This window comes from Hemitrygon akajei, chromosome 24 (assembly GCF_048418815.1).
Source record: "Hemitrygon akajei chromosome 24, sHemAka1.3, whole genome shotgun sequence".
Taxonomy (NCBI): Eukaryota; Metazoa; Chordata; class Chondrichthyes; order Myliobatiformes; family Dasyatidae; genus Hemitrygon; species Hemitrygon akajei.
This window is the reverse complement of record NC_133147.1, coordinates 7,918,989-7,991,077: the sequence shown is the minus strand read 5'-3', so window position 1 is coordinate 7,991,077 and position 72,089 is coordinate 7,918,989. Positions and strand designations below refer to the sequence as shown.

At 44.4% G+C, this 72,089-nt stretch overlaps 1 protein-coding gene and 1 long non-coding RNA gene across 2 annotated transcripts; one reads left to right on the top strand and one right to left on the bottom strand.

Moving 5' to 3' along the window:
* The first annotated feature begins 46,445 nt into the window (after nt 1–46,445).
* LOC140715840 (uncharacterized) lies at nt 46,446–66,416 on the top strand. The gene is made up of 3 exons (XR_012096190.1): nt 46,446–46,652; nt 62,868–62,928; nt 64,412–66,416. It is a non-coding gene; the product is annotated as an uncharacterized lncRNA (long non-coding RNA).
* Nucleotides 48,404–49,535, bottom strand: LOC140715577 (transcription factor SOX-11-like). The gene has a single exon (XM_073027940.1). It carries the CDS (start codon nt 49,469–49,471, stop codon nt 48,425–48,427), a length of 1,047 nt encoding a protein of 348 aa, XP_072884041.1. The 5' UTR covers nt 49,472–49,535; the 3' UTR covers nt 48,404–48,424.
* Nucleotides 66,417–72,089: the final 5,673 nt, after the last annotated feature.

Sequence of the window (72,089 nt, the reverse complement as noted above, 5' to 3'; positions counted from 1 at the left end):
TCTATGGAAAAGTGTACAGTCGACGTTTTGGGCTGAGACCCTTCAGCAGGACTGGAGAAAAGCCCCTCCATTCCATGTAAATGTTGAAATCAAACCTACATCCACTAATTCTGCTGGCAGCTTGTTCCATACTCACATCACCTTCTGAGTGAAGAAGTTCCCCTAAAACTTTTCACCTTTCACCCTTAATCCATGACCTCTCGTTATAGTCTCACCCAACCTCAATGGAAAAAAAAACTGCTTGCATTTACCCTATCTAGATCTCTCATAATTTTATATACCTCCATCAAATCTTCCCTCATTGTCCTATGCTCCAGGGAATAAAGTCCCAAACTATTCATCTTTCCTTATAACTCAGATCCTCAAGTCCTGGCTACACCTTTGTAAATTTTCTCTGTGCTCTTTCAATCTTATTTACATCTTTCCTGTAGGTAGCTGACCAAAACTGCACACATTACTCCAATTAGACCTCACCAATGTCTCATACAACTTCAACATAAATTTGCAGTGCCTATAAAAAGTATTCACCCCCTCTTGGAAGTTTTCATGTTTTATTGTTTTACAACATTGAATCACTGTGAATTTAATTTGGCTTTTTTGACACGGATTAACAGAAAAAGACTATTTTATGTCAAAGTGAAAACAGATCTCTACAAAGTGATCTAAATTAATTACAAATATAAACACAAAATAATTGACTGCTTGAGTATTCACCGTCTTCAAGTCAGTATTTAGTAGGTGCACACTTGGCAGGAATTACAGCCTGGAGTCTGTGTGGTTAGGTCTCTATCAGATTTGCACATCTGGACACTGCAATTTTTCCCTATTCGTCTTTACAAAACTGCTCAAGCTCTGTCAGATTGCATGGGGATCACGAGTGAAGAGCCTTCTTCAAGTCCAGCCACAAATTCTCTATTGGATTGATGTCTGGACTCTGACTTGGCCACTCCAGGACATTATCTTTGTTGTTTTTAAGCCACACCTGTGCAGCTTTGGCTTTATGCTTGGGGTCATCGTCTTGCTGGGAAACAAATCTTCTCCCATGTCATAGTTCTCTTGCAGACTGCATCGTTTTCCTCCAGGATATCCTTGTATTTTGCTGCATTCAGTATACCCTTTACCCTCACAATCTGTCCAGGGCCTGCTGTAGTGAATCATCACCACAGCGTGATGCAGCCACCACCATGCTTCACGGTAGGGATGGTGTGTTTTTGATGATGTGCAATGTTTGGCTTATGTTTAGATATTCAGTGACTTGGAAATTTTTTTGTATCCATCACCTGACTTATGCTTTTTAATAATCTTTTTGCAGAGTTATTTGGAGTGTTCTTTTGCCTTTTTGCCAGGATACTGACTCACCAGCAGTTGGACCTTCCAGATACAGGTGTATTTTTACTACATGCACACAGGTCTCCAAAACCAGATCTCCGTTTAACTATGTGACTTTTAAAAGCAATTGGCTGCACCCGTGTTTATTTTGTTTGTCATATTAAAAGGGAAGAATACTCAAGCAATCAATTATTTTGTGTTTTATATTTGTAATTAATTTAGATCACTTTGTTGAGATCTGTTTTCACGTTGACATGAAAGAGTCTTTTTCTGTTGATCAGTGTGATTTAAGCACTGTGATTTAATGTTGTTAAACAATAAAACATGAAAACTTCCATGGGGGGAGGGGGTGAATACTTTTTATAGGCACTGAATAAGGAAAGATTAAGTAGGTTAGGACTTTATTCTTTTAGAATGTAGAAGATTGAGAGGAGGTCCCTCACAAACCAATGGCAACTTTAGGGAAGATTGTCTCTAAAACCAAAGTACAGTACCAATAAAGGCAACTGTGAAAAGCAATTGGTGTACAGGGTCACCTGTGGAGACTGCAACAAGAATTACCTCAGCCAACCAGGACATAAACTCTCAGTACTCCCAGGAATACAAACTGGCATGATCTACCTTCCATGATGACCAAGGACACAACTTCAACTGGCACACCGCAGAGGCCCTGGACGAGAATTTTTAGAAGAGTGGTTCTCTCCTAATAACTCCATAAACAAACATATCAAAAATAGAGCCATCTATAAACCCCTAAGAGCCGAAGAAATGCAAGCCAATAGAATTCAAAGATCAGTTGAAGGGGTAGCCAATTAGGACCAAGGCAAGCGAACAGGGTGCTATATAAATGCGAGCACTTCCAGAGAGAAATACCAACAACTATACACTGAGGATGTCACCTTGACTGGTGGTGAAACATCTGCAAGCTAATTCCCAAAGTCAGTGAACACCACAACATCAAACTTCTTCAACTTGTCCCCCATTACTATTTCTCCAGCATCATTTTCTGGTGGTCTAGTATCTACTCGCAACTCTCTTTCACTCATTCTATATCTGCAAAAATGTTTGGTATCTGTTTTTATACTATTGGCTAGCTTCCCTTCATATTTCATCTTTTCCCCACTCATGGTTTTTTTTAGTTGCCGTCTGATAGTTTTTAAAATTTTCCCAATCCTCTAACATCCCCCTAGTTTTTGCTTTATTATATGCCCTCTCTTTGGATTTTATGTTGGCTTTGACTCCCTTGCCAGCCACGGTTGTGTCATTCTCCCTTTAGAAAACTTCCTCTTCTTGGGATGTATATGTCCTGTGCCTTCCAGATTGCTCCCAGAAATTTCAGCCTTTGTCACTCTACCATCATCCTTGTCAGTGTCCCCTTCCAATCAACTTTGGCCAGTTCCTCTCTCATGCCTCTGTAATACCGTTTATTCTGCTGTAATACTGATACATCTAATTTTAGCTTCTCCCTCTGAAATTGCAGAGTGAACTCTATCATATTATGATCACTGTTACCTAAGCTGCCCAATCATACCTGGTTCATTACACTTCACGCAATCCAGAATAGCTGATTCCTCAGTGGGCTCAAGCACAAACTGCTCCAAAAAGCCATCTTGGAGGCATTCCACAAATTCTCTCTCTTGGGATCCAGCATCAACTCGTGCAGGGGCAGGTGCAGGTGGAATGTGTGTAGAAGGGCAAAAAGTAACGGGATCATGAGAGCGGTCTAGGTTCAGAATAACTGAATAGACCCAGAGGGGAGAGAAAAGGGAGAGGGTTAGGGATATTTCTGGAGTTATGACAATATAGTCAACATTATTATGGATTGATTAAAATGAGAAGCGACTTCAGGAAATAAACCCTGTTCACAATGTAACTTCCAACTGATACCTTGAAACCACTCATAGGCTGTAGGAATTTCTAATTCTGTCCCATTGAAGCTACATAGGGGAAGACCATAGATGAATATTCAAAGTTCAAAGTAAGTTTATTTTCAAAGTACATATATGTTACCATATACAACCATGAGATTCATTTTCTTGTGGGCATTCACAGTAAATCCAAGAAACATAATAGAGTCAATTAAATCACAAACAAGAGAAGATCTGTAGGCCACACCCAGTAGGATGGACAACAACCAGAGTGCAAAAGACAACAAACTGTGCAAATACAAAAAAAGGGGAAAATAAATAAGCAATTATTATCGAGAACATGAAATTAACAGTCCTTGAAAGTGAGTCCATATTTTGTGGGAACAGCTAGGTGTTGGGGCGAGTGAAGTTATCCCCTTTGGTTCAGGAGCCTGATGGTTGAGGAGGTCATTGTTCCTGAACCTGGTGGTGAGGGTCCCGAGGCTCCTGTACCTTCTCCCTGGTGGCAGCAGCGAGAAGAGAGCTTGACCTGAGTGGTGGGGGTACCTGATGATAGATCACATTATTCAAAGTGCATCCCTGCCACGAAAGGCACAGTTCAGGACAAACTTCTGCTTAGTAGTATCTTCATGGCGACATCCTTCAACACTCTAACAAAGGGGGTATATTCTGTGTTTCTGGAGTTTGTACTCAGATGCTTTTGGAACAGACATCAGAAATGAAAATTCAAAGAGGTTCTGCTAGTTGGGAAGTGCTACCTTTGTAAATATGCCATTCTGTAAACTTACTGTCCATATTCCAAATGGCACGGTTAAATAAATAGGTGATTATAACAATTGGGACTGTATTTAACGTTTATTGCTATCTTTCTATTGAAAAAGTATAAAACATCTTGCCAGAAGAATGAGATTTTCCTGGGCTATCTCTCTCTTCTTGAGATATGATGTGTGAATTAAGATTTTTATATTGCCCAGTCACAGGTTCCATGTGGTTTAATTTTTTGGTGCACAACAGGAGGAGGTGGATCAGGTTACCTGAAGTTGGAGAAGCTGATGTTTGTGCTGTTTGGTTGCCGACTACCAGGTGGAATACGAATTGAATCAGTCCGCTGAGTCTCAGCCTGTTCGAACTGGGAGTGCACATACCTGTGTCATGTTGGCCAGCCTGCTCTTCCCTTCACCAATAACTGTGCGAGCACACTCGTTCTGGCTGGTCAATTCCCCAGGACAGTGCAAGGGGAATCTGTAGGTTCACTGGCTCCATCACAGCAGATCAGCTCAAACCTCTGCAAGACAATTTATATCACATGCCTTTCCTTTCAAAAGATACAAAGATAGGTGGAGGGGCAAGTAGTGTTGAGGAAGCAGAGAGGCTGCAGAAGGACTTGGACAGATTTAGAGAACAGGCAAAGAAGTGGCAAATAGAATCCAGAGTAGAGAAGTGTATGATCGTGCACTTTCATCGGAGGAATAAAGGTATAGACTATTTTCTAAATGGGGAGCCATTTCAGAAATCGGAGGTACAAAGGGACTTGGGAATCCTTGTGCAGGATTCCCTGAAGGTTATTTTGCAGGTTGAATCGGTGGTTAGGAAGGCAAATACAATGTTAGCATTGCAAGAGTTCTGGAATATAAAAACAAGGATGTAATATTGAGGCATCATAAGGCACTGGCAAGGCCTCATCTGCAGCTTTGTGAGCAGTTTTGGGTCCCTTATCTAAGAAAGGATTTGCTGGCACTGGAGAGGGTCCAGAGGAAGTTCATGACAATAATCCCAGGATTATCATATGAGGAGCATTTAATGGCTCTGGGCCTGTACTCACTGGAGTTTAGAAGAATGAGAAGGGATTTCATTGAAACCCATTGAATATTGAAAGACCTTGAGAGAGTGGATGTGAAGAGGATGTTTCCTATTGTGGGAGAGTCTAGGACTAGAGGGTACAGATAGAGTGGATGTGGAGAGAATGGTTCCTACAGTGGGGAAGTCTAGGACCAGAGGACACAGCCTTAAAATAGTGCAATGACTCTTTCAAACAGAGATGAGAAGGAATTTCAATAGCCAGAGGTGGCGAATTTGTGGAATTCATTGCCTGTGGAGGCCAAGTCACTGGGTATTTTTAAGCAGATGTCAAAAGGTTCATAAGACCATAAGACATAGAAGCAGAATAAGGCCATTTAGCCCATTGAATCTGCTCTGCTATTCCATCATGGCTGATTTATTATCCCTTTAAACCCCTTTCTCCTCCCTTCTCCCCATAACCTTTGACACCCTGACTAATGAAGAAATTATTAACCTCCACTTTCAATATACCCAATGACATGGCCTCCACAACCATCTGTGGCAACAAATTCCATAGATTCACCACCCTCTGGTTAAAGAAATTCTTCCTCATCTCTGTTCTAACTGGATGTCCCTCTGTACTGAGGCTGTGCCCTCTGATCCTAGACTCCCTCATTGTAGGAAACATCCTGTCCACATCCACTCTATCTATGCCTTTCAATGAGATCTCACACTCGTTCTTCTAGTCTCCAGTGAGTACAGGCCCAGAGAGATCAAATGCTCCTCATGCATTAACCCTTTCATTCCCAGAATAATTCTCGTGAACCTCCTCTGGAGCTGATTGGTCAGGGTGACAAAGGTTATGGGGTGTGGGGGTTCAGAGGGATAATAAATCAGCCACAGAGGAGTGGCAGAGCAGACTCAATGGGCTGAATGGCCTATATCTGCTCCAACGTCATACCATCTTTACAGCAACCATCAGCGTTGCCAACTGACCATTGCCATGTGCACCGCCAAAGTGAGTAACAGTTCCAGTAAAGAGTGTAAAAAGAATTAGGCATTTTAATTTTGCTGAATGTTGCATAGCCCTAACCTCTGGGGAAGTTTGTTACATAGATATCAAAACGTTTCTAATGAACTGTATAGTGAAAGGTCCAGACAGGCAGATTTTACCTGCATCAGAATTCCACACAAATGGTCATGCCTACGAGCTTTGAATTATATATTCCAGAAGCCATTTTCATACATGAAATATTTAAAGCCACGGTATCTATTTTCTAATCATTTCCTTGTCAGTTTCTTCCTTGGAACCAACTGACAAGTGATTTCTTCCTCCCCCCAGTGCGGCAGCTGGGGAGTAAGAGATACGAAAGCAGTCACTGCCATCAAGCAAAAATCATTTCTAAAAGGAAATTAGCTGAGTTAAATAAAGGTAGCAACACGCCACACGGGAGCAAGTGAACTTTTCTTGCGACATCGAGGTTATTAGACTATTGTTTCAGCCTAGCAAACGCATAGATATTAACAATTGGCACTTTCACCCTTGTCAGCCTGTTTACCATGATTATTTGTGTTTGGAGTCTGCTGGCAGAGAACTTGTTAACATTTTATAAATATCTTATTTTGTGCTTCAATGAGAGATGGTTCAAATATTTGGCTGAGCTCAAACTGAATTATTTAAATCCTGCTGGAACCACCAAGCATCGTGATTTTTCCATTGAAACTTTGAACAGAAAGCTGCCAAGGTTAGGCGGTACATACATTACGCAAACTGAGATTAGTCATACCAGTTACTATTACTGCCCTTTGTCACGATGAGGTTTGGATGGATCGTATGTGTCAACTGAATTACACTGCTAACAAGCTCTGTTATCGTTAATGCAGCCAGACCTTGGGAGATGCTGAACAGGACACTATGCAACTGAGGCTGACCGAGAACCACTAAATGTTCAAAGTTCAAAGTGGATTTATTATCAAAGCAACGCCCACACAAAATGTTGGAGGAACTCAGCAGGCCAGGCAGCATCTGTGGAAAAGAGTAAACAGTCAACGTTTTTAGCCGAGACCCTTCACCAGGACTGGAAAGGAAGGGGGAGGAGACAGAGGAAGAAGGTGGGGAAGGAGAGGAAGTAGTACAAGGTGATAGGTGACACCGGGAGAGGGGGAGGGGTGAAGTAAAGAGCTGGGAAGTTGATTGGTGAAAGAGTTAAAAGGCTAGAGAAGGGGGAAATCTGATAGGAGAGGACAGAAGGCCATGGAAGAAAGGGACAGGGATGAATACCAGAGGGAGATGATGGGCAGATAAGGTGAGGGAGGGAAACAGGAATGGAAATGTGGAAAGAGCTGCCAGTGCAGGTGGTGCATGCAATTTTGATTTCAACGTTTAAGAGAAGATTGGATAAATACATGGCTGGGAGGGGTATGGAGGGCTATGGTCCCAGTGCAGATCAGTGGGTGCAGGCAGTCTACATAGTATAGCATGGACTAGATGGGCTGTACATCTCTATGACTCTATGGCTATCTAATTCTATTTCACTCAATCAATGTTTTGAACAAGACCATAAGGCAAATGGACAGAATTGGGCTAATCATCCCTTCTCTGCCATTCTATCATAGCTGATTACTGATTCCACCCCCTCACCCCCATTCACCTGCCATCTCCCCATAACCTTCGACAAGTCCAAGGTCCCTGAATGATGGGTAGCAGATCTTGTCAGCTTCACTTATGTTGAAGGACAATCACTTGTCCATTATTCCAGACAGAAAAGGCTGGAGCAAGGTTAGAATGTTTTCCCAATTCCCGCCGGGATCTATTGTTTAAATAATTCAGGACTATCGAATGCCTGATTCAACCAACATCACCTTAATAGTTCAGATCTCACGATCAGTGAACACCTCAGAATCAGAATCAGGTTTAATATCACCGGCTAGGTTGTGAGATGTGTGGTTTTGTGGCAGCAGTATAATGCAATACATAATAAAAAACTACAAATTACAATGAGATATGTAAATAAGCTGTGTAAAACACAGAGCAAAGAAATAGTGATGTAGCATTGCCCATCATTGTCCATTTAGAAATCTGATAATGAGGAGAAAAAACTGTTCCTAAAACTGAGTGTGGGTTTTCAGGCTCCTGTCCCTCCTCCCTGATGGTGGTAATGAGAAGAGGGGTCTTCAGGCTCCTGTACCTCCTCCCTGATGGTGGTAATGAGAAGAGGTGTCTTCAGGCTCCTGTACCTCCTCCCTGATGGTGGTAATGAGAAGAGGGGTCTTCAGGCTCCTGTACCTCCTCCCTGATGGTGGTAATGAGAAGAGGGGTCTTCAGGCTCCTGTCCCTCCTCCCTGATGGTAGTAATGAGAAGAGGGGTCTTCAGGCTCCTGTACCTCCTCCCTGATGGTGGTAATGAGAAGAGGGGTCTTGCGGCTCCTGTACCTCCTCCCTGATGGTAGTAATGAGAAGAGGGGTCTTCAGGCTCCTGTACCCCCTCCCTGATGGTAATAGGCAACAGACAGTAGGTGCAGAAGTAGGCCATTCGGCCCTTCTAGCCAGCACCGCCATTCACTGTGATCATGGCTGATCATACACAATCAGTACCCCGTTCCTGCCCTCTCCCCATATCCCTTGACCCTGCTATCTGTAAGAGCTCTATCTAACTCTCTCTTGAATGCATCCAGAGACTTGGCCTCCACTGCCTTCTGGGGCAGAGCATTCCACATATCCACAACTCTCTGGGTGAAAAAGTTTTTCCACATCTCTGTTCTAATTGGCCTACCCCTTATTCTTAAACTATGGCCTCTAGTTCTGGACTCACCCATCAGCGGGAACATGCTTCCTGCCTCCAGTGTGTCCAATCCCTTAATAATCTTATATGTTTCAATCAGATCCCCTCTCATTCTTCTAAATTCCAGTGTATACAAGCCCAGTCGCTCCAATCTTTCAACATATGACAGTCCCTCCATTCCGGGAATTAACCTTGTGAACCTATGCTGCACTCCCTCAATAGCAAGAATGTCCTTCCTCAAATTTGGAGACCAAAATTGCACACAATACTCCAGGTGGGGTCCAGGTGCCCTGTACAGCTGCAGAAGGACCTCTTTACTCCTATACTCAATTCCTCTTGTTATAAAGGCCAGCATGCCATTAGCTTTCTTCACTGCCTGCTGTACCTGCATGCTTGCTTTCATTGACTGATGTACAAGAACACCTAGATCTCGTTGTACTTCCCCTTTTCCTAACTTGACTCCATTTAGATAGTCATCTGCCTTCCTGTTCTTGCCACCAAAATGGATAACTTCACATTTATCCACATTAAACTGCATCTGCCATACATTTGCCCACTCACCCAACCTGTCCAAGTCACCCTGCATTCTCATAACATCCTCCTGACATTTCACACTGCCACCCAGCTTTGTGTCATCAGCAAATTTGCTAATCTTACTTTTAATCCCTGTAATGAGAAGAGGGGTCTTCAGGCTCCTGTACCCTCTTCCCTGATGGTAGTAATGAGGAGAGGGGTCTTCAGGCTCCTGTACCTCCTCCCTGATGGTAGTAATGAGAAGAGGGGTCTTCAGGCTCCTGTACCCTCTTCCCTGATGGTAGTAATGAGAAGAGGGGTCTTCAGGCTCCTGTACCCTCCTCCCTGATGGTCACAATGAGAAGAGGGTATGTCCTGGGTGATGGGGGTCCTTAGCGATGGATGCTGCCTGTTTGTGGTGTTGCCTTTTGGAGCAGTCTTCGATGCTGTGGAGGCTAGTGTCCATGATGTAGGTAGCTGAGTTTATATATTTCTGTAGTTTACAACCTCTGTCACTTTCTGCTATCCACTTCCTTAACAAGGCTTTGATCGATCCTTGTTGGGATCTGAAATTGACACAAACCTCAGGTTTACCACTTCCCTTATCATTTTTAGCAGATTTATCCTTTCATTTTCTGTTACCCTTAAATGTCCATGATGGTCACACCTAGACCACGTTTCTTTTTGGCCTTTTTGAATTAAATAGGTCTATATAATTGTAAATTCTATGTGAGTTCTTTAAGAGTAGCAACTGCTCATTTATGGTGGTGGGGTGGAGATACGCCTCTACCAAAGGAGGTGCAAGTTGCCCCCTCCCTCCACTATCCTGCAGGTCACTCTTGGGCAAGGAATAGCACCTGCTTAGCCCCCACCCCCACCCGATCAGGGTCACAAGAAGCCATGGAAGGAGGTGGTGGATAGTTGTATGAGCAGCTGGTGCACATCACAAGTCCTGGTTATGCGACCACTGACACCAGGCAGACAATCTCTGAAGAGTATTGATAATGGCTGTGGTCACCCGTCTTGTAAAGGCCCAGGAGACTCAAAGTGTGTCAGGTGCTTTGAGACCATCAGGACATTCTAATATCAGAGGTGAACCAAGGTGACTTGACGTTTTACTTCATCAGCAAGTCTCCTGTGACATTGCAAACAGAGCTACGGGAAAAGACACCTCGGCACTGTAGCATCCGTAATTCCAGAAGTGCACAGAGAGTTTGTTACCACATTACAAAAGGTATTTCTAGAATCAGAACTTGTTAAGATATTAAACTACCTGAGATTTGCAGGGTTCTGGGGGAAATAAAATAGGAGAAATACCTCAAACACAGGAAAATCTGCAGATGCTGGAAATCCGTAGCAACACACACAAAATGCTGGAGGAACTCAGCAGGTCAGGTAGCATCTATGGAAAAGAGTAAACAGTCAGCATCTTGGACCAAGACCTTTCATCGGGGCTGGAAAGAAAGATTCAGAGTAAGAGGGTGGGGGCAGAAGAGGAAGAAGTACAAGATGGTGGGTGAGAGGTAAAACTGGGAGAGGTGGAGGGGTGAAGTAAAGAGCTGGGAGATTGATTGGTGAAAGAGATAAAGGGCTGGAATAAGGGGAATCTGGTGGGAGAGAACAGAAGGCCATGGAAGAAAAAAAAGGGGGAGGATCACCAGAGGGGGGTGATGAGCAGGTAAGGAAATAAGGTGAGAGAGGGAAAAGGGAATGGGGAAAGGTGAAGGGGGGAAGGCATTATGGAAGTTTGAGAAATCGATGTTCATGCCATCAGGTTGGAGGCTACCCAGACGGAATATAAGGTGTTGCTCCTCCGTCCTGAGTGTGGCCTCATCGCAGCAGTAGAGAAGGTGATAGACTGACGTGTTGGAATGGGAATGGGGAGTAGAATTGAAATGGGTGGCCACCAGGAGATCCTGGTTTTTCTGGTAGCTACTCAGCGAAACAGTTTCCCAATCTATGCTGGGTGTCACCGATATACAGGAGACCACACCAGGATACCAGATACAGTAAATGATCCCAGAAAACTCACGGGTGAAGTGTTGCCTCACCTGGAAGAAGTTTTGGGGCCCTGAATGGTAGTGAGGGAGGAGATGTGGGGACAGGTGGGGCATTTGTTTGGCCTGCAAGGTTAAGTACCAGGAGGGAGATCAATGGGGAGGAACAAATGGATAAGGGAGTCACGTTGGGAGCGATCCCTGTGGAAAGCAGAAAGTGGGGCGGAGGGAAGATGTGCTTGGCCCTGGGATCCTGTTGGAGATAGTGGAACTTATGGAGAATTATGTGCTGGACGCAGGCTGATGGGGTAATAGGTGAGAACAAGAGGAACCCTATCCCTGGTGTGGTGGCGGAAGGATGTGTTGTCATTGGGGGGAGTCCAGATGAGGTTTGTGAGGAGGATTCTGGGGATGAAGAGGTTAACATATGAGGAATGTTTGGCAGCTCTAGGCCTGTACTCACTGGAATTTAGAAGAACGTGGGGGATCTCATTGAAACCTACTGAATGTTGAAAGGACTGGGTAGAGTGGATGTAGAGAGGATGTTTCCTATGGTGGGGTTATCCAGAACAAGAGGGCACAGCCTCAAAATTGAGGGGTGACCTTTTAGGTCAGAAGTAAGGAGGAATTTTTTTAACAGAGAGTGGTGAATCTGTGGAATGCTCTGCCAAGTCCATGAGTATATTTCGGGCAGAAGTTGATCGTTTCCTGATCGGTCAGGACATCAAAGGACATGGTGAGAAGGCAGGTGTATGTGGTTCAGTGGGATCCGGGATCAGCCATGTTGGAATGGTGGAACGGACTCAATGGGCTGAATGGCCTAATTCTGCTCCTATGTCTTATGATCTTTGGTCTTTTATATGTGTTTCTTCCCTCTTGTGGCCAGAGATATGGTGCCAGTTTCCACATAGATATAGATGACTTGCAGATCCTGCCCCAATCCCTCAACTCTCCACTTGTCACGTGATTCACTGTTAGAGATATTTTACTCTAATGAATCTGGCCCCTGAATTTTCTGGTGTTGAGGTTAAAAGTTAAAATTATACTTATTCACAGTTTTCTTCTTTTCCAATTATCTCTCCACCAGGCAGTGTGGAATGTAACATAATCAGTGTTTAAATCGAGAGTTTTATTCTGAGCCATTCATGAATATTTATGAGGCTTTTTAATGAACACATAATTACCTCTATCAACTTGCTTTCTCTCTATTGCCTCTGAACATGCTCCTGAAATGTGAACCCTAGGTCTGAGCTGGAGAGGTGGCACCATCAACAAAATGTTCAAAGTTCAAAGTAAATTTTATTATCAAAGTACATATATGTCACCATATACAACCCTGATTCATTTTCCTGCGGGCATACTCAGCAAATCTATAAAACAGTAACTATAACAGGATCAATGAGAGATCAACCAGAGTGCAGAAGACAACAAACTGTGCAAATGCAAATATAAATAAATAGCAATAAATAATGAGAACATGAGATAATGAGATAAAGAACCCTTAAAGTGAGATCATTGGTTGTGGGAACATCTCAATGATGGGCAGGTGAGTGTAGTTATCCCCTTTTGTTCAAGGGCCTGATGGTTGTGGGGTGGTAACAGCGAGAAGAGAGCATGGCCTGGGTGCTGGGGATCTCTGATGATGGATGCTGCTTTCCTATGCCAACATGTCATGTAGATGTGCTCAGTGGTTGGGAGGGTTTTACCTGTGATGGACTGCTCCAGACCCACTACTTTTTGTAGGATTTTCCGTTCAAGAACATTGGTGTTTCCATACCAGGCTGTCAGTATACTTTCAAGTACACACTTCTACAAGTTTGTCAAAGTTTTAGAGGTCATGCCGAATCTCCGCGGACTCCTGAGGAAGTAGAGGTGCTGCCGCACTTTCTTCACAATTATAGTTGCATGCTGGCGTGTGAGCAAGGTGCAGTGATTTTCTGTCTGCAACACTGAGAACATTTGGTGGACACTCCAGTGCAAAATGTGCACAAGATGATTTTCTGTAGGCTAGCTGTTCCCAACCTGCAGTCCACACACCTCTCAGTTAATGGTAAGGGGTAAAGTCATAAAAAATGCTTGGAACCTCTGGTGTAAGCTATCAATGAACGCATTCGGTCCTCGCTTTGTTTGACCACTCCGATGCACATGATGCACAGTTCCATATGCTCGTCCAATATCTTGTGTAGAAAATTGATTCTGATTTAACCAACGGGCTCTTTCGTTCTTTACCACAACTGTTGTGGAAGTCCCGGAGAAATGGTATAATTAGCTGATTCAACATAAAGTTGGAGGAACTCAACAGATCAGGCAGCAAGTATGTACAATGTAACAAAAATGTTGATGGCCCATTTCCCTCCATAGATGCTGCCTGACCTACTGAGTTCCTCCAGCATTTTGTGTGTGTGTTGCTTGCATTGATTTGCCCACCTGCTCTGCAATTTCACTGTGACCCGGACATGATATTCAGTGTTCTGCATCTTGTCTATTGTATAGGGTGCAGGGGCTGTCCAGGGAGGGGTAGCATCTTTGGTGAATGGACGCCCTATCCTTTCCGGGACAGCTCACTCAGCTTTGGGCTCCAGTGGACATTCAGCTTTCACCTGTGGCTCCTGGCTGTTGCAAGGGCCAGGAAGGAGGTTCTGCAACGCTCCATGGAGAGCAAAGGGCATGACAAGGCACAGGAGACGTCACGGTCATCCACTGCAACCGGGGAAGACCCCAGTTTGTGACACTTGTTCGACCCACTGGACCTGGACTCCTGAGGTCGAGAGAGTGGAACTGCCCCAGTGCAACGGCTTTCTCACTTTAAAAGTTCTCCCGCACAGGTGTCCTCTCATCATCAGATGCGATGGACAACCACCAACTCATATGGAATGATTGGTCTGGGTGGCATGCAAACAAAAGAAGCCTTTCACTGTATTTCGGTCATCATTGTTACGTGCTGTGTCGTATGACATCATCATTATGTGCCATGTTGTGTGACGTGGGCGATCACGGTCTATCCGTGACCTTGGTTGTTCTTGGTAAATTTTTCTGCAGAAATGGTTTGCCATTGCCATCTTCTGGGCAGTGTCTTTACAAGACGGGTGACCCCAGCCATTATCAATACTCTTCAGAGATTGCCTATCTGGTGTCAATGATTGCATAACCAGGACTTGTGATGTGCACCAGCTGCTCATGTGACCACCCACCACTTGTGGAGGCGCCATCTAGAAGTGGACAGACCACAGCAGCAGAAGACCATGAACGTGTACTCAATGACGACTTCATTAGTACCTAACAAAGTGGCCAGTGCGTGTGTATCCAATGCTGTTGAAAGGCATGAGCCCACAGTCTGAGGGTGTTTGCCTCTCCTTACACAGAGAGTGGAATGAGCCAGAAGTGTTCAGAGTGGACACAGTGACACAATCCTCGTACAGCTCTGACTTTACAGTAGTTCTGGTTAGTTGGGCTCTGGCTGTCTTCTATCACTTTGTTTAGCGGCCGAAAGAACTCCCCCACCTCTGCTATTTAAAGCTTTTCTCAATGGCTTGTAGCTTTGTTGGAGATTGATTTAAGGCTGAGTTTATTATCAAGAACTTCCACCAGCCAGGCTATACCCGCTTCTCACTGCTGCCATTGGGCAGGAGGTACAGGAGCCTCAGGTCCCACACCACCGGGTTCACCAGTCATAGTTATAGAACTAGTGTCAAATCAGAGCTGCTGTAGCCCATCCACTTCAAGGTTCGACATGTTGTGCATTCAGAGATGCTCTTCACACCACTGTTGTAACGTGTGGTTATCTGAGCTACTGTCACCTTCCTGTTGGTTTGAACCAGTCTGGCCATGTTCCTCTGAGCTCTCTCATTAACAAGGTGTTTTTGCCCACAGAACTACCGCTCACTGGAAGATTTTTGTTTCTCATACCATTCTCTGTAAACTGTAGAGACTGCTGTGTGTAAAAGTCCCAGGAGATCAGCAGTTTCTCAGATACTCAAACCACCCCATCTGGCACCAACAATCATTCCACAGTCAAAGTCACTTGGATCACATTTCTTCCTCATTCTGATGTTTGGTCTGAGCAACAACTGAACCTCTTGACCATGTCTGGATGCTTTTATTCATTGAGTTGCTGCCAGATAATTGGCTAATTAGATATTTGCACTAACGAGCAGGTGTACAGGAGCACCTAATAAAGTGGACGCTGAGGTGAAGGAAGAACTTTCACCATCTTGCTGCTGACCAGCTGCTAGGCAATGGTCACTGCTCAGAACAAAAGTTACTAACTTCCCGACCACAGAAAATACCTCTGTTCCTTGTTCCGCACGACTAAGAGGCAGCATTAAAATGAGTGAAATGAGTGCTGCCCGGGGAATGATGGTGCTTGATGCAGAATTCGAACTTGACAGTGAGACTCAGATGGAGATGCTGCAGTTTACGTCGCCATAGCAATGTACAGGGAGCTAAAACTGCTTGCTCCTGTATTTGATTCTAGGTACAGCAAGCTGCTTACTGTTTACCTGTGCTGCACACTTTACATGCATTTTGAGTTCTATTTTATTACATTATATGTGGTAATATTTTGTTTTATGCACTGTGTCTGACTATACAGCGCTGTGCAAAAGTCTCAGGGACCACACTACTACAGCTTGGGGTGACCGAGTTCAGAGTTCAATTCCAAGACCATCTATGAGTTTGGATGTTCTTGCTGTGAATGTGTAGGTTTCCTCCCATTGTCCATAGACAGACCAGTTAGTAGGTTCATTGGTCATTGTAAATTGTCCTGTGATTAGTCTAGGGTTAAATAGAGGGGCTGCAGGGCATTACGACTTGTTGGGGATGGGGCTGACCCACTCTGTATTTGTACATAAAATACTGGGCTATAAGAACACAAGAAATAGAAGCAGGAGTAGGCCATCCGGCCCATCGAGCCTGCCCCGCCATTCAATAAGATCATAGCTGATCTGTCAGTAAACTCAGCTCCATCTACCTGCCTTTTCCCCATAACCCTTAATTCCCCTACTATGTAAAAATCTATCAAACTGTATCTTAAATATATTTAGTGAAGAAGCCTCAGCTGCTTCCCTGGGCAGAGAATTCCACAGATTCACCACTCTCTGGGAAAAACAGTTTCTCCTCATCTCTATCCTAAATCTTCTCCCCTGAATCTTGAGGCAATGTCCCCTAGTTCTAGTCTCACCTACCAATGAAAACAACTTTCCTACTTTTATCTTATCTATCCCTTTCAAAATTATATATGTTTCTATAAGAATCCCTCTCATTCTTCTGAATTCCAGAGAGTATAGTCCCAGGTGACTCAATCTCTCCTCATAGGTTAACTCCTTCATCCCTGGAATCAACCTAATGAACCTTCTCTGCACTGCCTCCAAGGCCAGTATATCCTTCCTCAAATATAGAGATCAGAACTGCACACAGTACTCCAGATACCACCTCACAAGTACCCTGTATAGTTTCAGCCTGACCTCCCTGCTCTTGAATTCAATCCCTCTAGCAATGAAGGCCAACATTCCGTTTGCCTTCTTAATAACCTGTTGTACCTGCAAGCCAACTTGTTGTGATTCATGCACAAGCACTCCCAAGTCCCTCTGCACAACAGCATGCTGCAATCTTTCACCATTTAAATAATCTGCTCTTCTATTATTCCTTCCAAAATGGATGATCTCGCATTTACCAACGTGCCAATCAATAATAATCTGATAGGTTAAGGATGCCTCGAACCACGTTTGTTTCCTCCCTCTCTTCCCTCCCCCAACGTGAAAGAATGAGCAAAGGCTTAACGTTTAAAAATCTTTGAAACTTGAGAGCTGATGTCGGACGAGGTTGGAGGCCACTAACCTTTGCAAAGAACCCTTCAAAATAAGCATCATTTCTCTGGTTACAAGCTGTTCAGTCCATTCCCCAAAGACATAGCAATCTCACTTAAAACCAGTTCGATGTCTTTGTACAGCTTGTCAATTTTAAAGTGCATTGTGTTCTGCTTCTCCTTCCCCAGCCTGACCCTCAAGCAGGGGACAAAAACTCTGTGGTTCCTTTCTCTGTCTGCGGCTGGGAGCCCCGTGGCTTTGCCTCTTATTTGTGAGAAACGTGGGGCGTAATTCGTTCCACGGCGGCTTCTCCCTATTACAGCTGCAGTACCTATCCAATTTCCTCACCAACCCTCACTGTTATCTCAAATAAATCCTGACAATCTCCCTGTTTGCCCCTCAATCTCGTTAACTCATTTACAGCGTCTCACGTTGCCCGCGGTGGCAACGTGGAAATGAGGCTACATTTGTCAGACCAACACATTCTGTAGCATCGTGGGTGAAAATGAGAAGAGAATTTCTGAAGGAACACACTGTCCTACAGTTCTGCTGGAGGTTGTTCTGCCTCAGGGTTATTAAAACTTAAATTAATTTTAATAACTATATCCATTAAACTTCGAGCCGAGCCTGCGCGGTGTGGTTGGGAACCGGCCGTCCATTTCTTACTATTTATTGTGAGTAATGCAGCCGTTCTCGAGACATCAGTGGAGCAATTTACAGAGAATGTGATGTGACCCTCAGGTGATAGGGGAGGCTCGGCAGTGTAACACTTTACAGCACCGGCAACCTGCGAGGAATCCCCGCCGCTGTTCATAAGGTCGTGTGGGTTTCCTCCGGGTGCTCCGGTTTCCTCCCAAAGATGTCTGGGTTAGTGTTAGTAAGTTATGGGCATGCCCATCTTCGCCATATAGCTACTGCTCAACATCCTGGTGAATACTATGCACTCTCTCCAAAGCCTCCACAGCGTTTCTATAAGGAGGTGACCAGAAATGCCTGTTATTCCCTCGTTGCCTAAACAAAGTTTTACACAGCTGCAATGCAACTTCCCAATTTTTATACTGAACTGATGAACATGCTATCCTATATCATTAGAGTCATAGAGAAGTACAGCACAGAAGAGGCCCTTTGGCCCATTTAGTCCATGTCAAACCATTTAAACTGCCTATTCCTATCAACCTGCACCGGGCCCATAGCCCTCCATAATCCTTCCATCCGTATACCTATCCAAACTTCCCTTAAACATTGCAATCAAGCTTGCATGCAGCTCATTCCACACTCTCACATCCTCTGAATTTCCCCTCATGTTCCCCTTAAACTTTGCACCTTTCACCCTTAACCCATGACCTCTAGTTGTTGTCCCACCCAAGCTCTGTGAAAAAGCTTGCTTGCATTTCCCTATCTATCCCCCTCTTATTTTTGTATACCTCTGTCAAATCTCCCCTCAATATTCTACGTTCCAAGGAATAAAGTCCTAACCTATTCAATCTTTCCTTATAACTGAGGTCGTTCAGACCCGGCAACATCCTTGTAAATCCATCATTATTATTATTATTATTATTATTTAAACCATCTCCCCTACTGTGGCATAGGTCACTGATAGCAGCTCACCACAGTCCTCGGTCCTGGGTCTATCTTTCAAGTGGTCCCCAAATTTAGTCTATCTTTGAAATTCCTATGGACGACATCTTTGGAGCTTCTATTAGTGCTCCTGTAGCTCTGGGTTTCCATGGGAAGGGGGTTGCTAGCCCTATGCCCAACCAACCCCCCTTTAGCAGCTGGACTTGTGACTGACAATGGTGGAGTTGCGTACCATCCTACTGTCCTACCTCTCTGTGTAGCCACTTTCAGGAACCTATGGACTTGGACCCCTAGATCCCTTCATACATCAGTCCTCATTAGGGTCTGGACACTTTTGTTTAACTACCTATCTATCTATCTGGTTGTCTGTCTGTCTATGCATCTATCTATTTATTGATTGGTCAGTCCATGAATGGTACAGGGAGAAGGTGGGAGAATGGGGTTCAGGGGATAATGAATCAGCCATGATGGAATGGCAGAGCAGACTCGATGGGCTGAATGGCCTAATTCTGCTCCTAAGTCTTTTAGTCTTGTGGTTTTATGGTCTAAATAGGGATAGTTGTGTAGAATATTTTGTACTGGAAATTAAGTCATAATCCTGGTGTTAAATTTAAATGTACATGAAGAGCTTATGAACTAAAAAAGTACACTGAGGTCTTTGTAAAGGAAGATAAAATTGGAATTGATAAGAAAATAGTTAACTTCAAAGGTGAGAATACCTGAATACAGGTAAGTGGGTTTAACCAAAGCATGAAACTTTTAAATTGGCTAAATGTGATAAATCACAGCCTGACAACCAAAGATATATTTGTGGCCATTTATAGAATTTCAGAAACACGAGAGATTCTGCAGACGCTGGAAAGCCAGAGTAACACACACAAAATGCTGGAGGAAATCAAGCAGCATCTATGGAAATGAAGATAGTCAATGTTTCAGGGCGAGGCCTTTTCTTGGGACTGGAAAGGAAGGGGCAAGACCCAAGAATAAAAAGTTGGGGGGGGAGGAAGGAGGCTAGCTGGAAGGTGGGTGGGAAAGGTCAAGGGCTGGAGAGGAAGGAACGTGATAGGAGAGGAGAGTGGACAATAGGAGAGAGGGAAGGAGGGGACCCTGCCGAAGGACAGTCAAGTGAGAACAGGTGAGAGGCCAGAGTGGGGAATAGAAGAAGAGAGGGAAGAGGAATTCTTTTACTGGAAGGAGAAATCGATATTCATGCAGGTTGGAGCTACTGAAACAGAATATAAGGTGTTGTTCCTCTACCCTGAGGGTGGAATCATCTTGGCACAAGAAGAGGCCATTGGCCAGCGTGTCGGAACAGGAATGGGATTCAGAATTAAAATTTTATGGTCACCAGGAGGTTCCACTTCTGGCGATCCATATTTCCAGCCTATTTCTAGAAAGGGAAAGTGGAGGGGATCCAGGAGGAGGTGATAAGCAATTGAGAACAAGGTGGCAGCGAAGAGAGAATCCCAGGAAGGATACGTGACTGTGGTGAGTCAGGGTGCTGGTCGAAGAGTCAGAGGACAACAGAGATCAGAGAGGGGGAGCAATGAGAGGGTTTCACTATAGAATTTATTAGTAAAGGTGTAAATTTTGTAAAGAATTGCTCTCATTTTTAAATCAATATCAGACCTTGATCAACACTGCCTCCACATGATGAAAATTAATTCACATTGTTCAAACTGAATTGTAATAGTCTCTGCTAAAGGAAAATGCTGAAGGAACAGAGGGTTAGGCTGCATCCGGAGGGAGAAGTAGTCGGGTTGAGACCTTTCATCAGGGTATGAAGAGGTGAGGGGTACAGGTGGGGCAAGAACTGGCAGGTGACAGGTTGATCCAGGTGAGGGGGGCAGATGGAGTAAAAGCTGGCAGGTGACAGGTTGATCCAGGTGGAGGTGTGACTGGCAGGTGGAGGAGGGAGAAGTGGGAATAGTTGTAGGGATGTTGTAATCCGATAAGAGAGGAAGTTGGATCATTCCCCTCCCTTGTTATGCCAGCTATCGCCCCTCTATCTCTCAGTCCGATCAGAAGTCTTGACTCCAAAGGTCTAATTTCCATTTCCCTCCACAGATTCCGCTGACCCACTGAGTTCCTCCAGCATTTTGTCTGTTGCTCCAGAGTCTAGCATCTGCCAGCCCTTGTATGTTCTATATCTGATCAGCCATGTTTCCCTCACCCATCCACCATCAGCTGTGACTCAAAACAACCAGGTGATTCCAGGATTGAAAGGATTATCATATGATGGCTCTGGGCCTTTACTCACTGGAATTCAGAAGAATGAGAGGGGATTTCATTGAAACCTCGATAGAGTGGATGTGAAGAGGATGTTTCCTATGGCGGGGAGTCTAAAATCAGAGGGCACAGCCTCAGAATAGAAGCATGTCCATTTAGAACGGAGATGAGGAGGAAGTTCTTTAGCCAGAGAGTGGTGAATCTGTTGAATTCATTGCCACAGGCAGCTGTGGGTGTATTTAAGGCAGAGGTTGATAGATTCTTGGTTAGTCAGGGCATGAAGGGATACAGGGGATTGGGGCTGAGAGGGAAATGGATCAGCCATGATGAAATGGCGAAACAGACTCAATGGGCCGAATGGCCTGATTCTGCTCCTGTAGCTTATGGAATTTGGTGATTTGATTCTGAAACTGAAATAAATTCAGAGAATGCTGGAAATGTGGAATAGGTTTGGTAGTGTCTTTGGAGAAGGGAACGTTCTAGGTTGATAAGACCATAGGGCCATAAGACACAGGAGGAGAATTAGATAATTTGGCTCATTAGGTCCGCTCCATCATTCCATCATGACTGATTTATTATCCCTCTCAGCTCCATTTTCCTCGTCTCCGTTCTAAACGGACGTCCTTCTGTTCTGAAGCTGTGATTGGTAACTTCTTTTAGAACTGTTTACCTGCATTGTGCGGTGGAGACACTTCTCTGCCAAAGGAGGTGCACAGCAACTACAGGAAACATCCTCTCCACACCCAGTTTCAACATTCGATAGGTTTCAATGAGATCCTCTCTCATTCTTCTAAAACTCCAGCGAGATAAGGCCCCAGACAGTTTAGTTAGTTTAGTGTAGTGTAGGCCTCCGTTAGTCTCGATAGACCATGGATTTGCACCTTGGAAAGTTTCCAGGGCGCAAGCCTGGGCAGGGTTTTTTTATGGAAGACCGGCAGTTGCCCAAGCTGCAAGTCTCCGCTCTCCACGCCACCAATATTGTCCAAGAGAAGGGCATTAGGCCCCAGACAGTACAGGTACAGTGAGTATAACCTTTTCATCATCATCATTATGTGCCGTGTTGTATAACGTGGGCAATACAGTCTTTCTATGACCATGATTGTTCTCAGAAAATTTTTCTACAGAAGTGGTTTTCCATTGGCTTCTTCTGGGCAGTGTCTTTACAAGACGGGTGACCCCAGCCACTATCAATACTCTTCAGAGATTGTCTGCCTGGTGTCGGTGGTCACATAACCAGGACTTGTGATGTGCACCAGCTGTTCATACGACCACCCACTGTGGCTTTATGTCACCCTGATTGGGAGGTGGGGGGGGGGGAGAGAGGCTAAGCAGGTGCTACACTTTGCCCAAAGCTGACTTGCAGGCCAGTGGAGGGAAGGAGTGCTGTACACCTCCTTTGGCAGAGATGTGTCTCCACCGCACTATGCAGGTAAACAGTTCTAAAAGAAGTTACCAATCAATAATGTTAATGTGAATATAATGACCAGATGTCTAGATTGAGGAAATTGATATGTTTACCATGAAGTGAATATTGCTTAAAATCTTTTTTTTCACAATTTTGATTTATGTTTTGGATCATTAGGACACTGAATCCTCATTATTTCTGATGTGAGGTGTTACGCTTTGGGAGAACAAACCAGAGCAGGACATACACGTTGAGACACAGGGTACTGAAGAGTGCAGTAGGACAGAGGGATCTGGGAATACAGGTACATAATTCCTTGAAAGTAGTTTCACAGGTAAAGTTTGTAAAGAGAGCTTTTGGAACATTGGCCTTCATAAATCAGAGCATTGAGTGCTCTGGTTTATCAGAGCATTGAGCATTGAGGCTCCGAAGCATTCAGCTCTCACGGCCAGACTATGTAATAGTTTCTTCCTCCAAGCTATCAGACTCCTCAATACCCGAAGCCTGGACTGACACCTTCCCCTATTGTCCTGTTTATTATTTATTGTAATGCCTGCACTGTTTTTGTGCACTTTATGCAGTCCTGTGTAGGTCTGTAGTCTAGTGTAGCTGTCTCTGTGTTGTTTTTTTTTACGTAGTTCAGTCTAGTTTTTGTACTGTGTCATGTAACACCATGGTCCTGAAAAACGTTGTCTCATTTTTTACTATGTACTGTACCAGCAGTTATGGTCAAAATGACAATAAAAGTGACTTGACTTGACTTGAGGAGTTGAGATGTTAAGTTGACTCTGGTGAGGCCTAATTTGGAATATTGTGTGCAGTTCTGGTCACCTACCTACAGGACAGATGTCAATCAGTTTGAAAGAGTACAGACTGAAGATGTTGCCAGGTCTGGAGGACCTGAGTTATAGGGAAAGTTTGTATAAGTTAGACTTTTATTCCTTGGAATGTAGAAGATTGAGAGGAGATTTGAAAGAGGTATACAAAATCATGAGGGGCATAGATAGGATAAATGCAAGCAGGCTTTTTCCACTGAGGTTGGGTGGGACTACAGCTAGAGGTCATGGGTTAAGGGTGAAAGGTGAAATATCTAAGGGGAAGCTGAGGGGGAACTTCTTCACTCAGTGTGGAATGAGCTGCCAGAAGAAGTGGTGGATGTGGGTTAAATTGTAATGTTTAAGAGAAGTTTGGATGGGAGGGATATGGAGTGCTGTGGTCTGGGTACAGGTTGATGGGATGAGGCAGAGTAAGATTTTGGCACAGACTAGATGGGCCAAAGGGCCAGTTTCTGCACTGTAATGCTCTATAACTCCAGTAAAACCAGCAACATAATACAGGCAGCAAAGTTGAAGTTCCCATCTGCAGCTTGCATGATTAAAAATAAATTGGATAATTCCTCTACCTTTCCAAAGGCCATATCAGTTTTGATGTGGCCACAATGCGCTTGACATTTCTTATGCTATCAAACATTGGTATCGATTTCTGCTTAATGGCTCTGCTCTATGGGGAAAAGATTTCAAAATCATAAATATAACTGGCAGTTATGAAAAAGAAGGTTAAATTAATTATTTAAATAAATGAACTGATATACTGTCGCTGTAACCGAAATTTTATTGAAATTTGAAGTGGAACATAATTTATGCACGTCCTTTAAGAATTTGTTTTGCAAACATAAATCTTAATGGGACTTTTAATTGTTCTTTTTTAAGAGTTGTGGAGAACTGCAGCACAGAATTAAGCCCTTCAGCCCATCGAGTCTGGGCTGAACCATTTAAACTGCCTACTCCCATCGACCTGCACCGGGACCATAGCTCTCTATACCCCTCCCATCCATGTACCCATCCAAACTTTGCTTAAATGTTAGAATTGAAATCACATGCACCACTTGCGCTGGCAGCTCATTCCACACTCTCACCACCCTCTGAGTGAAGAAATTTCCCCTTGGGTTCCCCTTTAACTTCTCACCTTTCACCCTTAACACATGACCTCCAGTTGTAGTCCCGGCCAACCTCAGTGGAACAAACCAGCTTGTGTTTACCCCGTCGATACTTCTTGTCATTTTGTACACCTTCGTATCCTGCCTTCAAGTTTAACCTTTCAAAGTGAGCCCCTTCTCACTTCCTACATCGGTATAAAGTTGCCCTCATGTTCCGCTTAAACATGTTAAGGAATTATGGTTAATTTTAGTCTCAACTCTAGTAAGACCAGTGCCCTCCCCCCTCCACTGGAGGTTAACATGGTTGTATTATATTTTATTCCTGCATGGCGATTTGCCTGCTATTTGATGAACTGAGACAGAGGCTTTGGGCCTACTCCAGTTGCTCTGGGGATTTGGGTCTTTGGATTGATTCAATTTGGTTCAAAATGCTTTTGCTAGCTTCTAATGTTTGCATGATTTGTGTTTTTGTTCTTTTTCTCTGCTCATTGGGTGTGGGTCTTTCTTTTTTAATTGGGTTCTTTTGGGTTTCTTGCATCATGACTACCTGTAAGCAGGTACGTCTCTGTGATAAAATACTTTGATAATAAATGTACTTTGAATCTTCTAATTGGGAACAGTGAATGAAGAGCTGTTTCATGTTTGCTGAACAACTAATACTGACCCCTGCAACTGAAAACTCTGTAATGACACTGTAGCTTTTATGAGAAAGTGATTCTGTAGAAATAGACACACAACAATTTCTAAAGATTGACTAGTTATTAAAGAAACACCGACAACCGTCTAACATTGCAGCATAGTCAGGGAGAATGAGACAAGAAATACACAAACTTCTGGTGCAGGTAGTCGACTGGCTCCTTATTGTTAATGAAGCTTTACCAGAAGATCGTAAAAAGGGATTTGTTTACCTAAGTATCTGTTTGATCTTTGACTTGCTTACTGGTTTGGTTTTAGGATGTGTGGGGAGACTGTGGCCTGGAAGTTACTGATGGTAATATTAGGAGACAATTGCTTAACCGTATTAAGATGGATTCAGTCTCTGAGACGTTAATGAGTGTTACAGGAACTGGAAGTCTGGGTGTGGAAGACTGAAATTTAAGAACACAGAATGGAGAATGTTACAGCACAGTGCAGGAACTACAGCCCACAATGTTTTGCCAGCCTTATAACCTGTGCTGAGGTCAATCTAACTCTTCCCTCCCATGTTGCCCTCCATTTTTCTATGAACCATATTCCTGTCTAAGAGCCTTTTAAACATCCCTAATGTATCTGCTTCTACCACCACCCCTGGCAGCACATTGCACGCACCCACCACCCTCTGTGTAAAGAACTTACCTCTGACATCCCCCCTATCCTTTCCTCCAACCTCCCTAAAATTATGCTGCCTGTGAGGGCTGGTGGTGGAAGCCCATTTGTTAGAGGTGTTTAAGAGGCTTTCAGATAAGCAGAAACTTACTTTAATTTTGTGTCTTATTCAGCATAGATATTGTGGACCGAATAGCCCATTTCTGTGCTTTGTTCTGTGAATCAGCTAAGAGTTGCCACAGAAGAGAGGACGTTAGAACAGAGACGGTCCATTCCATTTCACACTCCAGTTACTTGTACACATCACTCTGTCATCTGACCGATCCCAGAGCATTCCTTCATGAAGAATTGGCCAGTTCATGATGCAACTTCTCAGAAGATCACTCATCCTGACCTGGTTTTGGCACCGTTGCAAAATACTCTCAAGTGTGGAAGTGTTGATTGATGCACCTCACTACAGGATGATGGTATTTGCAGAGGAATGCCCCAGGAGAGAGTTCAAGTGTGGAGTGTAAATCACAGAATGCAGTGTAGACAATGTACTGTACCCAACTGTCGGCATAGTTCTACTTCCCTTCAGATCCAGGTTAATTTATCACATGTACTTTGAAACATACAGTGAAATGCCTCGTTTGCATTTGACAACCAAACAAGTCAGCGATGTTGGAAATAACTCGGAAACTGTGTAGTTCAGGTGGCTGATGGTTGGGTTGATTTGTTCTCCATTCTTGGCAATCCTGTGTGCTCTGACGATGTCTCCTCGTACGGTGACAAAACATTTGCAAATGGACTGCCAAGATCGGAGAACAACTCCAACCCAACCAGTCCAAGGATGTGCTAGGGGCAGCCCACAAGTGTGGGCACACTTCTGACACCAACATAGCATGCCCACAACATATTAACCCCAACCATACATCTTTGGAAGTGGGAGGAAACCAGAGCACCCAGAGGAAACCCTCACAGTCATGGGGAGAACGTATAAACTCCTTACAGACAGCAGCAGGAATTGACACCTGTAAACTGAAACCGTAATACTTTAAACTCTACTGTTTACTGTTTACCTGTACTGTTTAGTGTTTACTGTACTGTCTAACCATGCTGCGTACCACATGCACTATAAATTATATTTTATTAACTTATTCATGGTAATATTCTAGTTTATGTGTAGTGTGTGGTACACATTGTGTGGGCGCGCGGTGGTTTGGAAGAACATTGTTTTGTTTGTAGCCAGATGACAATAAACTTGAACTTGTTCTGGAGTTTCTTAGGAGTAAGGGAGCCACTTTGACAAAGTCACTTACTGAGTAGCATGGCATGAGAATAAAACATTCGGCCCAACTCCTCCATGCTAGACCCATTTGCCTTCCTTTGCCCATAAATTGTAAACTCTTCCTATCCATATACCTCTTCAAATGTCTCAATATCTTAATGTAGCTGTTTCAAACACTTACTCTGGCAGTTCATTCGATACACGCACAACAATGATGAAGTTGCCCCTTAGGTCCCTTTTAAATATTTCGCCTCTCACCTTTAACTTACAGTACTCTGCAAAAATCTTAGGCATATACAGTATATACAACTAGGGAGCCTAAGACTTTTGCACGGTACTGTAGTAATTTTATGTATTGCACTGTACTGCTGCCACAAAAACAATAATACACTTCATGACAGATGTGAGTGACGATAAGCCTCATTCTGATATGCGTCTCCATTGTGGACTGAGAGTGGGAAGGGGACAGGGAGAGGGGAATCATGGCTGGGAAAAGGGGAAGGGAGAGGAGAGGGAGTGGGAAGCACCAGAGAGACGTTCTGTAATGATCAATAAACCAATTGTTTGGAATCAGTTGATCTTGTCTGGTGTCTCGGGGCTGGGTGTGTCTGCACCCACGCAACCACGAACCCCCCCCCCAGGCACACTCCTCCTTGCTTTGATCCTCCAGATAGGAAAGAGACAGGTGAAGTGTGCAGTTGTCTCTCTCTCTCTCCCTCTACACTTTCTGCTCTCTCTGCTCCAGCCGGTCAGAGATCCTCCAGAAGACATCCAGTTCTGGACACTATTGAAAATGACATCAATTAGTGGACTTTAACAAGCGGCTTGACATTTACAAGATGTTGCCAGGAGCTGAGGACCTGAATTACCGGGAAAGGTTGAACAGGTTAGGATTTTATTCCCCGGAGGGTGGGAGAATGAGGGAAGATTTGATAGAGGTGTACAAAATTATTAGATAGGATAAATGCAAGCAGGCTTTTTCCTCTGAGGTTGGGTGAGACTAGAACTAGAGGTTATGGGTTAAGGGTGAAAGGTGAAATGTTTAAGGGGAACGTGAGGGGGAAGTTCGTCACTCTGAGGGTGGTGAGAATATGGAATGAGCTGCCAGCACAAATGGTGGATGTGGGTTTAAGAGAAGTTTGGAGGGGTAGGTGGACAGGAGGGGTATGGAGGGCAATGGTCCCGGTGCAGATCGATGGAATTAGACAGATTAATAGTTTGGCATGGACTAGATGGGCTGAAGGGCCTGTTCCTGTGCTGTAGTGCTCTGTGACTCTATTTGTTATGGACACGTATCAGCAACCCAATGAGTTGTGAAATTGGCCCATTAAAATGGCACAGTCCCAAAGTGATTTGGCTGCAGGCAAGTACTGCGTTCAGAGGAACCCACATGGAAACTTATGTCACAGATACACAGAACAGTACAGCACAGGACTAGGCCTTTCTGTCCATCATGTCTGTGCTAACCACAGTGTCCACATTAAATTTATCATATCTCCCTGTACCTGAACACACGAGATTCTGCAGATGCTGGAAATCCAGAGCAACACACACAAAATACTGGAGGAACTCAGCAGGTCAGGCAGCATCTGTGGAAATCAATAAACAGTCGACATTTCAGGCCGAGTCCTGAAATGACGACTGCTTTTTCCTTTCCACAGATACTGCCTGAACTGCTGAGTTCTTCCTGCATTTTGTTTGTGTTGCCTATGCTGGGGAGTTTCCCTCTCTTGGCTGCCTGTTTCTGTGTCTGTCTAAATGCTTCTACCACTGCCCCGGGCAGACACCTACACCCTCCATGGGGGAAAATGTGCCTCATAAATCTCCTTCAAACTTTCCCCCTTTCACTTTGAAGCTGCATTCTCCACTATTTCTCAGTCCCACCTGAGGAAAAATACTCTGATTATCAACCCAGTCTGTAGCCCTCATCATTTTACACACTTCAGTCAGTCTCCCCTCAGCCCTCTGACACTCCTGAGAAAATCCTGAAAGATAAAGATTAGCTTTATTCGTCACACTTTCTTCCAGTGAAATGCATCATTTGCATCAACGACCAGCACAGTGCGAGGATGTACTGGGGGCAGCCCGCAAGTGTTGCCACGCTTTGGGCGCTAACTCGGTGTGCCCACAACTCGCTAACCCTGACTTGTACATCCTTGGACTGTGGGAGGAAACTGGAGCACCCAGAGGAAACCCACGTGGTCAAATGGAGAATGTACAAACTCCGTACAGATGGCAGCAGGAACTGAACCGGGCGCACTGGCTCTGTAAAGCGTTTCGCTAGCCGCTACGCTACTGTACTGCCTATAACATCTCCCTATAAATAATACTTTCCATTCCAGATGACATCCTGGTGACTCTCTTCCGCAGCCTCTCCAAAACTCCTCTCTCCTGTAGTGTGGTGACCAGAACTGTGGACAATACTCCAAATGTATACGCTCGCTCCCAAATATTGAGTCTGAGTCAAAGAGCAATACAGATCCTTCAGCCCATCTAATCCGTACTGAACACAGTACTCACCCAGCTCATCCCAAATTTCCTGCATTTAAGACCATCCCCTCAATGTATCTACCTCATCACTCATCCCTCAATCTCTTTGACCCACTGCCATCAGGAAGGAGGTACAGGAGCATCAGGACTAGGAGTGTCAGACTGGGTAACAGCTTCTTCCCTCAGGCTCTGAGACCAATGAACACCCTGCCCCACCGAGGCCTTGTCACTAGGACAGTGAGCTGTTTATTGTACCGTTCACCTGTACTGCGCACTACACGAACTTTGAATGATATTCTATTAGCTTATTTATGGTAATGTTGTATTTTATGTGCTGTGTGTGATATATGCCTTGTGGGTGCACGGTGGTCCGGAGGAATATTGATCATCTGGTTGTACAGACAGATGACAAGAGACTTCAACTTGAACCCCAGTGGCTGGTGCCATAAAATGAGATGTGAACTGTGATACTACCATTCCGTCGGTTTGCAACAGTAGCCAAACTTCAGAAGTGTATTATTGACAGGGAAGCACTGAAGTGTTGGAAAAAGTCTACGAAAACGTATGCCCTCATCTACCTGAAGGTCAGCACTTTGGCTGCAGGAGTGCCAGATAACTTCTAAACGTTCCGTATCCGGTTGAGTAATGGCAGTATGAACCAATCCCTTAAAGCAGATGTCTAGTGAAATGTTGAAACAAACATTATAGTGATTGCAAGCATCTGTAAAGTTAAATATTCCTCCAAAATTAGCAGCCTACTCCTAGTCTTACAGTGGTGGCACATAGAGTTGCTTCCCACAAAGATAAATAATTATGGTGAACAAATCAGATCATTTAGAAGTAAAATTCAAAGGCAAAGACCTGCATGGAATAACCGTCTGCTGGCTCAATTTCCATCTCTAAGGTTAACTTGCAGGTTGGGTCTGGGGCAAGGAAGGCAAATACGATGTTTGTCCCACTCCCATCAGGGAACAGGCAAGCTCCCAACCCTCACCCGTACGCCTGCGTACAGAGAAAGGTATATATACAGAGTGGTGCCAGAATAAGGCCAGTAACATCATGAGGATCCTTCCCACTCTGCTCGTCCCACTCCCATCAGGGAGGAGGCTACGTAGCATCCACACCAGGATCACCAAACTCAAAAACATTTACTTTCCCCAAGCAGAAAAGTTGATCAACACCTCCACCCATTAAACTGCCAACCACCAGTACTTCCTGTCATTTCCTGTCAGTCACCTGATGTACAGACACTCCTGTACCTAGCGTCACTTTATGGACATACAATTAATCCATGTATATAAGCTATCTTATTTATATTTATTCTTTTTAATATGATTGTGTTTTTTTTGCGCGGCTGTCACGGTATGCTCACGAAGGACTGGACCCAGGTGCAGAGGAACGGTGGGATCCCCAGGAAGAGACGGAAACAAGAGAGTAAACGGAATCTGAGCCTCGGAGGGGCAACTGAGTGACACCACGAGGTAATTCATCCTCTCCGACACTAAGATCCCACTCAGGCTCTGTTTAAATAATCATGGATGTGGGAAACGTGTGCCAGTGACAATTAACTTGACAAGATTAATCTGAAAACACAAGGGCTTAACAACTCCAGTTAAGATAATGATTAGTAAATATAGGTGCTCAGAAACCCCAGAGGTTCAGCACTCTACGGCAGGCCACAGGGCTCATAACAGCCCCATCCAGTCTGGAGTAACAATTATTTTGTTCTCCTTTACACTTGTGTACTGGAATTGACATTAAACAATCCTGAATCTTCAGTCTTGAATTTTGAGAGGACTAAAATATAATGTAATGCTGAGGCTGTGTAGGGCATTGCTCAGGCCATTCTTGGAGAACTGTGAGCAGTTTTGGGCGCCTTAGCTAAGAAAGGATGTGTTAGCGTTGGGGAGGGCCCAGAGGAGGCTCACAAGGATGGTTCTGGGAATGAAAGGGTTACTGTTTGATGGCTCTGGGCCTGCACTCACTACAGCACAGAAGAATGAGGAACCATCTCATTGAAACCTATCGAATTTTGAAAAGCCCAGGTAGAGTGGACGCGGAGAGGATTTTTTTTTCCAGTGGGGCAGTCTAAGACCAGAGCGCACAGCCCTCAGAATAGAGGGACCTCCATTTAGAACAGAGATGAGGAGGATGGTGAATCTGTGGAATTCGTAGTCTGGGTTTGTCATCCTTTGAGTGGAGAAGGCTGAGAGAAGTCTTGATGGATGCACGTAGAACTATGAGAGGTCCAGTATTGTGCAAAAAGTCTGTGCAAAAGGACAGATGTGAATGATGATAAACCTGATTCTGATATGGGTCTCTATTGTGGGCTGAGAGTGGGAAAGGGTCAGGGAGAGGCGGAATTATGGATGGAAAAAGGGGAAGGGAAAGGGGAGGGAGTGGGGAGTACCAGAGAGACATTCTGTAATGATCAATAAAACAATTGTTTAGAATCAAATAGCCTTGCCTGGTGTCTCAGGGCTGGGTGTTTCTGCACCCGCGACTCCCCTCTGACCCCAGCTTTCATCCTCTGCCCCCTGTCCTACTCCCCTCCCGCGGCCCTCTGCCCTCGTCATTCCCAACGTCCTTTGCTCCCGCCAGATTTACAGACTTGCTGTCCGCTCCACATTGACAGAAGTCTGAGGCACACTAGCTATATACATGGCCAGAGACTTTTGCGTATTCCTGTGATATTGTGTGTCACTCTGTGAGATGAAGGGTTTGAACAATGCTGTACTGTTCTGTGTTCCAGTGATCTCCAACTTAAATGGAGTATCCATTCTTTATAAAAAGTATTTAACCTTCAAGTTATTAAATCTGTCTTGGATCTCATGATGCCTGTGGTAAGTTAAAAAATATCAATAACTCTGCTCAGGTTCCCAACCCTGCCCGCTTACATCATCGGTCAGGAATAGTGTTTTTCCAAATAAGGAAATATTTAAACTGGGGGGAAAATATTCTTCAGTTTAATTAGGGATGCCTTAATTAGATTCTTGCTCCTGGCAATTCCTGATTTGGTGGTAAAGAAATCCCATAAAAATACTGTCGGACCTTATATGCGTGCATTTTCTGAATGAATCATGTGTTTAAAATGTTCAGTTCATTTGGCTGGGTTTTGAACAGAAGCACGATTCTGTATGTTGAAATGAATGCAGCAATGGCTGGAAGTGCTCAGTAAGGTCAGTCGGGCAAGAAACCAAAGTTAGTATCTCAGGCCAATGGCCGTGCATTGGTTTTGTATGTCAAGCTGGCAACTCCATGGAGATCTGGTGTTCCTGGAATAGAGGCAGATACATTGTGGCCATTTGAGATAGGCACATGGATGATAGGTAAATCAGACCATAAGACTATACACCATTCAGCCCATCAAGTCTGCTCTGCTATTTCATCATGGCTGATCCTTATCATCTTGAACACCTTTATTAGATCACCTCTCATCCTCCTTCACTCCAAAGAGAAACAAAAAGCCCTAGCTCACTGAACCTTCCCTCGTAAGACATGCTCTCTAATCCAGACGGCAATCTGGTAAAACTCCTCTGCACCCTCTTAAAGCTTCCAGAATCTTCCTATAATGAGGTGACCAGAACTGAACACAATGTTCTAACTGTGGTCTAACCATTTATAGAACTGCAACATTACCCTGACTAATGAAGGTACAGACCATACGTCTTCTCAACCACACTATCTACTTGCATGGCAGCTTCAGAAGAGCTATGGACGTCGACCTCAAGATCCCTCTATTCCTCCACAACGTTCAAATCCAGCCATTAACCCTGTATTGGAGACATAGAGCCATTGAAAAGTAAGGCCCTTCGGCCCATCAAGTCTGTACTGAGTCATATAAACTACCTACTCCTATTGTCCTGCACTGGGACCATTGCCCTTCACAATCTTACCATCCAAACTTCTCTTAAACCTTAAAACTGAGCTTTACATGCACCACTTGAGCTAGCAGCTCATTCCACACACTCACAACCTCTGAGTGAAGAAGTTTCCCCTCATGTTCTCCTTAAATCTTTCACCCTTAACCCATGACCTCCAGGTGCAGTCCCACCCAACCTCAATGGAAAAACTCGCTTGCATTTACCCTGTCTGTACCCTTCATCAGTTTGTATATCTTCATATTCTGCCATCAAGTTCGACTTTCCAAAGTGAACCCCTTCACACTTTCTACATTGGTATAAATTGGCCAGAGTTGCCCACTAGGATTAAAGAACTTCCCAATTTTATGTCACAAAATAGAGCCATAGAATTATGGAAAGGTGCAGCCCAACTAGACCACGCCGAGCCAAATTAGAGTGTCTCCTGATATTTCCAATATCACCGCCTGGGTGCACCTGCTGAGATGGTGGACAGTGATGCCAGTCCAACATGAGCCAATTCCTGCAGAGAAGCAATAATTAGATGAGGTTAAAAGAAAAGACAATAAAGTTAAAAGAAGTACAACCCACTAGCTGTTAATCGTTGCGTCCGTTGGTACAAACCTACAGGAGTATTGCTTGTCATAAAACAGGTCTGATTTCACTTGGGCATCTGTGAAGGGAAAGTGCCCAAATGAATGGTCTTGACCAGAAACTCTAATTGTTCATTTACCTGTCTAGATTCAGCCTGACCAGCTGAGTGCCCCCAGAATTGTTTGCTCCCCTGACCTACTGGCTTAATGGTGAATTATACAGGAATTAAATGACTGGCGCCATTCACGTAAATAGCCAACATTTACAAGTGTATAAACATTACCTCTGGAAAGCTGTCAAGATACAGTAAAATTAAGGTTAACCACTTTCTCCAGTAGTGGTACAGACTCTGGACTAAGGAGTGGAGGGGTGGAGATATGTCTCCACCAAACAAGGAGTAAGATGCTCCTTCCCTCCGCTAGCCTGCAGGTCACCCTTGGACAAGGTGTAGCACCTGCTTAGCTCCCAATCAGGGTCATGTGAAGCCATGGGGGCAGGTGGTGGATGGTTGTATGAGCAGCCGGTGCACATCACAAGTCCTGGTTATGTGACCACTGATGCCAGGCAGGCAATCACTGAAGAGTATTGATAATGGCTGGGGTCACCCATCTTGTAAAGACACTGCCCAGAAGGTGGCAATGACAAAACACTTCTGTAGAAAAATTTGCCAAGAGCAATGGTCGCCTATGTTATGTGACAAGGCACATAATGACAATCATGATCAAACTAAGAGCAGATTGCAATAAAAGCAATGAAAAATATGCAGAACTCTAGCAGCTTTAGTCACATGGCCATGTGACATAGGAGCAGAAGCAGGCTATTTGGCCCACTGAGTCTGTCCCACCATCCCATCATGGCTGATTTATTATCCCTTTCAACGCCAATCACCTGCCTTTTCCCCCCGTATCCTTTCATGCCCTGACTAATTAAGAAGCTATCAACCTCTGCTTTAATATACCCAGTGACCTGTGGTAACAAATTCCACAGATTCACCATCCAAACTTCTCTTAAACCTTGAATTCCTCATCTCCTTACTAAATGGATGTCCCTCTATTCTGAGGCAGTGCCCTCTAGTCCCAAACTCCCCCACTGTAAGAAATATTCTCTCCACATCCACTGGATCTAGGTCTTTCAATATTCAATAGCTTTCACTGGGGTTCCTCCTCATTCTTCTAAGCTCCAGTGAGTACAGGTCCAAAGACATCGAATGCTCCTCATACATGAACTCTTTCATACCTGGGACATTTTTGCAACCTCCTCTGGACCCTTTCCACTGCCAGCACATCTTTTCTAAGATGATACAAGTGTGGACTCATCAATGCCCTTTAAAGCCTCAACTTTTATATTCTAATCCTCTCAAAATGAATGCTAACAATTGCATTTGTCTTCCTCACCACTGACTCAACTTGCAAGTTGACCTTGAGTGCAGGGGTTCCCAACCTTTATTGATGTAACGGACCCCTGTCATTAACCGAGGGGGCTGTGGACACCAGGTTTCCAACCTTAAAGAATCCTCCATGAGGACTCGAGTCCATCTACACCTTGGCTATCTGAAATGGGCAACTATCCAAACTAGGATGATAGGATACAGCACAGGGGATTCTGTTATGGAATCATGGGCTAGAGGAGGAATTACAGGGATGAAAAGCAATAAGGGTTTCCTGCTCATTCATAGAGCAGCAGCAACTGAGTGCACAGATATGGGAGAAACAGCAACATTTACACGTTTTAATGATTGCAATTTCCCTTTTTTTTATTTCATCCATATTAAGTATTTACCTCATTCCCTGGCCTGTAATAAAAAGGAGTGTGATATGAATGGTGATTATGTTTGCTCCATAAAGTGTTATTTCAATTACATTTCACCCATAGAATCAACATTGATTTAATTAAAGATCATGTTGGATGAGAACTGACAATGAAGAGAGATCAAATGTTGAATTGCAGAGCTAGCCCCAGAGAGAAGAAAGGCTTCAGTCTTACCTGGATTAATACCGCATGCCTTTTGTGAAATCCTCCAGAAGATGACATGGACATGGTTAGTATTATTAATTTTATTTTGTTAAGAGATACCCCATCATCCAGGACATGCCCTCTTCTCATTACTACCATCAGGGAGAAGGTACAGAAGCCTGAAGACACACACTCGACGATTCAGGAACAGCTTCTTCCCCTCTGCCATCTGATTTCTAAATGGACATTGAATTCATGAACACTACCTCACTACTTTTCTGCTTCATATTTTTGCACTATTTAACTATATATATATATATATACACACATACACTTAATGTACTTCAGTTTTTTTCTGTTTATCATGTATTGCATTGTACTGCTACTGCAAAATGAACAAATTTCACAACAGGTTTAATATCATGCCAGTGATATTAAACCTGATTCTGGTTCAGCACGGTAACAGGGCCTTCCGAGCCAATGAGTCCGCTCTCCCCAATTACACCCATGTGACCAATTCACCTACTAACCTATGTGTGTTTTTAAAAATTTTAATTGACATACAACTTGGAACAGGCCTTTCTGTCCCTTCGAGCCATGCCACCCAGCAATCCAATTTAATCCTAGCCTAATCACGGGACAATTTACAAAGACCAACTAACCTACCAACTGGTACGTCTTTGGACTGTGGGAGGAAACCCACATGGTCACGGGCAGAACATACAAAGTCCTTACACTCAATGGCAGGAATTGAACCTGGGTCTACCCATCAATCCTCTCTGAGAGAACCATCCGCCTCCCCACCATAATGGCACAACTCTTTACATCCATTTTTCTTGTTATATTTTGTATAAAAAGTTAGTTTAAAATACAAGCAATTTTCCATATGGCTTTCAGAACTTGGAGTGAAGGCAATCAATTACCTTTCAACCATCTCCTGTTTAGAATAAAGAATTCTCATGAGCAAAGCTTTTCCTTTGTTCTCAGGCTGAACAGTTAGTTTTTTTTAAAAAAAATAGATAACACATACAAACAGATTTACTTTTCAAAGCATTTAATTTTTTTAAGTATTTTATTAAAGATATTCAAATTCAAACAAAAGGCTTGAAATTCAATAACAGTTCAATTGTATATCTGCTACAAATATTTTTTTAAAAATCTATTATGGCACAAAATAAATTATGAGCACATCAATATAACTCAGTACACCAACACTTCTCAAAAACATACAATGACGTCTACACTGTACACATAAAAAATCTTTTATACAAACATTTCAACATCAGGCAGATCCTTGTGCTGTTTTGAATTAACTTCCATCTCCCCCAAATTCAAAACCACATCAAAAAGGACCTTAAAATGTAATCGAAGTTGAAGATGATGTATCGTTGCAGAACACTATTCCAGTTATTTTTCGTGATGTATTGGGATGTAACCACCATTAAATCAAAGATTAAAACATGGCTTACATCATCCTGTTAATAAGTGCCTTTATTTAATGTATTTATGGAAAAATTTGTGAATACTGCTACTTTTTGTCATTGTGACAAATTAATCCTTCTAAAGTAAATATTCGTAATTTTCCCCAAGTCTTTGAAAGTTCTGGTGGTCAGACATGTTTGTAACAATGTCTTTTTCCTGGAGAATACGCAAGTACCTTAATGCTCTTCCTGTCGCTCATAATACTATTGCGATGGAGAGAGGGTGTAAACTAACAGAGTGGAATCAGAGTATTCTGTGGCCTGACAAATCATATCAGTGTGCACATTGGAGCAATCTGTTAGACTGCTGGAAATGTGGCCATGACTGGCTGCTTTTATTCTAAGGTGAACACAATGAATTTCTCATTCATTGGCCCACAACTACAATTATTTTAGTGTTAATAGGTTATGACTTAAACAAACAGGATTTGCTAACTAGGCTCCTAAATATTGATAGGTTTACGTCAAAAAATGGCAGTCTTTAACTAAGACTAACTTTTGACCAGCCAAGTCTTGCTTCTCAATGTCGTCTGTCTTGGTCTGAACCACTCATTGGGCAAGATGATTGGCCTGCATCTGGACAAAGTGTCAGAACTATAAATGGCTTCAGTTTTTATTCTGATGATTTCTGAATAAAAATAAATACTAGAAAACTGAAGAGGAGGAAGACAGAATAAAGGAGTTCTCAAATTGTTAGTCTTCATAATCTGGAAGGAAGGCGATTAGATATCTCTCTTGCAGCCATGTCCTACTAGAAGGTAGGAACTTGTCTTGGCAAGTTTATCCATTGAGCAGGAGACTCACTCACAGGCAATATTTTATCCATAAACCCCTGCTAACTCAAGGATGGCAGGACAAGGGAAAGAAAGGACACTCCTATCTTCTCTAAACAGCTTATGGGGAATTCAAGTGACTTGTTAAATATTTAAATAAACCAACACGTAACATCAAGATTCTGTATTGAATCTTGACTGATCCCACAAGAAAGTAATTAGAGTTTTTTTCCCCCCTCTCTGCACATTGGGTGTTTGACAATCTTTTTTTAATGGTTTATTTTTGGCTTCTTTGTTTCGTGGCTGCCTGTAAAGAGACAACTCTCAAGGTTGTATACTTTGATAATAAATCTACTTTGAACAGAAACAAGAGCCAGTGCCATTAAATTGAAGTAATGAATCTGGAACAGGATTTCTAATATCAATACCAGAAACTTGTAATACAGGATTCCTGCAAAATCCACTCCAGTCGTTGAAATTACGAATCTGCAGCAATGCAGTTTGACTCTTGTGCCCTCGATATGGTTCAATGAAGCGTCGATTCGGGAAAATGGTCACCTCAGTCTTTCTGGTGATATTTGTGTTTGGGGAACCACTAAGAATTCCAGGGAATATCCTGAGATCACTGACGTTCAGGACGAATTCTCTGCCGTCAGGCAAAGCTACAAGTAGAGACTTCAGCGTCTTCTAAAATAGGGGTTCCCAACCGGGGGTCCACCCCTTGCTTAATGGTATTGGTCTATGGCATAAAAGGGCTAGGAACTCCTGATCTAAAGGTTTTTCCAAACCCCAGAGTCGAAGGATAATACTGAATTACTACGCTGCTCAGAAACCTCCGATTTTAAATCATTTTCCTCATTTAATTCTCGAAGAGATTATAATTTGGATGTAAAATGTCTCCTGTGTATGGGGAGGGCTCTTGTAATCTCTCATGTCAATAACGCCATCCGTCTGGGTGATATTCGATAGTGTTAAACCCATTCGCCATGGGCAGTCCCTGGGCAAGTCCATCTCTCAACTGGGATGTTGGCTCTAGCCGGGTCAGAAGTGAAGAATCCATCATTCTTCACTTATTTGCAGGGGAGAGAACATTTTGACGAAAGTTTGATCTTATGCTCACGAAATATTTGGAATAATTTAGCTGAGGTGCATTTCGCACACTGGGCGGCCTAAACCAAAGGGGAGGTACCAGGTCTATGTACCAGTCCCTCCGGCGCCTACTGTAGGCCACACTTCAGAAAAGATCAAACACTGACAGGGATACTTTGCTGCAAAAATTTACATCTACAATTGTTATCGCGGCCCAACAACTGAGGGCAAACACAGGCAAGCAGTCTTGACAGTAAGCCAAGTCTCGGGTGTATTGCGGAACAGATCAATATTCATTCGGAATTTAGTCTCTATTTTAAGGGATTTACTCCACTCCCCACAAGTTTTTGTTTAAAATCAAGGTTGTATTATAAAATCAAAAGTTTTCTAATATCATGGGTTTACACATCCCAATATATCATGATACCATGAAATCCAAAATACTGACATCATCGCAACATTGAAATTAATACAAAAAAAAGAAACGAACGATAAAAACCCCTTTGAAAGTATCACATGCCCAGTCAGCGACAAGTACTTAATAGCCACATGTATCACCACGGTGGCCACCGCACACAAGCTTGTACAGTTTGGATGGGCCGATTATCCGGGATACTTTCGATGGTTTACTGGGCAGCTATCCTGTGAAGTTGCCATCCATTACGGGCATCGAGCATTTCTCCTTCACTAAACAAGGAAATCCAGTGGCAAGTTCAAAAATGACTAATAACCAGTTTATACACCACAATGTATTAAATACAGATTCTTAGAATGATTGCATCCTTATTTTTGACATGTAGATTAGGAATGTTACATTCTCAGTATAAGACAGCGGAACAGAGCAACGTTCCAATCGTTTCATCGTGTACTGCTACACATTACTGTAGAAAATTATTAATGAAAATAGAGAGTGTCTAGAAAACAGTTTGAGGTCTGCTGTGTTTAACTTCTGAGCTGAGAGGCTTACTGCTTAACATTCTATTGCAGGGTTTGAGTAAACAGTAACGACCCATAAATGCACAAGAACAAAGCTTATTGACAAAATTAGGAGGCTGTAGTCTTACGGGGTGGTATCACTAATGAGGCAACGAATAGCTCCGAGTATTCTGAACGTCTCAAGTTGGATTGTGCCCTGATTTTGGTTTTTATACCCCACAATGTGATTTATTCAAGGACCATCGCAAGTCCTGTAAACGTGCATAAATCTTGTCATCGGCGATACGCGGTAATGAACTCAAAGCCTCCTGTTTTTGCCAGTAAGGCACATTAATTACAACTGCCTGTCACAGAAAGGCTGGGTGTTTTACTGGTCGAACTACATTATGGGATTTATGCTGCTCTACAAATCCACGTAGCAGCTGAGTTAACCAGTTTGCCCCGGTCACCTGGCCAAAGCCACCGCCCGTCTTCCGCAGCCCCGTGTCAAAGTTGCCCTTCACTTGGGTTCGCGGCTCCTTTACAAAGATGGCCAGAGCCACTGGGTCATATCCTTTACAAAGATGGCCAGAGATACAATACGCTGATAACATTGCCAGAAACTACTTCATACTGAGCAGTCTGAATATCTGCGAGTAGAAAGAGCTTCCAGTAAAATTGTATTTGTTTACCCAGCTATTGTCTACAAATCCAAATCAAGCCCTCTGCAAATCCAACTGCCAAGATTTCTACAGGTAAACTGGTTAGCTTTAATAAGGACAGACTTTTCACCCAGAACTCGAATTTTCACTCACTAAGTAGGTGCATGATTAACGCCATCAGCATCCCTTTATGGCCCTGGTTATTTGCTTCCTTGTCTACAAGAGGCAACGAGGAAAAAGGTCCTTGCTGCGTAATACGATTAATGTCTGGTCGTAACAGAAAAAAAAACTGATTGAATGCAGAACGAACTGTAAAATAAGTCTGAATGGGCTTAGCATAGATATCTTCACATTTATTAAAATATCAACATGTCACTCTTAACATCAACTCCTGATAAATATGCAGCTGGCCTGCGGGCCAACTATTTTAAATTTAACTCCCTTTCCAGAGAACTTCGGGTTTGAGGTAGCATTGCAGCTTGAGACAGCAACTATGAAGACACTTTGCCAGAAGTGAAAGTGAAGGAAGGGAATCTGGCGTTTGCGGCAGTCTCATCTGCTCAGGAAGTGGTTTTAGTAAGCTCGTTGTGCTCTTTTATTCACGCCCTATAAGGACCGAGACATTCCTTAATTCCGGTTTTAACATTATGCCCATTAAAGTCAATCACATTTTAGAATTATTCGCACCTTCTGAACAAATTAAACACCAAGTATTGTTAAGATTAACTTACAAGTTATTTATGATGCCATCTGTAATCTAAATTAGTGACTATGACACTCTTAATTAAATTGCATAATTTTATAACTTTCCGGATTAAATTAACTAAAGTTACACTGTTACCAAACTCAGTGCAATATTAGCAGCAACAACCTTTGACGCACCAGTGTTTGTCAACAGAAAGGTCAAATACCCGGAGACAAGTATTCGAAACAGCATTCTTGGATTTGTTCGTGAATTGAAGGCTCCTGCCTCCAGCCTACGCGCTCCAGTCTCCAGACTGGCTCGCTAACAATGAATTCAGCTCACACTTGCTCACAGAATAAAATTTGGCATAAATTCACACCAGTCAAAACGGGCAGTTGTATCTAAACCCTGTGTTGGCAGATTAGAAAAAAAAGGCATGTACTGGCACTCGGGTTTTAGTAAGTATATAGAACAGTGATTTGGTGACATCTTGCAAAAAAAAAGTCTATTGACACTCATGTATATTTCTTATTTTTAAGCATTTGGGTTAAACAGGCTTCCTGGCCATGACCAGAGGATAGAATCACTGCCTTCTGTCACTAAATACAAGTACAAGGTTTTAATTCGGTGGGAAATGTCTGCGCGCGCACACACACACAAAGAATCATTCTGTTCCTTTAACGGGCAAGAACATGCTGTCAAATACACTTTCTTCACCGTTTTGGCCAATTGTACAGGAAGAGCTAGCAACAGAATATTTGTCTCCAGTTACCACCAGAGGCGGAAGGAAAAACCAAGCTTGCTTCACCGTAACCTTCAAAGGTCCATGGGGGAAAATCACAGGCAAAATGTCCGCTATCAGAAACATCATGCACTCTCAGTTCGCCCTATATTACTATTTAAACGCTTCTAAGAGTAAGAAATGGAAATACCTCTGCAATACAACCCACACAGCTTAATCGTACTAAACCATGACTGAAACAAATTTCTATTCATTTCCAAAGATATACTATAATCATGACAGTATTCCTAATCAAATATTTTTCATGGCATTTTATACTTTGCCATTTTTGTACAGTTTATTTTCTGTTGCAATAGCATCTATTTCAACAGGTCTACACATGAGTTCTGCCTATTAAGATTCAGTGGGATACTAGGTTCTTGTTAGGGTTAGGGAAGGACAGTTCAACGGGAGATTGTATGAGGCAAATCCGGGTCCTGACTGGTACTTCGAAGTTACATTTATGCCATCTGAGCTCTTTTAAAGACGAGGTAATATTAACTACTGGTAATAATGTAAACAAGGTCATATTGGCCCAGCCAACTGCTACACACATTTTACCAATTCAGCATCAGCTAGAATCAAGTGTTCATTTAACAAGGAACCAATCCACTAATCGCCAAATGTTCAAATAACACTGGACAACAAAGATTTTACTTCCTGAATATTTCTGGGTGTATGTTATGGATTTCGGGCCACTAATCATGAAAATCACCATCGAATTTCCATATCATGCATCATCTTTTTCAGATCACTTATATTAGTTATTTCAGTTCATAATTCAAGTCAAAGTAACTGATGACAAAATTAATGGAGGCATTTTTGTTGGTCCACAAATCAAATAGGTTATCAATGACAGGCAATTCAAAGAACTTCTAGTGGGACCAGAGAAAATTACATGGAAGGCATTCAAGGTTGCTGTTGAAAAATGTATTGGCAACTACAGAGCATCAAGCTGCACGTAGCTGGTTGACAACATGCTTCAAGCATACAAAGCTATGAAGTGCAACATGTCACTAAAGGTTCACTTTCTGCATTCCCATTTAGACTTCTTCCCTGCAAACCCTGATGCTGTCAGTGACGAGCACGGTGAAAGGTTTCACCAGGACATTGCGGTCATGGAGAAACAGTATCAGGGCAACTGGAATCCATCAATGCTGGCTGATTATTGTTGGACACTTAAGTGAGAAGCCTCAGAAACTGAGTACAAACAAAAATCATCAACAAAACAAATTTAGCGTGGTTGAACTATTGCAAAACATCAGCACCATTATGCAATTAAACACACTAGAATTAAATAAGTTATTTTCTTGTTTCTACAAATTCCTACATGATACAAGTAGTCTGAAATTATATTTGTGTTCAACTTCAAGTGGTCTGTCATAGAAAGATAAATTCTGAGGAAGCAACACTTTAAAAAAAATTTGTTGTCCAGTGTTTATCTCAAATCTGGGATGAAAATATAACAATTTATTGGGCATTCCAAATCTTTATTCTTTAAACAAACAATAAAGGGTCCTTGCAATAGTCAAATATGACATTTTGAGGGATTCATCTGGTACTAACTTTCTTAGATGTTAAAGAAACTTGCTCAATAACTTGCATGTTTCTTACATAAGATTGGCTGGTTAATAGGAAATAATAAATGTTAAGTTATTGAAATTTTGCACTTATTTTAAATAACCCTGCAACAATATATACAAGAACGAGAGTTCATTGTGGGCAAAGGCATAATTTTGTGCGCTTGGTAGAAGACTAAAAGTTATCATGGGACCAAGGGTTCAGAATCCAGATGCAATTCTTGTGTAATTTCCACAGGATTCACACTCCACTGGAAATTGACATTCACAGAGGAATTTTCAAACCTGCCTGAAACTTGGAGGAAGCCACAGTGTCTCAAACCGATTTCATATTGTGCAGAGATCATAACTGACTTTATTTTATTGAGATATAGCGCAGAATAGGCCCTTCCAACCCTTTGGACCACACCACCCAGTAATCCTCCAATTTAATCCTAGCCTGAGCATGGGACAATTTACAATGACCAATTAACCTACCAACCAGTACATCTTTGGACTGTGGGAGAATGTACAAACTCCTTACAAGCAGCGGCAGGAATCGAACCTTGGTCGCCCGTGCTGTAAAGCGTTGTGCTAACCACTACGCCACCATGCCACCCTGATCTGAGACCAGACTTACAAAAATCAGAACCAAACTAACCCATGAAGAACTGACATTTCCAAAGAGTTCCACACTTCTACCACCTTCAGATCATTTCTAACTGAAAGGCTTGCTTCAAATTTTTTTGACCTTTAACCCCCAACTCTGATCTCCCACTTGCAGCAACTCAAATCACGGAAGTCTTTCCCTGCACTCACTATTTTTGCAACTCAAGAAGTTTAGGACTTTGAAAGAAATTCTGCAGATCTGGGGAGGGGCAAGTGGAGATGGAAACAGAAAGTTTCTGAATAAAGGCATGGGATGTAAAAATCCAGAAACAGGTAGTGTATTATATAAAGGCTTTCTCAGAATAGTACAATCAACTCAGGCATCTCCTTTTTGCCAATTACAGCCTTCTATAATAGGGGCATAAAGATTGACCTCTTAATCCTCTGGGCTATCTAATTTCCCTGAACATTTTAATAATTTTGGCCGTGAAGCACATGTAGACTAGTTAAAAAAGGTACTTTTTTTTAATCTACCACAATTCTGTTTTTAAAATATATCTAAACAGTCAAGCTATTGTTTATAAATATAACCACATACACTGGCCCACATACAAATGTGTGACCATATCTCTATACATTCTATACACATGCATGCAGTTAAAATTAGCATACGTTGCAAAAAATAAATTAAAATCCTCACAGAACCAACCAGTTGACTAAAAAATGCTGGTAATTTTGGATTTAAAAAAAAAATCACGTCATAAAAATCGCACTATAAAGGCTTTGTTCCTGAAATTAATGGGAATGAACCCATTTTAGGCCAGTTATTTCTGAGGAATGATGTGCTGGTCTTTGGATAGATTTTGAAACCATCAAAACCAAATGTAATTCCACTGCAACCTTGACTTGCAAGGCCTGGTACAATGTGACCTTCATACCTGGGGAGAGGGGGCATTTCCCACACTGCATCAAAGCAATCATCTTTTGCAATCTATGGAAAATATTTAATTTCATTAAGGCAAAAAAATCAGCAATTATTGCAACATCATTACAAGAACACACTGATATTGCTTTGAAAGTTTTGTCATATTGCCTTGAATTCAAAATACCAAGTGAACCACCCAAACACTGCAGTCTTGTGCAGTATCTGGTGAGGATGATCCTCCCATTGACAAACTGATGGAATGATGTTTCAAGTTAGATTTTTTTTTGTTTGTATTTTGGACCACAGGTTTGCAAATAGAAAGTTGTCATCCCTTTTGCAACACACCGAAAAAATGCTGGAGGAACTTGGCAAACAAGAGAAAGATCTGCAGATGTTGGAAATCAGAGCAGCACACACAAAATGCTGGAGGAACTCGGCAGGTCAGGCAGTGCCCATGAAAATGAATAAACAGTCAACGTTTCAGGCCCAGACCCTTCATCAGGACTGAAACATTGACTGTTTACTCTTTTCCATAGATGCTGCCTGGAGGAACTCGGCAGGTCAGGCAGCATCCGTGGAGGGTAAGAAATAGTCAGTGTTTTGGGCAGCAGTTCTCCATTCCAGAATTGAAAGGCTTATCCTAGGAGGAGCGTTTGATGGCTCTGGGCCTGTACTCACTGGAATTCAGAAGAATGGAGGAGGGGGGAAGAGGGATGAACTCATTGAAACCTACCAAATATTGAAAGGCCTAGATAGAGTGGGTATGGTGAGTGTGCTTCCTATGGCGGGACAGACTAGGGCCAGAGAGCACGGCCTCAGAATAGAAGGATGTCCAGATTATGAGGAGTTCCTTTAGCCAGAGAGTGGTGAATCTGAGGAATTCGTTGCTACAGGCGTCTGTGGTAGCCAAATCATTCGGTATATTTATGGCAGACGTTGACAGATTCCTGATTAGTCAGGATTACCGGGAGAAGGTAAGAGATTGGGGCTGGGGAGGAAATGGCTCAGAGACGATGAAATGACGGAGCAGATGAGTTAAATGGCCCAATTCTACTCCTATATCTTAAGGTCTCATCGGCAGTGCTTTAGTAATTTCCTAACCTGCCGAGTCCCTCCAGCGTTCTCTGTGCGTGTTGCTCTGGATTTCCAGCATCTGCAGAATCTCCTGTGGTTCCAATCATCCATTGTCGCTTCGCTCCGTGGGGGAGTGACGCCTTCAACTGGTATAAATGCCGACATTGTACCACGCCAAGTCAAAAGGTCTGAGTTACTGTATCGTGACCGTCAGCTTCCCAGTCGCATTCACTAATTCCTTGGGAAGAAAGGCAGGACCACGATACAACGCATACTGCGCATGCTCTCTAAATGAAATGGTCGAGGAAAATGGATACAAAAACAGATTGGATATTGGCACCGCTGAGCAACGCGGTTCCCTTTTCGGACAGCCCCTCGACAGCTTTGAAGCAATTTCAAACTCAGAGGTATTGGTTAAATATTTAATCTTCTACAACATTAAAAAAAATTAGATTTTGTTCTTTTTTTAAAAATCCAGATTTATGTACAGTACCTTGAATCTGTGGCCAGAGTTTAAAAAAAAGTGTGCGTTATTCAGTTCTGACAACAGAAATATGTTTTTAAAAAAGCCGTTTATACAGGCTACCGAAAAGGAAACTCCGGTAAATCTCTGCTATCACCCGTCCGCTGTTCCACAACCTGGACACACAGGCAACGAAAACTGCCCCTCCCTTTCAGACAGATGACGATGTGCGTTTAATTACAGACCCCAAACATACAATGCACCTCAGGTTAAGGAATGATTCAGTGCATAGCGGAACAGTGCCGGGGTGACAGGGTTTCAACCGCATTCGCGTTGACTCGCGTTGATTGCGACTTGTGTAAACCTTTTTCTTCGCACCCAGTACGTGCGGTTGGCCACCAACACCGAGGTCCTAAAGGGACAATATGGGTGCTGGGCAGCAACTTCCCGACAGCAGGATAACCCTACACCCCACAGTCGGGAAGTCAGGGGATCCCAACCCGGGGTCCATGGCATTTAAAAAAAGGTTGGGAACCCCAGAAGCGGTTAGCAGCTGAGACCAGAGATTTCAAATTCACAGTTAAATTTTTATACATGATCCAAAGCCGGAGGCGAGCTACCAGACTACAGCACAACATCATCCTAGTCGTGATCGCTTCTACACAAATATCGAAACCTGCGTCGCGTGCCTTCCGATCAATCCCCAGCCAACCTTGAACTTCTCCAAGAATGAACGCATTTATTGAGGTATGACACGCCACGACGTTTTAAATCTTCAGAATCATCCCTGTCATGATAGATGTACTGTACTAAATTGGCACAATAAACTATTTTTTTCTCAAATTCATCTACTTTTCACTAATAGTTCCAACCTTTAACTGTATCCACATTGTCTTTGAACCAACCCAGCAAATCCGCGAGCCTTTTTTTTAGACAAACCTCTTCGCCTTCACGTTATCTCCGGGAAGATATCGGACCTTCCTGCGCGTTCTCGTATTCTAACCAGCGTGTCCAAGACATAAAAAATTCACTTTATAATACCACATTAGTTGGTCCGAAAACAACCGATCGCCAAGGCCAACACCAGAAAAGCCCATTTAACCCCACCACCACCCCCTCTGAAAATCCACATCTGATCTAGATTTGATCTGCTCCCCGCAAAGAACCTACGTGGGTCGGGTTAACAGGCTAAAAATCACCAACATGACACTAACTCGTAAAACTAGGACCACAATGAGTCATTTACCTCTCTGTTCCTACACCACACGAAACTACAGTCGCAATCTTCAAACCTTATACTTCCCCTACCCACCCCCCCCACCACCCCTCCTCTGCAAGAATAATCAATCCCGGACCCCTCGGCAATGTCCTCGATGTACCACTCACCCCCCACCCCCCGGAAGAGTTCAACCTGGCGAGGAGCGTTTTTACCTCCTTCCTCTCCCCCCTCCCCATCGTTCACATTCACAGGGGGATGGGGAGCTCCTTCCCACGGGCTGAGGACAACGGCTTCGCCCCGGGGAAGGCTCAAACGAAGAAGAGCCCTTGGCAGGACGAGCTTCCAGCAGGGGGTTGGGGAGGAGAGAGACATCGCTCATCCTCCGGGGAAGAGAATTGCATCCGATGCGTTGGAGCCGGCCGGGAGGGAGAGAGGGGAGGGGGTAGACGGAAGGGGGGGGGGGGGGGAGGAGGCGACGCCCGGCTCGGTCCGTCAACCTAGTAGGAAATATTGGACTCGATTTCCAGCCAGTCTCCTGAGATCATTTTGCGCACCTCGGGGGTCCCGTAGTCGGGGAACTCGAAGTGAGACACCGGGCTGCTGCCGCCCGCCAGAGAGTCGCTGTCCTTGTCCAGGGACAGGTTGCCGCCCGGGCCGGACAGCCCGCCGCCCGCCGCTACGTTCAGGCTCAGGTCGAAGAGCAGCAGCTGTTGGTCGCAGTCGTCGGGCGGCCGGGCGTGGGCGTGGGCGGCGGGCAGCAGCGCCGGGCGCCCGGGGGTCCTGAGCTCCGCGCCCGGTTTCTTGCCGGCCAGGCAGTAGTGCAGCAACTCCTCGGGCTCCTCATCGTCCTCGGGCTCCTCCTCGTCCTCCTCCTCCTCATCCTCCGGCTCGGGCTCCGACTCCAGGTCGGGCGGCTGCGGGCGGCGGCCGCTCGGCCCCACGCCGCCGAGCTGACCCTGCGCCTTGGCACGCTTGGCTTTGGAGCGCTCCAGGAGCTGCTTGGCTTTGTGCGTCCGGCTGTGCTTCTTACCCGGCGGCTTCTTGTGAGGCTTGTTGTCGGAGGCGGGGGCGGCAGCGGCAGAGGAGGAGGGGGCGGCGGCTGTCTCTCCCCGTACCTTCTTCCGCGGTCGGTACTTGTAGTCGGGGTAGTCCGCCATGTGCTTGAGGCGCAGCCGCTCCGCCTCCCGAATAAACGGGCTCTTCTCGGCCTCTTTCAGCATCTTCCACTTCTTGCCGAGCCGCTTGGAGATCTCGGCGTTGTGCATGTCGGGCACCTGTTCCATAATCTTCTTTCTCTCGATTTGCGACCACACCATGAAGGCGTTCATCGGCCGCTTGATGTGGCCGCTCGGCGTCTTGCACCAGTCGGGCTGACAGCAGCCCGCGCCCTCCTCGTCGCCGCGGCCCGGGGTCCCGCTCCAGGGGTTGGGGCTCGAAGCCGCGCTCATGTCGCTGATGCCACTGTCGGCCGCCTCGCCGCGCCCCCCTCCTCCTCCACCGCCGCCGCCCCTCCTGGCCACCCCCGTCTGCTGCTGCTGCACCATCTTCCGAGCCGCCCGGCGGAAGATGCGGCGGCGCCCGCAGCCGCCCCAGCGCCCGGTCGCTGCCTCTCTCGCTCCCTCTTCCCCCCGCCGCCCCAGCCGCCCGTCCGTCCGCCGCCCGCCCCTCCCCCCGGAGTCCGACCCCGCCCACACGTGCACACACGCTCATTGGCCGCTCGCCCTGCAGCCAATCGCCGCGCCGCCGGACAGCCCCCCCTTCCCATCCTTCGTGACGTCAACTGGGCGGGGTGGCCAATCGGCGCGCCGAGAAGCGGCGTGGGCACCGGACTGGGGAGGGGTGGGACAGGATGAGGGGTGGCACTGGGTCTTGTGTGCCCGGGGAGGGGGGAGTAAGGGGAGGCTGGGCTGGGTTGGGCTGCGGTGAGTGGGCTGCCAAGTGGTGTGGGAGCCGGACCCTCGGCCCGGTCACTCCGTGCTGGACAAGCCCTTCAGTCACATCCTTCGTTCTTCCCTGCCATTGATTGTTCCTACAGTCCCCGGCCGTTTCCTCTTCCCATACCCGGCGCCTCCCGTCACTCGGTCCCCGCCCGTCTGCTCCTCCCGTACCCGGCGTCAGCCCTTTCTCCGTCCACACACCAGGGCCGACTCCCTTCAGCCCTAGATCCCATTCTTCTTTTCCCGTACCCGGGATCTACCTTCACTCCATCCCCGACCGTCTGCTCTTCTCGTCCCCGCCGTCTGCTCCTCTCGTACCCGGCGTCTCTCCTCAATCCGTCCTCGTCCGTCTGCTCCTCTCGCACCCGGCGTTAGCCTGTCCGATTTTGTCCCAGATCCGGCCGTCTCAGCCCACCCGCCTCCCCCGCCCCAGCTCCTAATCTTCTTATCCCGTTCCCGGTATTTCCCTCCCCAGGGATCCGGCCCAAAAACATACAGATGCTGGAGAAGCTCCTGGGCGCGGGTCCGGGCGATGAGGTGGTCAGTGGAGACCAATGGACGGTCAACGTTTTGAGATCGAGACCTTTCATCGAGTCCAGATGAAAGGTCTTGACCCGAGCTGGTCAGCTGTCCATTTCCCCTCCACAGATGCTACCTGACCCGCTGAGTTCCTGCAGCAAATCGTGTGCCCATTCAGATTCCAGCATCTGCTGCCTCCGTCTCCTCCCCGCACCGGCCGGGACCTGCCTCTCTGCTTGTTCTGTTGCCCAGCCTCTCCGGTCTAACTAGCATCTTGAATCCATTATCTCTAGAGAAATTCCAGTAAACTCCTGTGAACCCTAGATCTCTGATCAGCAGCCCATATCGCTCTCCTTCACTCACTGGTGTATCGACTCGGCCCGAAATGTCTGCTTCCACTCATCAAAATCAGGCTTATTATCACTGACATATATCGTGAAATGTGTTGTTTTGTGGCAGCAAGGCATAAAAAATATTAAGTTATAATGTAAGAAAAACAAATCGTGCGAAATAGAATAGCGAGGTAGAATTCATGGGTTCGTAGTGTTCCTATAGACCATTCTGATGGCGGAAGGGAGGAAGCTGTTTCTGAATCATTGAGTGTGTGTCTTCAGGCTCCTGTGCCTCCTCCCCGATGGCTGTAATGACAGGAGGGGATGTCCCGGATGGCGGGGGGTCCTTTATGATGGATGCCACTCTTTTGAAGATGTGTGGCGAGGGGTGGTGCCCGTGATGCCCGCTGTGTTTCCCCCGCAGTCTGCGGTATTGCAGTCTCTTCTGCGCCCTCCACTACTCCCAAGGATTAGCGCCCGCAATTCTCTTGGTAACGGCCCAATGAGCGCTTTACGCTGCGTAGACACGAGAGAGAAATCCAGCGCAACACACACAAAATGCTGGGGGAACTCAGCAGGTCAGGCAGCATCTATGAAAATGAATAAGCAGTCAACGTTTCGGGCCGAGACCCTTCATCAGGACGGTTTGTTTATTTCCACAGGCGCTGTTTGACCTGCTGAGTCCCCCCAGCATTTTCTGTGTGGAGCGCTTGGTACAGCAAAGCAGAAAACGTTGGAGGAACTGTGCGGGTCAGGCCGCGTCAGTGAAGGAAAAGGGAACGAAAAATCTCGACCCGAAACGTTAACTGTCCAATTCTCAGTATAGGTGCTGTCTGTCCTGTTTAGTTCCTCCAGCGTTTTGTGTGATTCCAGTATCTGCAGAATCTGGTATATTTTACATAGGTTGACTACAAACGCCATGCTTACGCTCTTTGCCTTAATAAATCTCATGCTCTACCACTGTTATCTTAGCTTGTACCACCACTTTCAAAGACAACCGTTCTTCAGAACAGAGCAGGCTCTTCGGTCCACAATCTTTTCCTGACCCTTCAGCCTACTCCAAAATCGGAGTTGGGTTCAATTCCCGCCGCCGCCTGTTCTCCCTGTGACCGCGTGGGTTTCCTCCGGGTGCTCCGGTATCCTCCCACAGTCTGAAGACGTACCGGTTGGTAGGTTAATTGGTCATTGCAAATTGTCCCGCGATTAGGCTGGGGTTAAATCGGGGGATTGCTGGGCGGCGTGGCTCGAAGGGCCGGAAGAGCCTGTTCTGCACAGTATCTGAATCAATCAATAAACAAACAAACCTCCATCTATCTTTCAACCAGCGTCTCTTAAATGTCCCTGATATATCTGCCTCAGCCACTAATCCATTCCCCTCACTCTTTGCGCCAAAATGGACGCATTCCTGCCGTTTCCTGACACTCGTCCGCTGGAAATCAAAGCAACGCCCACGAAATGCTGGAGGAACTCAGCAGGCCGGGCAGAATGCAGGGAAAAAGAAAGTCCTGAGGAAGGGTCTCGGCCCGAAACGTCGACTGTTTATTCATTCCCATAGATGCTGTCTGGCCTGCTGAGTTCCTCCAGCATTTTGTGTGTGTTGCCAATTTAATTACGTCTTCGGCAGTGTGTTTCCTTCCTCTCAGCTTACCACGCCTTGACCAGACACAGTCCCGGCCTCTGGAGAAGACCAGACGCCCCGCTTCCATCCTATTCATGATACCTGTCGCATGTGTGTTTTAAAAGTCTGATGATAGTCGGGAAACTGGTTTGAGGACTCATCTGAAAATATAAAAAGAAACACGACATTAAAATGATTTAGACTCGGTGGTACAACAGACACCGAGCAAAAATTAGATACCCAGTGTCTGATGGGTGGAGGGGTGGAGATACATCTCTAGCAAAGAAGGTGTAAGGTACTCCTTCCCTCCGTTATCCTGCAGGACACCCTTGGGCAAGGTATAGAATCTGCCCCCCCCCCCTCCGATCAGGGTCACGTGAAGCCACGGGAGCAGGTGATGGATGGTCGTACCAGCAGCCGGTGCACATCACAAGTCCTGGTTATGTGACCACTGACACCAGGCAGATAATATCTGAAGAGTATTGATAATGGCTGGAGTCACCCATCTTGTAAAGACACTGCCCAGAAGAAGGCAATGGCAAACCACTTCTGTAGAAAAATTTGCCAAGAACAATCATGATGGTGGAAAAACCATGATCGCCCAAGTCACACGACACACACACATAAGGAACGAACGAGTTTAAAGCCCCGTTGTTGGGCAGACCGCCGGAGCAGACCGGGTAGGAAGGAAGTTGTGACCCCGCGCAAGTTCATTACTTCTTGAGGCCTCCCTTGGTCGGGGTCGACCCTGGATGTTGCGTCCCAGCTCTCGACGAGATACGCGAGCTAGGGCAGAGAGCAAACATTTGCCCCTGCAACAGGCTCCCGCTCTCCACACCTCTGACCATCCATAGGAACGGTCTGGCGGCGTTGCAGTCGAGATAGGACGGCCTCAGGGATTCCAGCTCCGGATTCTTCCCTCAGGGGTACTCCCGAAGCTTTTCCCCATGGGTGGGTGTGGCCACCAGGTAGCGGAGGTTTGAGATCAGAGTTTTCCTTCTCCTAGATGAGCTGTCAACCGCGACTGAGAGCCCCATCTGTCCGAAGCCATTGGTTTTAAAGGCCGGTAACCCTCCTTTACCCCTTCTTCTGTCAGTAGAAACGGTTCCACTGCGCTTAGGAACTAAGCCGTACATGAAGGCCAGGAGCTGGACTTGGTTGTCAGAGGCTATTTGAGTCGCACGCCTTTGGGAGTATTAATGGGCAGAGGGACCCTGGCCCCATTACCACCCTCGACTATAACAACCTGAAGGAACCCAGTGCATTATTACGCTTTTACATTAATGATAGACGCCAAGACGCCTATCCTTGCCAATTTGATCCTCTTGGTCATCCCTGGATTTAATCACCCCTCTATTGCCTACCGAACTTCCGCTGATGAGATCTAAACTCTTGAATTCCCTCCCGAAATCCCTTTACATTTTCCTTTCAACGTCTTCCTTTTCCATTTACGAACTTGACTATGGGTTTGGTTATCTCTAAAGTAACCAAATGAGATGCTTTATCTATACTATCCATTCATCCATCCAACCAGCGCAATAACAATTCTTTCCTGTCCAAGGATCCCGCGCCGACCAATTACACCCTTCTGGCCAAACTTTGTTGACACTTCTCTGAAGTACCTCAGCCCGTTCGAGCACGTTAAAAGCGTAGAGAATTGTTCGTATTAATTCACATAAAGAAAGCGGCAGCAGCCGCGGCGTTCGTTTTAATCCGGATCACATGCGGATTGTGTGAGGTGGAACCAGTGTCGGTGATGGAGATTTAATCAGGTCTGGGTCAGTTATGACACCGGGACCTCTAATACGGAAAGGCTATTCCCACACCAAAGAATTCCTTTCAAACTGCTGAGAATGATCGTATGGGCTGTCAGCGCTTCCTGAGATCGGAAGCCGAATTATACTGCAATTACTTTTTACTACTCCAGCCCGAGATTCACACGAGCGGCGTTGAACAGGAGAAAATATGTACCCGCATCTGAATCTTCTAATGGTGTAGCACCAGGAACTTCGCGCACAATTGGCTTTTCAGAGGGAGAATTAAATGGTATTTGTTAAACTAACATGGCATAAAGTAACTATACTCCGCTTTAATGTTCAAAGCTTCATGGTGTCCATTTCAGTTCTCAGTTTTCTTTTAAACTTTTGTTTCAAACAAGTGAGCGAGTCACCTGGCTTCCCTGTCTCCGATTGGCTCCTGCTCTATAACGCATAATGTAGAAAAATAAATTTAAAGAATGAGTGACGTCATTGTTGAATAATTTATTTTTGTGGAATGCGCTACTCTCAAAAGAAGTGATAATTTGAGTTTATTCCAGAACGGACCAAACTTAATGTTCCCAAGTACTTTTAACGATCTGGCCGAGGGTTAATTATTATTTAGACATGGTCATTACCGGCTACCGGCCACCCATGTGACCAGTCCGTACGCTTTTGGACTGTGGGTGGAAACCGGAGCACCCGGGTCAAACCCACGTGGTCACGGGGAGAAGGCACTGGCAGCGGTGGGAATTGAACCCAGGAAAAACGTTTTCCGACGCTGGAAAACGTCACTCTAACCGTTACGCTGCCGTACCACTCCATGAGGCGTTGCTTCAAAGAAAAGTTTGCCCAACTAGATCCGTGTCTCACAAACAGGAGCAAATCTGCAGGTGCAGGAAATCAGAGCAACGCTCACAAAATGCCGGAGGAACTCAGCAGGCCAGGCAGCTTCTATGGTCCTGATGACGGATCTCTGCCCATAGGTGCTGCCTGGTTTGTGTGTATTCCTTTGCTGAATAGAGGCCAGTCTTATTTCCTTGCTACATAAGCGAATTCTGGCCTCTGCTTTAGGCTTGACGTTGCTCAGCCGGTTTGCTCTCCCGGGTCACTCACGGTAGCTCAGAATGAAAAATGATGTTATTGAGAATGTGAGCGGCTGGTTAGGGGAGACGCTGAGTGATCGCTCTCTCTTAGGTGGGATAAACTTGGAAGAAAGGATCAGGGGTCTGCAAGAAGACATTAGTCATGGAACTGGAATGTTCTCAGAGGATGCTGGGTCATCAAATATATTTAAAACGGACCTTTGACCTAAGGGAATTAGGCAGATGGAAACTGGGGTTAATGTGAATGAAGCACAACATTAGCCTTGTTCTTGCTGACAGGTTGCATAGTGGACTGATATGGAAACACCAATGCCCAGGAACAGAAAAAAAAAACCTACAAAAGGTAGAGGGTACAGACCAGCCCATCACAGGAAAAAGCCTGCCCACCACTGAGTATATTTACTAGGAGAGCTGCCACAGGAGACCAGCTTGCATCATCAAGGACCCCCAGCATCCAGGCCAGGCTCTCTTCTCACTATTACCATTGGGTAGGAAGTACAGGAGCCTTAGGTCCCACACCACAAGGTTCAAAAACAACTACTACTCTACAGTCATCTGGCTCAAGTACAAGTTTATTGTCATCTGACTATACTGTACATATACACAAGCAACTGGAATAAGGCTCCTCAGGAGCAAGGTCCAGTTTATTGTCATCTGCCTGGACATATATACAACCAAACCAAACAACGTTCCTCTGGACCACAGTGCACCCACAAAACATATATCACACACAGCACAGAAAACAAAATGTTACCATAAGTAAGTTAATAAAATATAATTCAAAAATGCATGTAGCACACCTCACAGGTAAACAGTAATCAGCTCACTGTCCCAGTGATGAGACCTCAGTGGTGGCAGGGTCTCACAGTCTGAAGGAAGAAGCTGTCACCCAGTCTGGCAGTCTTAGTCCTGATGCTCCTGTACCTCCTTCCTGATGGTAGTGAGTCAAAGAGATTGTGGGATGGGTATGAGTGATCCTCAACAATGCTTTGGCCCCTACATATGCAATACTCCTAGTAAATGTTTTGGGAGTTAGGAAGGCAGTTGAGAAGAAGGACCGCAAAGGTAGTAATCTCGGGATTACTGCCTGTGCCACGCGACAGTGAGAGTAGGAATGAAATGAGGTGGAGGATAAATGTGTGGCTGAAGGATTGGAGCAGAGGGCAGGGATTCAAGTTTCTGGATCATTGGGACTTCTTTTGGGGCAGGTGTGACCTGTACAAAAAGGACGGGTTACACTTGAATCCTAGGGGGACCAATATCCTAGTGGGAAGGTTTAATAGAGCTGTTAGGGAGGGTTTAAACTAATTTGGCAGGAGATGGGAACCAGAATGATGGAGCGGAGGAGAGGGAAAACAGAATTAGATCTAAGGTAGTGAGCAGTAAGGATGTCAGGAAGGACAGGCAGGTGATGGAGCAAATTTGCAGTGCAATCAATGCAAAAAATACCAAATACTGGACTTAAGGTGTTATACTTAAATGCACGCAGCATAAGGAATAAGGTGGATGATCTTGTTGTACAGTTACAGATTGGCAGGTATGATATTGTGGCCATCACTGAGACGTGGCTAAAGGATGCATGTCTCTGGGAGCTGAACATCCAAGGATACACAGTGTATCGGAAGGATAGGCAGGTAGGTAGAGGGGGTGGCGTGGCTTTATCAGTAAGAAATGATATTAAATCATTAGAAAGAGTTGACATAGGATCGGAAAGTACAGAATCTTTATGGGTTGAGCTAAGAAATCGCAGGGGTAAAAGGACCCTGATGGCAGTTATCTACAGGCCTCCAAACAGCTGCAGTGATGCGGACTACAAATCACAACAGGAAATAGAAAAGGCTTGCCAGAAGGGTGGTGTTATGATAATTGTGGGGGATTTTAACATATGAGTGGATTGGGAAAATTAGGTCGGCACTGAATCTCAAGAGAGAGAATTTGTAGAATGTCTACGAGATGGCTCTTTAGAACAGCTTGTTGTTGAGCCTACTAAGGGATCGGCTGTACTGGATTGGGTATTGTGTAATGAACCAGAAGTGATTAGAGAGATTGAGGTGAAGGAACCCTTAGGAGGTAGTGATCACAACATGATTGAGTTCACTGTGAAATTTGAGAAAGAGAAGCCGAAATCCAATGTGTCTGTATTTCAGTGGAGTAAAGGATATTACAGTGGCATGAGAGAGGAACTGGCCAGAGTTGACTGGAAAGGGGCACTAGCGGGAAGGGCGGCAGAGCAACAGTGGCTGGAGTTTATGCGAGAAGTGAAGAAGGTGCAAGACAGATATATTCCAACGAAGAAGAAATTTTCGAATGTAAAAAGGATGCAACCGTGGCTGACAAGAGAAGTCAAAGCCAAAGTAAAAGCAAAGCAGAGGGCATACAAGGAAGCAAAAATTAGTGGGAAGACAGAGGATTGGGAAGTTTTTAAAAGCTTACAAAAGGAAACTAAGAAGGTCATTAAGAGGGAAAAGATGAACTATGAAAGGAAGCTAGCAAATAATATCAAAGAGGATATTAAAAGCTTTTTCAAGTATATAAAGAGTAAAAGACAGGTGAGAGTAGATGCACTTAAGGACTGATAGAAAATGATGCTGGAGAAATTGCAATGGGAGATAAGGAGATGGCAGAGGAACTGAATGAGTATTTTACATCAGTCTTCACTGAGGAAGACATCAGCAATATGCTGGACATTCAAGGGTGTCAGGGAAGAGAAATATGCGCAGTCACAATTACGACAGAGAAAGTACTCAGGAAGCTGAATAGTCTAAGGGTAGATAAATCTCCTGGACCAGATGGAATGCACCCTCATGTTCTGAAGGAAGTAGCTGTGGAGATTGCAGAGGCATTAGCAATGATCTTTCAAAAGTCGATAGATTCTGGCCTGGTTCTGGAGGACTGGAAGATTGCAAATGTCACTCCGCTGTTTAAGAAGGGGCAAGGAAGCAAAAAGGAAATTATAGACCTGTTAGCTTGACATTGGTGGTTGGCAAGTTGTTGGAATCGATTGTCAAGGATGAGGTTACGGAGTACCTGGAGGCATATGACAAGATAGGCAGAACTCAGCATGGTTTCCTTAAAGGAAAATCCTGTCTGACAAACCTAGTGAAATTTTTTGAGGAAATTACAAGTAGGCTAGACAAGGGAGATGCAGTAGATGTTGTGTATTTGGATTTTCAGAAGGCCTTTGACAAGGTGCCGCACATGAGGCTGCTAAACAAGATTAGAGCCCATGGAATTATGGGAAAGTTACATACGTGGATAGAGTGTTGGTTGATTGGCAGGAAACAGAGTGGGAATAAAGGGATCCCATTCTGGTTGGCTGCCGGTTACCAGTGGTGTTCCACAGGGGTCCGTGTTGGGGCTGCTTCTTTTTACATTGTATGTCAATGATTTGGATTATGAAATAGATGGCTTACTGGCTAAGTTTGCTGATGATACAAAGATAGGTGGAGAGGCTGGTAGTGCTGAGGAAACAGAGAGTCTGCAAAGAGACTTGGATAGATTGGGGGAATGGGCAAAGAAGTGGCAAATTAATTACAATGTCGGAAAGTGTACGGTCATGCACTTTGGTAGAAGAAATAAACGGGCAGGCTATTATTTGAACGGGGAGAGAATTCAAAGTTCTGAGAAGCAACGGGACTTGGGAGCCCTTGTGCAGGATACCCTTAAGGTTAACCTCCAGGTTGAGTCGGTGGTGAAGAAGGTGAATGCAATGTTGGCATTCATTTCTAGAGGAATAGAGTATAGGAGCAGGGATGTGATGTTGAGGCTCTATAAGGCACTGGTAAGAACTCACTTGGAGTACTGTGTGCAGTTTTGGGCTCCTTATTTAAGAAAGGATGTGCTGACATTGGAGAGGGTTCAGAGAAGATTCACTAGAATGATTCCGGGAATATGAGGAACGTTTGACCGCTCTTGGAATGTACTCCTTGGAGTTTAGAAGAATGAGGGGGGACCTCATAGAAACATTTCGAATGTTGAAAGGCATGGACAGAGTGGATGTGGCAAAGTTGTTTCCCATGGTGGGGGAGTCTAGTACGAGAGGACATGACTTGAGGATTGCAGGGCGCCCATTCAGAACAGAGATGCAAAGATTTTTTTTTAGCCAGAGGGTGGTGAATCTATGGAATTTGTTGCCACGGGCAGCAGTGGAGGCCGGGTCATTGGGTGTATTTAAGGCAGAGATTGATAGGTATCTGAGTAGCCAGGGCATCAAAGGTTATGGTGAGAAGGCAGGGGAATGGGACTAAAGGGGAGATTGGATCAGCTCATGATGAAATGGCGGAGCAGACTCGATGGGCCGAATGGCCGACTTCTGCTCCTTTGTTTTATGGTCTTATGGTCTAAATGTCACAAATAGTGGGAGGGAAATGCCAGTGATCCTCTTCGTGGTTTTACTGTCCTCTGTGGGGTCTTATGGCCCAATACCTTGCAGCAGCTTCTGTACCTCACAATGATGCAGCCAGACAGGGCCCTCTCGATGGTGCTCCTGTAGAAAGTCGTTAGAATGAGGGCAGGGAGCCTTGCACAGCTCATTCTCCTCGGAAAGTGCTGACTATTAAAGAGGTGTTGTGGGTCCAGGCTAGATCGTCCATTATGTGCACATCAAGGAACCCTTCACTCTTTCCATGGCAGAACCGTTGATGTGCAATGGATAGAGGTTCTAGACCAGTGTGGATAATTTCAATCACCTCAATGCTGAAAAGACTCCACAACCTACAGATACTTTCAAAGACTCTACAACTCATCCTCTCAGTATTTTTTTTAACTTTCTTATTATTTGCTCCATTTGTCTTCTTTGACACATTCACAAAATACTGGAGGAACTCAGCAAGTTTTCAACATCCGTGAAAAAGAGTAAACAGTCAATGTTTTGGGCCAAGACCCATCACCAGAAATGATGATGGAGACTCTTTTCCAGAGGTGTTCCATGACCTGCTGAGTTCCTCCAGAATTTTATGTGTGTTGTTTCGGATCTCCAGCATCTGCAGACTTCCGCATGTTTAAAATTGTTCAATCCTCCTGACGAAGGGCCTCGGCCTGAAACGTTGACTGCTTATTCTTTTCCATAATTGCTGCATGAACTGCGGAGTTCTTCCAGCATTTTTTGTGTGTTGCTCTGGATTTTCAGCATCTGCAGATTTTATTGCATTACTTTTATACATTAGTTGTTTGTCAGTTTCTGTTTATGTATAAATTTTCATAAACTATACTGTATTTCTTTATTTTCCTGTGAATGTCTGCAAGAAAATGAATCTCAGGGTTGCATATCATGACACAGGGTGCCTGTAAGCAGTATACACCCCATTAGGAAGTTTTCATGTTTTATTGTTTTACAACCTTGAATCATAGTGGATTTAATTTGGCTTTTTTTCTCTGATCAACAGGAAAAAGACTTTCATGTCAAAGTGAAAACAGATCTCTACAAAGTGACTAAATTAATTACAAATATAAAACACAAAATAATTGAATACATATGTATTCACTCCCCACCCCTTTAATATGCACACCAAATCACTGTTGCAGCCAATTGGTTTTAAAAGTCACATAATTAGTTAAATGGAGATCTGTTTTTGGTGACCTGTTTGCAGTCACGGTGCTTGTAGTAAAAATAGACTTGTAACTGAAAGGTTCAACTGCTGGTGAGTCAGTATCCTGGCAAAAACTACACCATGAAGACTAAAAAACACTCCAAGCAACTCCAAGAAAATGTTATTGAAAAGCACAAGTCAGGAGATGAATACAAGAAAATTTCCAAGTCACTGAATATCCCTTGGAGTATAGTTAAGTCAATCATCAAGAAATGGAAAAAATATGGCAGGCCACCCTCAAAAACTGAGTGGCCGTGCAAGAGGGTGATTAGTGAGGGAGGCCACCAAGAGACCTATGACAACTCTGGAGGAGTTACAAGCTTCAGTGGCTGAGATGGGAGAGACTGCACATACAACTGTTGCCTGGGTGCTTCACCAATCGCAGCTTTATGGGAGAGTGGCAAAGAGAAAGCCACTGTTGCAAAAAAAAAACTCACGTGAAATCTCGGCTAGAGTTTGCCAGAAGCCATGTGGGAGACTCTGAAGTCAGCTGGAAGAAGGTTCTATGGTCTGATAAAACCAAAATTGAGTTTTTTGGCCATCACTCTAAACAGTGTCAAAAAAAGCCAAATAAATGATATAACATGAAAACTTCCAAGACGGGTAAATACTCCTTATAGGCACTGTATATGTATGTACTTTGATAGTAAATTTACTTTGGCTTTGAATGATAGAGGAAGTCTGTGGTGCCAAAAAGCCATTAAGGGCTTCCTTGAGGCAATATATGGAACCAGACAGATTCTGGGGTTCCTTAGGGTCTGGTTTCTGAGTGATACAGTACGTGAGTGGCCTGATCATTTCTAATAAGTTCAAGTTCTTTTGCTTGATCTACTACTGGGCATGACACAGTAGTGTAGTAGCCAGTGCAACAGTTCACAGCACCAACGATCAGGGTTCAATTCCCACTGCTGTCTGTGTGGAGTTTGTACGTTCTCCCTGTGACTGCGCGTGTTTCGTCCAGGTGCTCCGGTTTCCTCCCACATTCCAAAGATGTACCAGTTAGGGTAAGTGAATTGTGGGCATTCTATGTTGGTGCTGGAAGCATAACAATACCTGCGACTGCCCAGCACATCCTCCGACTGTGTGCTCGTTGCTGTATATGACACATTTCACTGTATGTTTCGATGCTTTGATGTACATGTGACGACTAAAGCTGATCTAATTATATTCATCAGTGAGGCTGCCTTGCGAATCCATGAGGAAAGTATAGGAGAATGCAAGCGGCCCAACAGGAGAAATATTAGTGTCTTTTTCTGCACATAAATCAGATTGCTCTCCATAGGTCTCAAACATGAGAAAATCTGCAGATGCTGGAAATCCAAAGCAACTCGCACAAATTGTTGGAGGAACTCAGCAGGCCAGGCAACATCTATAGAAAAGAGTAAACAGTCGACGTTTCAGACAGAGCCCTTCATTGGGGCTGGAAAGAAAGAGGTCAGCTCCTTCACCTCCCCTTGTTTCACCTATCACCTCCGTCCTTGTACTTCTTCCTCCCCTCCCCCCACCCTCTTACTCTGACTTCTCTTTCGTTCCGGTTCTGATGAAGGTCTCGGCCTGAAGCATTGACTGTTTACTCTTTTCCATAGATACCGCCTGGCCTGTTGAGTTGCCCTCACAGGGTACTGGGACTTGAGAAATGTTTGTGGAGTTTTGTGGGTGGGGGTTGGCTGTCTGTTCCCCTGGGTGCCGTGTCTAATTGGAAAGCTGGGAGAAGGGGGTGAACACATCATGGAAACAGCCAAGTTTTCCTTTCCATCTAAAGTTTCTTGCTGGCGTCCCGCTGATGTGCTTCTCCTCCATTCAATTATCTTTTTATTGTATTTTGTTTAATTACAGAGTGCCCCAGAGGGAAGTAAAAATATAATTTCAGTTGTACATATAAACCACATAATCATACTGTTCTGTTGGATATGTGCCATATTGTTTAATGTCTTCATAACCATTCTATTATCCTCATGACAGCCAGTGCTTACAATACAATGAAGATTAAAATTAAATACAATTATTTCGCTGGATGTGTGACATGTGTTGCAAATTCTCTTTCCTATTTCAAATATTTATGCCAATATTCCTCACTGTTTAGTTGATTCTGCTATCCCATGTTGGGCATCTGTCTCAGAGATTGTGTTCAATGCTTCCTCCAGGTAAGAGAAAGTTTCACCTGTTCCAGGGTAACATTTTGCTCAACAAATCTATATTGCAACTTGTGTAGATGTTGATGGAATTGCATTTCTGGGGGGTGGAGGAAAGGGGAAACGGATGTTTAATGCAGACTTGTCATGTTGAGTGGTCATCAATGGTTACTCCCTGTGCCAGCTGCGACATCGGTTTCTAATCTCTCTCACACACACACACACACACACACACACACACACACACACACACACACACACACACACACACACACACACACACACACACACACACACACACACACACACACACACACACACACACACACACAATGCTGGAGAAACTCATCAGATCAGGTAGCATCTATGGAGGGGAACAAACAGTCGATGTTTTGGGCCAAGACCCTTCATCAGGACTGGAAAGGCAGGGGGCAGCAGCCAGAATAGGAAGGGGGGCGGAGGAGGAGTACAAGCTGGTGGGTAATAGGTGAGATCAGGTAAGGGGTAAGGTGGGTGGGTTGGGGAGGGGGGAGAGGGGATGAAGTAAGAAGCTTGGAAGTGATAGGTGGAAGAGGTAAAGGGCTGAAGAAGAAAGAATCTGATAAGAGAGGAGAGTGGACCATGGGAGAAAGGGAAGAAGGAGGGGACCCAGGAGGTGATAGGCAGGTGAGAGGAAGAAAAGGGATAAAAAGATAACCAAAGTTTAATAAATTTCATTATCAAAGTACATATATATCGCCAAAAAAATCCTGAGATTCACTTTCTTCCAGGCCAACTTCTATAGAAGTTTGTCAACATTTTAGAAGTCATGACGAATCTCCACAAACTCCTAAGGAAGTAGAGATGTTGTGTGCTTCCATCTCCTTTGTGGAATGGAGAATGGAGAAAAAGAGAGAAGGGAGAGAGCGGAGAAATTACCAGAAGCTAGAGAAATTGATTCTCCAAGAGGACCACTATGTTGTGGTTTGGAGGCTTGTATGTCTCGATGAGCCTGTAAACTATGTTGGCTGGAGGCAGGGCTTTATGCTTTGGCTCTTGGCAGAGTCACCCATGCCGAAAAGGTGAGAGGGAAGAGGCCAGACTAAGAGGAGTCCACTGGTTCTCCAGGTTGGGAGCTTCAGCTCAGGATTAACAACTCTGACTGGTAGAACAAAATTCTTATGCAAACAGCAATGAACAGTCCTTCTACTTCTGAGTCTCCCAGGCCAGATGCCTTAAATGCCAACGGCATAATGGGCACTAAGTAAGAGAAATCATTGTTTGATTGGTCGAGACTTGAAATCCTTTAGATGAGGACAAACGCAGCTCTGCCTTGCCATATAGCAGACATTATTTGTAAGCATAAAGTGACTTCTGAGGCTAATTTGTGTACAGTCAACTGAAATATTGTCAGATTGAAATCCATATGCCTTGAGCATGAAATAGTGACTTTGGATTTGCTTTTCTCATTTATACTCATTGTTTTTTTTTCTCTCTGTGACTTTTCTTCTTTCAGTTCTGGCCTATAACATCCAGATCCAATTGGACCATTGGGAAATGATGATCAGGTTCCATTTAAATAAATATCTCCACATACACAGACTCAGAACAGCTCTCTACTTCTGTCTGGGCTAAATACAAGAGAGTTCTGTCCAGGGTTGTATAATTGTTCTCTCATTATGCAAGCAGGCTGCATTAGGCTAGATTGGATGATTGGATTTTTAATATCAAGGGCACTGTATCCCACACAAATTGGAACCCTGATGGGAAATCTCCTCCACTTCCTCCTCCAAGAACTTCCTCCTGATCAGCTGTATCTCCACATGACGTCTGTGTGTTGTATAGCATCTCATTACACATTTTAATCCTGCTCCACCATCCTAACTTCTTTAAACAAGCTTTCCAAATCCTACATGTATGTATAAAAAGAGCTGATAATGGATAACACTGGACAGCAAAGATTTTGCTTCCTGAATACTTTTGGGTGTATCTTATGGATTTTGATCCACTAATCATGAAAATCCCTAAAATTTGAAATCGTCTATATTTGTTGCTTCAAGTCAGAATAACTGATGCCAAGATTAAGGCAGGCATTTTTATTGGTCTACAAATCAAAACAGGTCATCAATGACAGGCAGTTTAAAGAACTTCTGGTAGGACTGGAGAAAATTGCATGGAAAGCATTCAAGGATGTTGTTGAAACTTTTCTTGGCAGCTACAGAGCACCAAACTATGTGCAGTTGGACGACAACATGCTTCAAGCACACAAAACCATGAACTGCAACATGCCACTAAAGATTCATTTTCTGCATTCCCATTCAGACTTCTTCCCTGCAAATCCTGGTGCTGTCAGTGACGAGCATGGTGAAAGGTTTCACCAGGACATTGTAGTCATGAAGAGACTGTATCAGGGTAATTGGAATCCATCAATGCCGGCTGATTATTGTTGGACACTTAAATGAGAAGCCTCAGACACTGAGTACAAATGTAAATCATCAACAAAACACTTTTAGCTTAGTTGAACTATTGCAAGGCAATTAAACGTATTACATTCAATAGAAGTAAATTTCTTGTTTCTCCAAATTCCTATCTGATACAAGTAGTCTGAAATTATATTTGTGTTCAGCTTCAAGTGAACTATCATAAACAAAAAGAAAATTCTGACGAAGCAATGCTTTCAAAAAAATTTGTTGTCCAGTGTAATGAGACCGTGTATTCCATCGACACATAAAAGTACAATAGTTTGTTCATGACTGAGTTATGGACACATTTCTTCAATACACAATTCCACATTCATCAATCCCAGTCAGCTTTTGTTTGTTCTGTGTAACGGATCGGTATTGAGAATGCACCTCACTACCTTGAATGTTCAAAACACAGAGTGATTTTGTTGTCACATAACTTACACGTTGCTGTATGTATTTATTCAGGGATACGGTGCAGAACAGTCCCTTCCTGTCTTTTCAATCACACTGCCCAGCAACTCCCGATTTAACCCTAGCCTAATCACGAGACAGTTTACAATGACCATTTAACCTACAGACTGGTAAGTCTTTAGATTGTGGGGGGGGGAGCCAGAAGACCCAGAGAAAACCTGCCCAATCCACAGGGAGGACATACAGACTCCTTAGAGGTGACATCGGAATTGAACTCTGAACCCTGACACCCCAAGCTGTAATATGTCATGCTAACCGCTACATTACCGTGGTGCATGTATTATATATATAAACAGCAGAGCACCCTTCTGAACAGACTCATTCAGCTCTGCTGTCACAAGGACCGTTACAGAAAATCTTTCCTACCAAATGCAATAAGCGTTTACAACAGTTCATCTCTGTGCAACAGGAGAACACACATCATAATACAATAGTCTCTGTGTAATTATTTTGTACATTATTAGTGCACATTATTGCAAATTATTGCACATTGGTAAATTATTATTCTGTATATTATTATTCTGTACTTTATTATTAATTAAGTCTGCACACTGCTAAGTGTGTTTTTAAATGTTGATGCTGTAACACGGGATTAATAAAGTACATATTCTTCTTCTTCTTATTATTATTATTCCCTGAGATTCATTTTCTTGCAGGCATTCACAGTATACCAAAGAAATACAATAGGATCAATTAAAAAACTACACACAAAGACTGACAAACAACCAAAGTGCAAAAGAAAACAGTGAAAATACAAAATAATAAATAAATAGTTAGATAGATAGATAAATAAATTGATTATACTGAGAATATGAGTTGTAGAGTCCTTGAAAGTGTGTCTGTAGGTTGTGGAATCAGTTTAGGGTTGAGGTGAGTGAAGTTATCTATAGTAACACACAAAATGCTGAGGGAAATCAGCAGGTCAGGCAGCATTAATGGGAATGAATTAACACTCAATGTTTCGGGCTGATACCCACCTACAAGACTGAGAAGGAAGGGGGAAGATGCCAGAATAAAAAAGGTGGGGGGGGGCAGGAGGAAGAGGTTAGCTGGAAACAGGTGGGTGAGAAAGATCGAGGGCTGGAGAAGAAGGGATCTGATAGGAGAGGAGAATGGACCATAGGAGGAAGGGAAGGAGGAGAGGCACCAGAGATGTGATAAGTGGGTGAGAAGCGGTGAGAGGCCAGAGTGGAGTATAAAAGAAGAGAGAAAGGGGAGGCAAAGAAATACTGGACGGAGAAATCAACATTCAAGCCGTCAGGTTGGAGGCTACCCTGACAGATTATAAGGTGTTATTCCTCTGCCCTGAGGGAGGTGTCATTATGGCAAAAGAGGAGCCATGGATCAACATGTCAGAACAGGAATGGAAGTAGGAATTAAAATGGCTGGTCACTGGAAAATTCCACTTTTGGCGGAGGGAGCAGAGGTGTTTGACAAAGCTGTCCCTAACTTATATCGGGTCTCACCAATGTAGAGGAGGCTACACCAGATACAGTAGATGACCCCAACAGATTTGCAGGTGAAGTGTTGCCTCACCTGGAAGGACTGTTTGGGTCCCTGAATTGAGGTAAGGCAGGAGGTGAATGGGCAGGTGTAGAAATTCTGCCTCTTGCTGGGATATGTGCCTGGAGTGAGACTAGTAGGAAAAGACGAATGGACACGGTGATCACAGAGGGAGCAACCACTACAGAAAGGGGGCAGGTAAAGATGTGTTTGGTGGTGGAATCCCATTGAAGATGGCAGAAGTTGTGGTGAATGATGTGTTGGATGTGGAGGCTCACGGGGTGGTAGGTAAGGACAAGAAGAACTCTATCACTCTTAAGGTGGTGGGAAGATGGGATGAGCACGGATATCTGGGAAATGGAGGAGGTGTGGGTGAGGGCAGCATTAAGGGTGGTGGAAGGGAAGCCTATTCTTTGAAGAAGGAGGACATCACTGTTGTCCTGGAAAGGAAATCCTCATCCTGGGAACAAATATGGCGGAGGCAAAGGAACTGAGAAAAGGGAATAACATTCTTACAGGAGATGGGTGGGAAGAGGTATAGCTGAGATAACCATGGGGATCAGTAGGTTTATTAAAGATGCCAGTCAACAGTTTGTCTCCAGAGGTGGAGAAAGAGAGATTGAAAAAGGGGACCATGGAAGTTGGAGGCAAAGTTGATAAAATTGACAGGCTCAGAATGGGTACATGAAGTAGTTCCAATGCATTTGTCAGTGTAGTGGGGAGCATTACCAGGGAAGGGTTAGAACCTAGACCATTCCATGTAGCCAATGAAAAGGCAGGCAGACCTGAATCCCATTCAGATTAACGTGAACTATTCCACAGTACATAGCAAGCTCTGATTCAACATAATCCCCGCTGGTTCAGGTGCCTGATGGTTGAAGGGTAATAACTGTTCCTGAACCTGGTGGTGTGGGACCGACGCTCCTGTACCTCCTTCCTGATGGCTGCAGCAAGAAGACTGTATGGCCTGGATGGTGGGTGTCCTTGGTGATAGATGTTGCGAACTTGTGGAAGCACTGTGATGCCTGCACTGTTCTTGTGCCCTTTATGCAGTCCTGTGTAGGTCTGTAGTCTAGTGTAGCTTTCTCTGTGTTGTTTTTTTTTTACGTAGTTCAGGCTAGTTTTTGTAACGTGTCAAGTAACACCATGGTCCTGAAAAACGTTGTCTCATTTTTTACTGTGTACTGTACCAGCAGTTATGGTCGAAATGATAATAGGAGTGACTTGACTTGACTTGAAGCACTCCTTGTAAATGAACTCCTGTGATGGACGGGACTATATCCACTACTTTTTGTAGGCTTGGGTACTGGTGGGTCCATACCAGGCTGTGAAGCAGCCAGTCGGGATACTCTCCACTGTGCATCTATAGAAGTTTGTCAAAGTTTTGGATGAGTTGCTGAATCTACACAATCTTCTAAGAAAGTAGAGGTGCTGTCATGCCTTTGTGACGGTGGTGAAAATGAAGAAATCAGCGCTGGCGAATGGACAAGAAAATGGAGATTAGGAACAGGATGTGATGGTGAGTGGTGTGTGCGGGGGTTTCCACAGCAAGGAGGGGAAGTTTGAAGTGGGATGTAGGATGGATCCTTCAACAGGGGAGCTACACACTCTGAGCGGGAGTAAGGTACAGGTCGCAAGGTCAAGCAACAACAGTAACGGGAAAAGAAGTCAAAATGTATTTGAAAATTAACAAGTAATGCTCAAAAGAATCAATTCAGGTTTTCCACTGGGCAAATTTTGACTTGATTTTTGGAGACCTCATCACACACGGGAGACATAATAAATGCAAAACAAAGGGAATTCAGACACAGCATGGGAAACATTATTTGAGAAATCTGAAGAGGTGACATTGATTAGGGAAAGGTGAAAGTAGAAATCAATGAATCTAGGAGAATAAGAGATGTATTCAAAGTTCAAAGTAAATTTATTATCAAAGTATATATACATCACCACATACAACCCTGAGGTTTATTTCCTTTGGGCATACTCAATAAATCCATAATAGAATAATAACCATAAGAGAATCAATGAAAAATTGCACCAATATAGGCATTCAACCAGTGCGTAAAAGACAGCAAACTGTATAAATATATAACAATAAATAAATAAACAAACAATAAATATCAAGAACATGAGATGAAGAGTCCTTGCAAGTGAGTCCATTGGTTGTAGGAACGTTCAATGATGGGAGGAATGAAGTTCTCTCCTTTGGTTCAAGAGCTTGATGGTTGAGTGGTAGTAACTGCTCCTGAACCTGGCGGTGTGAGCCCTGAGGCTCCTTTACCTTCTTACTGATAGCAACAGTGAGAAAAGAGGATGTCCTGGTTGGTTGGGTGGGTGGGGCGGGGGCTCAGTGACGATGGAGGCTGCTTTCCCGCAACAATGTTTCATGTAGATGTTCTCAATGGTTGGGAGGGCTTTACTCATGATGGACCAGGCCACATCAGTCCGCGTCAGTCCATGGCCTCCTCTACTGCCACAATGAGGCCACACTCAGGATGGAGGAGCAACACCTTATATTCCATAAGGTAGCCTCCAACTTGATGGTATGAACACCGATTTCTCGAACTACTGCTAATTGACCCTTCCCCTTCACCATTCCTCATTCCTGTTTTAACCTCTCATCTTATCTCCTTACTTCCCTCCGGTGCTCCCCTTCCTTCCCTTTGTTCAATGGTCTTCTGTCCTCTCCTATCTGATTCCCCCTCCTCCAGCCCTTTATCTCTTTCACCAATCAACTCCCCAGCTCTTTACAACAAGTACAAACAAGCTGGATGAACTCAGCAGGTCGGGCAGCATCCGTTGAAATGAGCAGTCAACATTTCGGGCCGAGACCCTTCGTCAGGACTGAAGAAGGAGGGGGCAGGAGCCCTATAAAGAATGTGGGGGGAGGGGGAAGGTGCCAGGTGAAAAGCCAATCAGAGGAAAGATCTAGGGGTGGGAGAGGGGAAGCAGGGAGGGGATAGGCAGGAAAGGTGAAGAAGGAATGTAAGGGGAAAGCACTATGGGTAGTAGAAGAAGGCAGAATCATGAGAGAGGTGATAGGCTGCTGGAAGAGGAGGCAGAGTGAAAGTGGGATGGGGAAGGGAGAAGGAGGGAATTACTGGAAGTTGGAGAATTCGATGTTCATACCAAGGGGCTGGAGACTACCAGACGGTAGTGAGGTGTTTTACCTCATATACCCTAGCTCTTTACGTCACCCCTCCCCTCTCTTAGTTTCATTTGTCACCCGCCACCTTGTACTTAGAACCATAGAACCATAGAACCCACACTACCCCATAACCCTCCATTTTTCTTTCATCCATGTGCTTGTCCAAGAGGCTCTTAAATACCCTTCCACCACCATCCCTGGCAAGTCATTCCAGGCACTCACAACCCTCTCTGTAAAAAACTGATGTATCCCCTAAACTTCCCTCCCTTAATTTTGTACATATGCCCTCTGGTGTTTGCTATTGGTGCCCTGGGAAACAGGTACTGACTATCCACCCTATCTATGCCTCTCATAATCTTGTAGACCTCTATTGTCCCCTCTCGTTCTTCTACACTCCAAAGAGAAAAGTCCCAGCTCTGCTAACCTGCTTCAAATGTCTTGTTCTCCAATCCAGGCAACATCCTGGTAAATCTCCTCTGCACCTTCTCCATAGCTTCCACATCCTTCCTATAATGAGGTGACCAGAATTGAACACAATATTCTAAGTGCGGTCTCACCAGAGATTTGTAGAGTTGCAACATGACCTCTCTACTCTCAAACTCAATCCCCCTGTTAATGAAGCCTAGCATTGCATAGGCCTTCTTAACTACCCTATCAACCTGCACAGCGACCTTGAGGGATGTATGGATTTGAACCTCAAGGTCCCTTTGTTCATCCACACTCTTAAGTAACTGACCATTAATCCTGTACTCAGTCTTCTAGTTTGACCTTCCAAAATGCATCACCTCATACTTGTCCGGATTGAACTCCATCTGCCATTTTTCTGCCCAACTCTGCAACCTGTCTATATCCTCTTGTAATCTTCGACAATCATCAGTTCCATCCACAACTCCTCCAATCTTCGTGTCATCTGCAAACTTACTCACCCATCCTTCCTCCCCTACATCCAGGTCATTTATAAAAATCACAAATAGCAGGGGTCCCAGGACAGATCCCTGCGGCACTCCACTAGTCACCGACCTCCAGGCAGAATACTTCCCTTCCACAACTACCCTCTGCTTTCTTCCTTTAAGCCAGTTTTTTATCCAAACAGCCAAGGTTCCACTGATCCCATGCCTCATGACTTTCTGGATGTGTCTCTCATGAGGGACCTTGTCAAAAACTTTGCTAAAGTCCATGTAGACCACATCCACTGCCCTACCCTCATCAATTTCTTTTGTTACCTCTTCAAAAAACTCAATCAGGCTTGTGAGGCACGATTTTCCCTTCACAAAGCCATGTTGACTATTCATGAGTAGACTGTACTTCTCCAAATGTTCATAGATCCTATCCTTAAGAATCCTTTCCAGTAGTTTGCATACCACCAACGTAAGACTCACCAGTCTATAGTTCCCAGGTTTCTCCCTATTACCTTTTTTAAACAAGGGAACTACATTTGTCATTCTCCAGTCCTCCGGCATTTCCCTTGCAGCCAAAGAGGATTCAAAGATCATAGCTAATGCTCCTGTGATCTCTTCTCTCAGTTCCCACAACAACCTGGGGTGTATCATATCCGGCCCTGGGGATTTATCAATCTTAATGTTTTTAAGAAGATCCAGCACTTC

Coding starts and splice junctions, on each gene's coding strand:
- LOC140715577 (XM_073027940.1), bottom strand. CDS start 49,471: ATGGTGCAGCAGCAGCAGACGGGGGTGGCCAGGAGGGGCGGCGGCGGT.